General features: G+C 36.8%; 2 protein-coding genes across 2 annotated transcripts; one reads left to right on the top strand and one right to left on the bottom strand.

Moving 5' to 3' along the window:
* Positions 1–1,289: 1,289 nt before the first annotated feature.
* LOC125495589 (uncharacterized) lies at positions 1,290–2,207 on the top strand. Its single transcript, XM_048640352.1, has one exon. It carries the CDS (start codon positions 1,290–1,292, stop codon positions 2,205–2,207), a length of 918 nt encoding a protein of 305 aa, XP_048496309.1.
* Positions 2,208–41,250: 39,043 nt separating this feature from the next.
* On the bottom strand, positions 41,251–41,787 carry LOC104906927 (uncharacterized). Its single transcript, XM_010695757.1, has one exon. It carries the CDS (start codon positions 41,785–41,787, stop codon positions 41,251–41,253), a length of 537 nt encoding a protein of 178 aa, XP_010694059.1.
* Between the last annotated feature and the right edge of the window lie 20,342 nt (positions 41,788–62,129).

Here is a 62,129-nt window from a genome sequence, read left to right on the forward strand (position 1 = left end):
TACAAGTTATCTACTGATTTGTTGTTGAGTATAAGATGTTATTTTATCTTGGATTGATGGCTTAGTTTTAATATTTCAAATTTGATTACAAAATAAAAAAAAAAATTTTTTTTTACTGTACTATGACCTATTGCTGCGGTTTTGGTCAAAAACCGCAGCAATATACCTATTTTTTTAATATTAACTACAACATATTGTTGCGGTTTTACCTAAAAATCGCAGCAATATGCTTTGGACATCTGATATAAAATAAATATATTGCTGCGGTTTTACTAAAAAACCGCAGCAATATGTTCAACATATTGTTGCGGTTTTACCTCTTGCTGCCCCCTTAATTGCTGCGTGTCCAAAACCGCAGCAATAGGCCACTTTTTAACCGCAACAAATAGCATTTATTCTACTAGTGAACAAAGGAAGATAGACTGAAAGTTGGTGGTCCGAACTCAAGACAACATTCATCCAAGTGGTCAAAAAATGGAGACCGATGCTCGAGAGTATTTGGAAGCAAAGAAGGTTGCGGCTCTACAACGTTCAGCCTCAGGATCCACCCCCCTATCTAAGGGATCCTCCGTTGAGGCTGCCATTCAAGACTGAGGGAAGAAGTCTGGGACCCTCTGCTGTCCAGCCAAGACAGGAGAAAATTGTATTGCAACCTATGGTGTATAGGCGGCCAGGCCTTGCAAACACCTTTTCTAACCCAGTATTAGAGGAATATCGTTGTGAGCACATACCCATTAAGGGACTGTCGGGGGCTCTCAAGATTAACTGGCCAACTTCATTCTCGGCCAAAATCATGGAAGCACCCCTTTTCCCAAAGGTTAAGCTGTCTACGATAGAACCCTTTGATGGGACCACTGATCCGGACGATTACTTGTCCGCATACAAGCATCAAATGTATGTTCAGGCGGTAGATGACGCCACATGGTATAATAATTTCCCAACCACTTTAAAAGGTGTGGCTCAAAAATGATTCAACAACCTCCCTGTTAACCCAGTGAATAATTTCACGGATCTTAGCTATATTTTCACTAGCCATTTTGTAGCAAATCGCCAAGAACAAAAAATAAGCATGCAGTTGGGTAAGATCATCCAAGGACCAAAGGAAGATTTAAGAAGTTCTGTCAAAAGATTCAATTTAGAGGCATTGCAAATTCAAGATCTCAATGCTGGGGTGGCCTTTGACGCCTTCATTAGAGGCTTGAGGCCAGGAACCCATAGAGTTAAGTAAAGATCAATACTCCATTCTTATGGAGATAAAAGATTAGCATGAACTAAAGGCTCCGGCTGAGATGAAGACTCCCTATAAAAATAGGGATAAGAGTAAGTATTGTCACTTCCACAAAGACTGTGGACATGAAACAAATGAATGTAAACATCTTAAGAGAGCTTTGGAAGATTTAGCTCGGAAAGGGAAGATGAATTTGTACTTGCCCAAGGAGGGAGAAAATTTCAGAAAAAAGATGATCGTCAAAGAAAGAAGAAAGAAAGAAAGTGAGAGTACCGATGAGGATGTGGTTCTGGTCATATCAGGAGGATTTGCAGTCGGAAGATCGACTAAGCGGGGACATAAGAACTACCTTAGGGAACTCGGTCAGCATCTGCTCACCAATCAGGCAGAGACTGACCTATTCCTAAAAGTAGTCGTTAGTGAATTGGATCGGGGGAAATTGACAACTCCTCATGATGATCCCTTGGTAGTAAAGATGAAGATAGTAAATTTGAGAGTAAGAAGGATTCTGATCAATACCGGAAGTTCATCACATAACATAAAAGATGATTGTTTGTCAAGGTTAAAATTCAATGAAGGCGACTTCGTCCCAGTTCATCATCCCGTAATGGGGTTTGGGGGAGGAATCATCCACCCAATGGGAACTGTTACCTTGCCCGTCAGGGTAGGAGACAAAGAGGCGTCCAGAACTTTGTTTGTTAAGTTCTTGGTCGTTAGAGATTTGACAGCCTACAATGTCATTCTAGGACGACTAAACCTGAACCATATTAAGGCAGTAATTGTTACTCATCTTATGCTGATGAAGCTTGAGTGTGATGGGGGAAAAATTGGATCACTATATGGGGATCAGCAAGCGGCTAGAGAATGTTATCTCACCACCCTGAGACCCTCATCATGGAGAGGAGAAAAGTCAGAACAGCCAAGGAAACTACTGAAAGTAAGGCAGACGAGTTTGTTAAAGACCAAGTGGACGCTCTGAGGTCGGTGGTTGAAAAACGTCAGGCGCAGGCTCTTCCAGCAAGCAAATCGTCCAGCCTCTTGCCAAGCAAGAAAAGGAAATACATGGCTATCAAAGAAGAAGCAGCCTCGTCAGAAGAAGTGATGGCTATTATGGGTGTTGTACTTGAACGGCCAGAGCCTGTAGAAGCGCCTGTGGGAATTTGTGTGTATGATAAACGTCCAGAAAAGACGCTGAAGGTTGAGTCTATTCTAGAGCCCAAACTAAAGGACGAGCTAGTTGGATTGTTGAAAAAATTCGAAGATGTTTTTGCATACAATGTTGAGGTAGCTGTTCATAAACTGAATATAGATCCAAGTCAAAAACCTGCTCGTCAGACGAAAAGGCACCTTGGTCCGGCCAAGAATCAGTTCGTTGACCAAGAAGTACAAAACTTGTTAAAGTCAAAATTCATTCGAGAGACCTATTACCTAGACTAGATCGCTAATGTTGTCATGGTTCCTAAGCCCAATGACACATGGAGGATGTGTGTGGGGTAAACTGATCTTAACAAAGCTCCTAAGGACAGCTTCCCTTGTCGAAAATATATCGGTTAGTAGATTCCACGGCCGGCTACGCCTTGCTGAGTTTTATGGATGCTTACTCTGGTTTTCATCAAATTCCAATGTGGTCAGAAGACCGAGATAAAACATCCTTCATCACGGAGAAAGGGCTCTATGGTTGGTTGAGGATGCCATTCGGCCTTCGAAATGCACCGGCTACCTTCCAGCGGCTAATCAATACTATTTTTCAGCCACAGCTAGGGTGTAACATGGAGTCCTACATTGATGATATGATTGTTAAAAACCAGGAGGAGCAAAGTCATGTTGGCGATATTAAAGAGACCTTTGAGACTCTTCGAAAATATAAATTGAAGTTGAATCCTTAGAAATGTGTATTCGGAGTGGTATCTGGAAAATTCTTGGGTTTCTTGGTCTACCAAAGAGGAGTAGAAGCAAATCCTAAAAAAATTCAAGGAATCTTAAGCATGACATCACTGTCCAAGATCAAGGAAGTTCAGCTTCTGACAGGGTGCTTAGCAGCCCTAGGACGATTTGTTTCTCAATCAGGTGACAATCATTCCGTTTCAACTATTAAGAAGAAAGCAAAATTTGAATGGATAGAGGGGAAGCTGAGCAAGCGCTCCAGCAATTAAAAGAGCACCTCTGTCAACTACCTCGGTTGGTCAGTCCAGCCGAGGGGGAAAGATTATTTGTATACTTTATCGTCTCGCCTCAAGCTGTGAGTGCTGTTCTGTTGGCCGAAAGAGAATCAGTGCAAGTTCCCATTTATTTTGTGAGTTATGTACTCAAGGATGCAGAACGCCGATGTTCGTTGGTAGAGATGTTCGTCCTGGCACTCCTCATGGCCAGCAGAAAGTTAAGGCCCGTATTTTCTAGCTCACAATATATTAGTCTATACTGACCAACCTCTAAAACAAGTTTTGCAAAAGATGGACGCCTCAAGGCGAATGCTCAAATGGACAGTAGAATTGAACATGTTCGACTTGAAGTTTGAGCCCCGAAAGGCGATTAAAGGGCAAGCTTCGGCCGACTTCATAGTAAAGCTTACCCGGCTAGTTGTAGAGCTTGTAAAAGATCCAGCTGAAGGCAGAAAGCACTGGACGCTCATGGTAGATGGATCTTCTACCGTCAATGGTTGTGGGGCCAGAAATTTGCCAATCTCTTGAAGGAGATAAGTTCGAATATGCACTCAGAGTTGAATTTCAAGCGTCAAATAATGATGCAGAATACAAAGCACTTTTAGCAGGGATAAAAATGTGCAAGGTGGCTGGGGCCTTAGAGATTGAGGCTAAGTCAGACTCTCTGCTAGTCGTCAGTTAAGTTAATGGGGATTTTGAATGCAAAGAAGCATTTATGAGAAAACATATGCACCTAATCCAAGAAGAGGTCAAGTCTTTGAAGCGATTTGTGCTCGACCTAGTTCTAAGATCAGAAAATCGGCATGTCGATGCTCTCTCAAAGTTGGCTAGCTCGGCCGAACGTGATGCACCAAGAACGGTGTTTTGGGAAATAAAGTCAAAGAAAAGTATCGATCAGGAATAAGTATTGTTCCTCAATCGGGGGCAAGTCTGGATGGAAACCATTATAGAGTTTAAGAAAACAGGTCGTTTACCTTCGGATCGTATAGAGGCTAAGTATGTCAAAACCAGGGACAACTGGTTCGAGCTTTGGGATGAAACTCTTTACAAAAAGCATTTAATCGTCCTCTTCTCAAGTGCATCACTAGAGAAGATGGATTGGAGGTTTTGAAAGAGCTTCGCGAAGGAGCCTGCGCTTCTCATATAGGGGGAAGAGTGTTGGGGGAAAAAGCATTAAGGACTGGGTATTACTTTCCCATCTTAAAGGAGGATGCCCTTTACTATGCCAAGAAATATGATAGCTGTCAGAAGCATAGTAACATACACCAAAAGCCGTCCAACTATCTGACTCCAATCTTGTTCCCGCTTTTCTTTGCCAAATGGGGCATGGACATTCTAGGACCGTTTCCCATAGCGACTGGCCAGAAAAAATTTATGTTAGTAACAGTGTTACTACTTCACCAAGTGGGTTGAAGCTGAAGCAATGCAGGGAATCACTACTAATGATGTCAAAGGGTTCATTTGAAAAAACATCATAACAAGATTAGTCATGCCTCAGTCCATTGTATTTGACAATGGTCCACAATTTGAGACTCCTAAACTCAAAGACTGGTTGGCTGGACGAGAAATCAAGGCTCACTTTGCGACTATTGCCCACCGGCTGGCAAATGGGCAAGTAGAAGCATTTAACAAGATCTTATCAAACGGCATAAAAAAGAAACTAGACAATGCAAAAGGCTTATAGGTAGAAGAATTACAATTGGTATAATGGTTCATCAAAACAACGACAAAGAATTCAACTGGGGAAACTCTGTTCATGCTTCTCTATGGTTCTGCATCCGTCTTGCCCATTGAAATAGAGGAACCTACTTTGAGAATCATGTCATACTCAGAAGAGGCCAACCGGGCTGCTCTGCGCACGACTTTGGACCAGGTACCAGAGATCAGGGGCAATGCATTGTTAAGAATGCAGCTATATAAACTCCGAATGGCTCGAGAATTTAACAAGAGAGTTGTGAGACGACCACTCAAAGTAGCGGACCTGGTCCTAAGGAAGATGGAAGCGGTCGGCAGAGCAAAAGAGTTAGGCAAACTAACACCAAATTGGGAAAGACCTTATCAAATCATCCAGGAAGTGCAAAGTCCATCTTTAATCCATGGATGACCGTCCAATCCCCCGAACTTGAAACTTAGTTACCTTAAAAAAGTACCACGTCTGAGTGAACTAATGAAGTTTGTTAGTTCCTCATGAAAGTGCTACGGCACAACAATGAAAAAGTAGATATGTATACATGTATCTTGGCAATCATCCAAGCAAAATTCATATAGTATAATTCTACTTTCACATTATATTTATCTCTTTACTTCTTACTTAACGCTATTTACTTAGGGGCATCTTACCACCGCCAGAATAGTGGTTTAAAATAAGTAATTTTGAATAAAGTAGCAAGGTAAATACAAACGTCAACAATATCAGTAAAACAAGGAAAAATTCCTTGACACACAATGCTTCTACAAGGAGACCGAATAAACATGTTACAGATCTATAAGGTTTGTCACATGACGAATGGTATTCAATTGATAAACTCTAGAAAGCGCAACATCAATTTCCTAAAAGAAGACGGTCAGAATTAAGAAACTTTAGTAAAGGGATCTTACTTTCAATCATAAGGCCATCCAAGTAATAACCACCTTAGTAAAAGAACAAGTTATAACAAAAGAAAAATAAAGAAAGCAGGACGGACTACTGGTCCCCTGAATGCTTTTATCCCTCATAAATCACTATTAGACATGGTCGTTCTCCTTCTTGGAACAAAGAGGATTCATAGTATACACTTCGTCCAAGAGGGTAGGGGGGAAAGCCAAGACATAGTGATTCGGTTGAATCCGTCCATGGTAATGGTCAATCTATGACCGTGGACCATGGACGGCTTGATAACTGGTTTAAAAAGCACACAAGCAAAACCATTTGCTGATTATTCTAGCAATTCTCAGACGAACAACACAAACAGTTGTAAAATTATCTTTAAAAAAATAGAGATCGTCCAGAAATAAATTGGTTGAATAACCAACAGAAGTCCTGTTTAAGTAAAACACTTCTATGGTCTAAGACGAGTAACTTCAACACTTTGGTACTGAGTAAGAGTTGGAGTAAATACAAATTCAATTCATTCGTATTGGACGGATTGCATTCATTCATAATTAGACGAGGAAAAACCGCTGGAAATTATGGATAAGAAGGAAAAAGTTCTGAGAAATAAAATAATTCCCCTTGTTAAAGTTCTATGGAGTAACCATGGAGTGAAGGAACCAACTTGGGAGCTCGAAGCAGACATGAGGAATCAATACCCACAACTTTTTTATTAAGGTAAACATTTAAGTTTCGAGGAGTAAACTTCTTTTAAGGAGGATAGAGTGTGATATCTATCATGAAACCTTTATTAATATACATGAATAGCTTGATTCGTGAACACAAGAGTTTTGATTAGAGTTTCCGCTGAATTACAAGAAGTGGAATATGGTATGTCTTATGGATCAGACTATTAGACCTTGACATGCAACATTAAACTCTTGCTAGTTTCCATTAGGAACTTATATTTATAAACTACATTATTCCACCTCAAATAATCAAGTTCTCATAACATTCAATACCTTGAGAAGTTAGTATAATGTTAGGCTACAAAATAGAAGAACAAGAAGCATAATGAGCAAGTTGCTTGTTCGGCAGCAGCTAAGGTGGCTTAACTATGTCATATAGGCAAGCATGAGGTGCTTTCATTCCCATTTTTCTTCACACAACTATCATACACACCCTTGGACATGATTGGAGTGTCCCAAACTCACCACAGGACTGATTACCAGGAAACGTTATGGACACCTACTGTTGCACCTCGCTAGATATCACTCTAGCAGCATACCCATTTTGTTAAGAATATATCTCACTCTAAAAATAAATAAAAAATTCTTGTTTTTATGGAATGATGCAGATTTTATCTAACTCTAAGAGTGGAATCACTCAAAATTACTATTGTTAAGGCACCCAAACAATCAGATACTTTTAGTCGCGCCATCTGTGATATTTCTGGACCAATCAAGGTATACTGTGGTTTTCTCTTATTTATTATCATGTTTTAGGTTGTTCCAATCTTTTATAGCATACTAGAAACCTTGAATAGCATGAGAAAAGTCCAGGATTTTACTTTTAAGTTCCAAATATATACAGAAAACATATCCAAAGATCATGCTATGTTCTGTCCATCAGAACAAATTTACCCCTCCTTGTTTCTTAAGATTTTTCAATAGATTATACTTCGTATTTCGCCTAGTAGTTTCTGTGCATATATTTAACATGATATATATATTTGTGTTATATAAAACTTAGGAAACTTTGAAGTTGAAACATTTGTGAAATAGGAGGTCTAAGTTGTGAACAATGCTCGTTAGACCTGTTTTAACAAGGTGAGACTTACGCCTATGTTTTCCTTCAATTCCTTATGTTCTTAAGTGAAAATTATCATTTCAAATATGTGTTATGACCTACTGGGACATGAAGAGTATTTTACATAATCAATTAGGCATTCATGGTAATGACTTATTTCTAATGCTCACATGTAAAATATTTGAACTGAACAAGTAGCTACTGTTGGTGTTGTATTGAGGTTGTTAAGTACTAAATTCGATGTTGTTCCCTATAATAAATGTGTTCTAAAACATGTCAGAATTATGTGTATAAAATTTCAAGGCAAAATATTTTGTCACGAATGAGTTATGTTAGATATAAGCATGTAAGCGCTAGTGTAAGTAAACTAAAAATTCTATTATGACACTATGATTTGGAAGTGGAACCTATTCAATATTTTGTGATGTAAGATGTCTTTGAATGTTAATTCAACTGTCAATATAATTATAATTCATAATATAAAGTGGAATAGTAAAGCAATGGTTAAGGAGCCTTAAAGATCACTCGCTAGAGAGTATCTCTTAGGTCATGTACCAAGCACAAAATTTTTAGGGTATCTCTAATGGTTGACCCTAAGGACCTTCTTGTGTGTAAGAATATGCCTTGAATTGGTTGTGCTTCGAAGGTGTTCGACAAAATGCGTAGGAGACGCAAGTCTGTGTCTCGCCCGGGCAGGTCGGGTGAACCTTGCCCGGTCGGGCGCGCAAGCCAACTTAGGAGAACGAAGTTCCGCCCGGTCGGGCGCGCAAGCTTTTCTGGGGAACTGGGTACCGCCCGGTCGGGCGGATTTTGCGGAAAACGCGTTTTGAGCTGCTAGGTGTAAATAGATTATTTTTACCTAGGTTTTACACGACGAAAAACACTATGTTCTCTCTGTAATCTGGTTTCTTCTCATAATAAAATATTCTCTCTCTGTGCCGTGGACGTAGCCAAATTGGTGAACCATGTAAATCTGTTGTCTGATTTTATTGTTTTTGAGTTTATTATTTGTTTATCTCTCACGTCTGTTATAACAAATTGGTATCAGAGCTTTGGTGATCGATCTGTGTGAGAAAGATGTCTGGGATGAATGTCAAAATTGATAAATTTACTGGGAGGGATAGTTTTAGTCTGTGCAAATCAAGATGCGGGCTTTACTGAAGCAACAGGGGTTGTGGACACCATTGGCAAAGAAGGCAACGGATTCAGTCACCGCTGAGATGGTCGTTCTGGAGGACAAGGCTCATTCAAAGATTATGTTGTGTCTGGCAGATGACATAATCACTAAAGTCGCGGAGGAGGAAACCGCATCTGGTCTGTGGTTGATATTAGAGAGTTTGTATATGACAAAATCTCTAACCAACAAGTTGCTTTTGAAGCAACGTCTATTCAGTCTGCGAATGCATGAAGGTATGCCTCTTAGAGATCATCTAGATCAATTAAATATAATTTTGCTAGAATTGCGTAATATTGATGTGAAGGTAAAGGATGAGGATGTCGCTTTAATCCTGCTTGTTTCTTTACCTATATCGTATGAAAATTTTGTGCAATTTTTCATTGTTGGTAAAGATTATGTGTCCCTAGAAGAAGTTAGATCAGCTTTGCATACTAGGGAATTGCGCCATAAGGCATCGGGTGGTGGTACAGGTATAGAAAATCAGTCCTGTGGGTTTGTGGCCAGTAGTAGTGGTAAAGGACATGGTAAAAAGAATTTAAAGAAATCTGGAAATCCTAAAGAGGTCCTAAACCTAATGATATATGTAGTTACTGTAAGGAAAAGGGGCATTGGAAGAAGGAATGTCCTAAAAAGAAGCATCAGGAGGATAAATCTGGGTCTGGTTCTTCTGCTGTTGCAGCAGAAAATTCGAATTCTGAGGATGACCTTGCTCTATTTTCAAATGAGCAAACATATTGTAGTGATGTGTGGGTTCTTGATTCTGGAGTGTCATATCATATGAGTCCTCATAAGAAGTGGTTTACTACTTATGAGCAGGTAGATGGGGGTAATATTTCGATGGCTAACAGTGCAGTCTGTAAGACAGTTGGAATAGGCTCTATCAAGATCCGGACACATGATGGTATTTTCTATACTTTGAAGAATGATAGGCATGTTCCACAGATGACTAAGAATCTGATTTCACTTAGTCTATTAGACAGTAAGGGATTCAGTTTCAGAGGTGGTGGTGGAATTGTGTATGTTTGCAAGGGTTCAAAGAAGGTTTTGAAGGGGATCAAGCATGGTACTTTGTATGTTCTGTAGGGTTCTACTATCTCAGGTTCAGCTGTTGTTGCGTCGTCTGAGGTTCAGAAAGGGGATATGACCAAGCTATGGCACATGAGACTTGGTCATATGAGTGAGAGAGGAATGCAAATCCTCTCCAAGGCAAATCTTCTGGGTGGCCATAGGGTCACGAACCTAGAGTTTTGTGAGCACTGTGTTTTTGGGAAATTACATCGTAGCAAGTTTCCTAAGGGAATTCATAGTACAAAAGGTACTCTGGATTATATCCAATGTGATTGTTGGGGTCCTTCATGACTGGAGTCTTTGGGAGGTCACAGGTATTTGTTTCTTTCATAGATGATTATTCAAGAATGACTTGGTTGATTATCATGAAGTCAAAATGTGAAGCTTTCAAGAATTTTAAGCAGTGGAAGGCATTATGGTGAAAATCAAACTGGGAAGAAGATCAAAAGGCTCGAACTGATAATGGTCTGGAATTTTGTTTGTCTGAGTTCGAACGAGTTCTGTAAGAATGAAGGGATTGCTAGGCATCACACTGTCAGAAATACGCCACAACAGAATGGTGTAGCAGAAAGAATGAATCAGACACTTCTGGAGAGAGCTCAGTGCATGCCCTCTAATGCTGGTATGACTAGAAGGTTCTGGGGAGAAGCTATCAATACAGCATATTATTTGTGACCTCAGTCTGGGATCAATCTCAAAACACCATATGAGATGTGGTCAGGTAAGCCTGCAGATTACTCAGATATGCGAGTTTTTGGTTGTAATGTCTACTATCATGTGAATGAAGGAAAATTAGAACCAAGGGCTAAAAAGGGAGAGTTTGTGGGTTATGGAGATGGAGTTAAGGGCTATAGAATCTTGTCTCTGTCTGAAGGAAGGGTTATACATAGTAGAAATATAGTCTTTGATGACAATTCTATGTTTAATCCTACTGTGATGTCCATTGAAGTATCAGATACTCTGGTAGTGTTGATAAACAGTTGGAGCATCAAGTCACTCATGATGAGAGTGATGATCATCAACACATTGGTTCTGAAGAACCATCATCTTCACGCCAGTGAGGAGGCGCCTAGCCTGGCACGGGAACGTCCTATAAGGACAAATTTTGGAAACCTCCAAACAGATATGGGTTTGAAGATATGGTGGCTTATGCACTACAAGTTGCTGAAGAGGTGGATGTCTATGAGCCATCCACCTAGACATCCACCTATAAGGAAGCAGTTACATGTACAGAGTCTACCCATTGGCTTGTTGCAATGGGGGAAGAGATGGAGTCACTTCATAAGAACGAGACTTGGGAGCTTGTGCCTAAGCCTTCAGGGAGAAAAATTTTACTTGTAAATGGGTTTTCAAGAAAAAGGAGGGGATAACATCTGAAGAAGGGGTCAAGTATAAGGCTCGACTGGTTGCAAGAGGGTTCACACAAAGGGAGGGTGTAGACTATAATGAGATTTTTTCGCCTGTAGTCAGACATACTTCCATCAGGGTGCTACTAGCGATAGTTGCACATCAGGATTTTGAGCTTGAGCAGCTAGATGTAAAAACACTTTCTTACATGGAGAGTTGGAGGAGGAAATATATATGGCTCAACCAGATGGGTTTCAGGTTCCGGAAAGAAAACAGTGTTTGCAAGTTGAAGAAGTCCTTATATGGGCTAAAGCAGTCTCCAAGGCAATGGTACAAGAAGTTTGATAGCTATATGATGAAGCTAGGCTAATAACAGGAGCTCATATGATTGTTGTGTGTATCATAACAAGCTGACAGATGGGTCGTTTATCTACTTAGTGCTATATGTAGATGATATGTTGATAGCTGCCAGGAACAAGTGAGATGTTCAGAGATTGAAGGAATTTCTCAATGATGAATTTGAAATGAAGGATTTGGGTGCAGCAAGGAAGATTTTGGGGATGGAGATTTATAAGGAGAGGACTAAGAAGAAACTTTTCTTGTCACAGAAAGGTTATATTGAGAAGATATTGTCAAGGTTTGGCATGTCAACAGCAAAACCTATAGATACTCCAAGTGCTTCGAATAGTCACTTGTCTGTGGCTTTTGCACCTAAGTCTGCTGAGGAGAAGGAGTACATGAGTCGGGTTCCGTATCCTAGTGCAGTAGGGAGCTTGATGTATGCTATGATTTGCACTATGCCGGATCTTGCACATGTAGTCAGTGTGGTTAGTAGGTTCATGGGTGATCCTGGTAGGGAGCATTGGCAGGTAGTCAAGAGGATCTTTCGGTATCTTAGAGGTACGTCAGATATTGGTCTCATCTATGGAGGTGATATGGCATGCTTAGTTGCAGGATATTCTGATTCTGATTACACTGGAGATATGGATGGTAGAAGGTCTATGACTAGCTATGTGTTCACTCTTGGTGGTTCTGTGGTAAGTTGAAAAGCAACTTTGCAGCCTACTGTAACTTTGTCTACTACTGAGGCAGAGTATATGGCCTTGACAGAAGCAGCTAAGGAGGGAATCTGGTTAAAGGGGTTAATTAGTGATTTTGGTGTGGATCATGTCAGGCAACTGTAACTGTGATAGTCTGAGTGCAATATGCTTTGCTAAGGATCAAGTCCATCATGAGAGGACTAAGCATATTGATGTGAGATATCATTTTCTGAGAAGTGAGACAAGGATTAAGGTGAAGAAGGTAGGAACTGCTGATAGTCTTGCTAATGTGTTCACCAAGCCAATTTTGCAGAGTAAGTTCCAACATTGTTTGGACTTACTCAATGTTCGTGATTGTTAGTTGCCCTCTTGGGGCAATTCTGGGGTACTTAGGGACTAATCTGGTCTGGTTGTCTTTTGGGATAAATCTGGTGTTTGGGAGATTCTGGGCGTTGTGATCAATGCATCTAGTTTTCTGGTTATTGTGAGGGGATTCAAATCAAGGTGGAGATATGTAAGAATATGCCTTGAATTGGTTGTGCTTCAAAGGTATTCGACAAAATGCGTAGGAGACGCAAGCCTGCATCTCGCTCGGGAAGGCCGGGCGGACCTCGCCTGGTCGGGCGCGCAAGCCAACTTAGGAGAACGAAGTTCCGCCCGGTCGGGCGGATCTCGCCCGATCGGGCGCGCAAGCTGTTCTGGGGAACTGGGTACCGCCCGGTCGGGTGCATTTCACCCGGACGGGTCGGCGAATTATGCGGAAAACGCGTTTTGAGCCGCTGGGTATAAATAGATTATTTTTACCTAGGTTTTACACGATGAAAAATACTCTGTTCTCTCTGTAATCTGGTTTCTTCTCATAATAAAATATTCTCCCTCTCTCTGCCGTGGACGTAGCCAAATTGGTGAACCACGTAAATCTGTTGTCTGATTTTATTGTTTTTGAGTTCATTATTTGTTTCTCTCTCACGTCTGTTATAACATTGTGGGGTATTATATTAGTCGCTTTATAGTGTACCTCTATTGGGTTACTTTGAGGGAGTGCGCACTTAAGACATAGAGGCCTTATCGTTTTTCAAGGGAAGACATTTCCTAGTATGCGATGTGTTTGCAATCTGGTGTTGTTACCATTGCGTCGTTCCCTTACCTGTTCCTAATAAATTAATCCATTGTGTGATATTATTTAATTGTCTAACACTCAAGGTAAGCTGTGAGATGAATGTTATGTACTTATAAGTGTAGTTCATATATGGGTCAAGGTTCGAGGGAATGTGTACCTCTCTTACCTAAACGTTTACGTTGTAAGATAAACTCACTCAGTTAAATTGATTTAACCCTTGTCCATTTAATTCATGGGGTGGGCAGTGGTCCATTTTGTACAAGTTTATATGGAAACCCATCTAAGTTGGTAGATCACTTTTATCATCTTCAATTTTTGTAAAAGTTTGTTATAAGAAAAAAGCTAGAATGGTACTTCAGAAATTTAAAGTCGCGGGCCAAACTAACTGCCCACAACCATGCATGAATTTGGTAGAAAGTATAGAAAGTTGTTCTATAATAATTATTAGCAGAGGTATTGCGTTTATCTTATTTAAAACTTGTCGAATGTTTACCAAAAAAGGACAACTCATTATTGTTGATGGGGCATGGGCCACCCAGGACCCTTATTAGATCTGCCCATGTGTACAAGTTTATGTGAAATCCCATTTAAGCTAATGGTAGATCACTTGTATCATCTTTTGTTTTTGTAAAAGTTTGTAATAAATGTAATTATCACTAGTGGAAAAAACATTATATGTCACTTTGTATCAGATGCGGTTTTTGTAAAACCGCATCCAAAAATCAACATTATCTCTATTATATAAGCCAAGGGAGGAGGTGTGGTGTCCTCATTTGAAATGACTAGAATACCCTCTAATAAATTAAAATATGTTTTTATATTAAATTTAAAAATGAGAATCAATGTAACTTTCCATATGGAATAAGTCAAAAATGGAATATGAAATCACCATTAACAACTTTACTAGATTGACATAGTCAATTCACGAAATTAATTAAAATCTTCAATTTAAAAAAAGTTTGTGATATATCATGACAACATAATACTTTGTATTTACAAAGTTCAAACAATATGCATGATTTATTAACATTTATAATCGTTAAAGAACTATACTAAAGCCGTTGACAAAGAATTATTAAATCTCGACCAAAATTTTCTAACAAGTAAAAATCGGTCACCTTCAGTTCAAAAAGATAATAACATCTACAAAAAAAACTCAATAATTTAAATTACTACCGAAATAATTTTAGATTAAAAAAATATATGTCGACGCACGCATCGCGTGCATTTACGACTAGTAAATGAGAAAGGAAGCTGGGAGGATAATCTGATGCGGTCTACTTGTGGACCGCATCAGAATAAAAAAACTGATTAGGTTTTTTAAAAATTTGATGCGGTTCCTCGGACCGCATCATATTATCGTTATTTTTTTCCTCAAAAATCCGGTCATACACAATAAGAAGCCCAATAGCCTAACCAAAAAAAAAAAACCCATTTCACCCCACGTCCCTACCCCGTTTCACCCTAACCCATTTCACCCTCCTCTCTCTTTCACCCTCCTCCTTCCTCCCTCCCTCCCTCCTCCCAACCTAGCCAATATTGACAGCAACAACCCAGCAAATTCAAGCTCTCTCCTCGATCTTATCCTCGTTACTCTTCAATGTCTCTGCTCCTTCGCCATCGACTTCTCGCTATCATCATCACTGTGGCTCGAAAACACCACTTGCAACGAGAATCGAACCGTTGGATTATCGAATCTAATTTACAAGAATCACTGAAACTTGTGGAATTTCTTTGGGGCATATTATGTAATCGCTGAAACTCTTATTAAATAGGTTAGTTTTCTCCATAATTATGTTTTAAGAATTTTACATTGTTCAACTTCGTTTTCTAATTGGAGTTAAATTTACGAGAGTAATTAGAGGAATTTTGGGATTCAATTAAAGTCGTGAATTTCGCTGATGTATTTCCCTATTAGGATTGGTTTCTCCCTAAGTTAGCTAATTAAACAATTTGACAAAAATCCCCAAATTCAACCAGAGTTTAGATTTAATAAGAGTGGGTTTTAAGTATTCTATATGCTCAAAGTTGGCTTTAGTTTGGGAAAGCTGACCAGACGGTTATAACATAAACAAACTCTTTGACGCATTAACCAGGTTGAACTCGAATTTGGTGCGCAAATCAGCGAAAGTCGTATGCTTTGATCTCCAAAATCTGCACAAATGGAGATATTCGGTATGGACTTCGGCTGTGTCTTGGAATCGCTTAAACATGGCCATATTCCGGAGAAAATTTGTTTACTCCCCTTAATTTCCAAGCTTCTTGGCTATTCTATCATTGCTGCTTCCACCATAGTCAAGATCCCTCGGGTTTCTTTCGTTCTCTCTCCTAAATTTTATGTGAAAAACCCTAATCTTGCAATTTTCAATGTGATTCTAATTCTTCAAATCGGGCTAGTTTGCATAATTTATTCAATTTATTTGCTACCTTTTCTACTGAATTTCTTTTTTTTTCTATAAATGCAATGATTCGCGGCAAGAGTCAATCTTTGGTCTTCATAGTTGTTGCGATTTTGTTGATTCTTGCGGATTTGAATTAGAGTGCTTTTTCATTGCCATTTAATTGAAATATGAAAATTCAGGGATTGGTGAATTGATGGCTGATTTGGTACAACGTCGTAAATTATGAGTATCATATTGTAAAGGGATAGTCCATGTTTTTTTTTTTTTTTTTTTTTGGCAATAACATAGATAAACAGATCCAACTTAGATCCTAGAGCCTTCCTTTCTTGCCTTAGTAGCAATAGAGTGGGCTTTTACTATACTAGTTCTATCTACCTTACAAATTTTTACCGAATTGAAATTCGTAACTAACAACTTTATATCTAGAGAGATGTTCCTTATAGATGTTGGTGCTTTTATTTTTCTCCCTGAGACCTTCTACTAGGGTTTTCGAATCCGTCCAAACTTCTAATTTCAATATTTCTATTTAACATTTCCTTAAGACTACAAAGAAGAGTTAGGGCTTCAGCTTGATCTGCTGAGTTGGCATTGATAATCTTCCCTCCTTTATCCACTTCCTCATTCCTCTTTTTCAGGACCCAACCATAAGCTTCTATACCTCGATTTTGCCCTCTTTCTTTTGATATCTTCCATGCTCCATCTATTAGGAGCTTATAGTCCACGTCCTGGTCCGACCAGTTGTAAGTCCAAATGATTGATTTTTCTCTCGACTAAGATTTGGGGGATATCTTGTTGTCTTCTTCTTTGGTGCACCACTTACGGCTCTCCTCATCCCTTTTCTTCCAGGAATTGAGAATGTTGAATACTTCCCTTGGGTCGAACTTTTTCCTTGGGTTGAAGATGGAGTTGTTCCTGTATAACCAAATACTCCAAAGAACCCACAAACTCATGCACTCGGTCATTGACTGGAATTTCGTTCATCATGAAATACCAAATCCAATTTTTGGACCAACCCTCAATTTGCTCATTGCACTTATCCACGTTTATTAGTCCTAAGCTGGAGGCAGCTCAAATTCTTTTCGTTACTTCACAATTTTTAAATAAGTGAGTATCCGACTCTTCTTCCTGTCTGCAAAACGTACAGAGAGCGAGTCTCGCTTAGGATTTTCTTCTTCGTAAGGTTTACTCGGGTGGCTAAAGCACCATTAACTAGCTTCCAATAGAATATTTTCCATTTTGGCCAGAGTTTTTTCGCCCAGAATTTCTTCCAAAAAGCTATTGTTTCCCATGAATTCTCATTATTTCTCATTGTTATCCAATACCCCGATTTTTTAGTATAGCGCCCATATTTGGAATGTAGCCAGATGAGCTCATCCTCCTGATCAGTGATGTGGATTGCTTTGATCCTCCTAGCATCCTGCTCTCCAAACCATTTGATAAGTGCTTCTTCATTCCAAGATGCATTATTACTTATTAAATCACTTATCCATTCTGGTTTATTATCTTGTGATTGGATCTCTTGTCCTACAAATGCAATTGGGTCACCCTCTACCCATTTAGGCCCAAGGATCTTCGATTTCCTACCATTCCCTACCATAGTTCCCGCTCCTAGGGCCAGGAAGTGCACACTTCTCATAATACTTCTCCCTCCCCACGAGCAGGCTGCAGGGATTTTACCACTTAGACTTTTTAAGAACCAATCATCCGAATATTTGGCTCTAAAGATTTGACTTGCCAATAGGAGGGGATTCTGATGCATGCGCCATGCTTGTCTAAACAATGTGGCTTTGTTTATTGCAAGGAGGTTTCTCAACCCTAAACCTCCTTCTAGTTTGTGCTTTTCAAGAAGGCTTCGTTTTTTCCAATAAATCGGTTTTTTATCCTTATTTGTTTTCCACCAGAATTTTAGAAGAGTTGAGGTGGAGCTTGCTAGAACTTTCTTAGGAAACAAGTAAATAGCCATTATGTGAGAAGCAAAAGCCATAAGGATACTATTTATTAGAAGAAGTTTCTGCTTGGTTTAAGGATGAGAAACTCCACGAAGTTATGGTATTCGAAATTTTTTGCGGCAATTCCTGGAATGCCTGTATTGAATGCCCCGTCACATCCATCGGGCAGCCTAAATAGGTCCCCAGTCTCTCTTTACTCTCCACTTTCAACCTTTTGTTCAAAAGCCTTCTGAATTTTTGCGGGGTGTTCCTACTGAAGACAGAATATGACTTATTATTGTTTACCATTTCACTTGACATAGCGCAGAAGGAACTTAGGATTCGTTGAAGATTCCAAGCATTCTCTAGAGTACCCTTTAAGAAGAAGAGGGCGTCATCAGCGAATAGAAAGTGGGAAATTTCTGGGGCTCTCCTATGCACTTTGAGACCCCTGATCAGCCCCAGCTTTTGTTGTTGAGAAATTTTCCTAGATAAGACCTCCATACATATAATGAAGAGATACGGGGAAAGCGGATCTCCTTACCTTAACCCCGCACTAGGAGTGAAGCTTCTTGTTGGCTCACCATTCACAAGAACAGAATAAGTGACAGATGAGATGCATTCCATAATGATATTGGTCCATCTCGCGGGGAATCCTACTTCATTTAGCACCTCCCTTACAAAGTCCCATCGGATCCTATCATATGCCTTGTTAAGATCTAGATTAAGAATCATACTGTATTTGGCATTCTTCTTCGACTTTTTCACCTTATAAAGCATTTCATGCGCAATAACACAGTTGTCATTAATCGATCTTCTCAGGACAAAAGCGTTTTGAAATTGCCCTATAAGAGAGTTCATGATAGGCTAAAGTCTCCTAAAGAGACATTTGGAGATGATCTTGTATGAAGTATTGCACAGACTTATAGGTCTATACTGGCCAACATTCTCTGGTCTACTCACTTTTGGAATTAGTGCAATGAATGTCTTGTTAGTCTCTCGAAGCATATTCCCTCCTTCAAGGAAATTTTTCGTGGCTTGGCACACCTCATCTCCAATTATCTCCCATTTTTCTTGATAAAAGATGGGCGGAATTCCATCCGGACCCGGAGACTTGAGGGGGCTCATACTGAAGATCCCACCCTTGATTTCTTCTGATGAGAAGGGTTCATCTAGCTGCATAAACTGAGCATTCGAAAGCCGTGGCATCTCCTCTAACCACTCTCTAGTAGACATCCTTTCTTCTGCTGACTCCCCTGGGTTGAACAGCTGTTCAAAGAAGGAAGCAAATTCTTCTTTAATCTTATTTTCATCTACAGTCCAGTTTCCCCTTGAATCTTTAATGGCTTTTATATCATTCCCTCCTTTCCTTGATTTCATGCTTTTATAGAAGAAGCTACTAGGTTGATCTCCAAGATTGTCCCATTTTACTCGCACCCTTTGCTTCCAATATTCTAGCTTGATGTCTGTGGACGCCCTAAAATCCCTTCTCTTGTTTCTTTCCTTCTCGCGATTTTCCGGGCTTTGATTTTCCATTTGATCTTCCAAGAGTTCTTGATTTAGGTTATCCCATTGAATACCATACTCTTTCTTGTAGTTTAAGCACCAATGTCTACAATCTGTGGCTATCTTCTGGAGTTTTAGTTGTATTCTAAATAATGCAGACCCCGTTATCGTCAAGTGCCAAGCTGAGCTAACAATTTCATCTATAGCCTCAAACTTAAGACACCACGCCTCTATTTTGTAAGTGCTTTTTTTTGCTAGAGGTAGGGTGACAATACACAATGATTGGACCATGATCCGAAATAAAAATTGGGAAATTTAATGTCAAAGCGTCCGGAAATTCAGTTCTCCAATTGTCGTTACAATATCATCTATCCAATCTTTCAAGAATCTCCTTATTCTCTTTCCTATTGTTTGACCAAGTGAATTGCACTCCATGATATGGAATTTCCATGAGGTTACAATCCTCCTTCCATTCTTTCAACTATTGAGCCCCTTTGATGTTTCTTTTTCCTCCTAGCTTTTGCTCACTAGATTCAAGTTGGTTAAAATCTCCCAGTAGGAGATGTTTCCCAGGGTGCGACCATAGAAATGCTCTTATGGTATTCCACACCGGAGCTCGTTTTTCATAGATGGGCTCCCCATAAACACAAACAACATAAAAAACAACATTACATTCATCCTTTACTTCGCAGCATACATAGTTAGATGAAACAAACAATATAGACACATCAATAGGTCAATCCCAGCACAAAATTAGGCCCCCAGCAAGGTCCTTAGAATCGTGTCCTACCCAACCTTTAAAACCTAGCTTACATGACATACTATCTAAATCTACTACCTTGCTCTTGGTTTCAGAAAGAAAGAGAAAATTTAAAGCTTGACTACTGACGAGCCATTTGATGAACGGAATAGTCGGGGAGTCAGTAGATTTAAGACCCCGACAATTCCAGGCTCCCGCCTTCATATCACCTTGGGGGACTGCTTTGGGCCAGCCTCCACACCCATATCGTAGCTCGACCCATCTGAACTTGAGCTTATATCATCACTTCCACTCAAACCATATTTGAGCTTGTTCTTTCCTTTGAAACACTTCTAGAACTTGCATCTTTTTTTAAGTGGCACCCACTCTTCTGATTCCTCTTCAATAGTCACAAGCTTTCCTCCTACCTGCGGTTCAATGACTTTCTTCTTCTTATCTTCCGAGATGATGAGCTTCTCCCAGAAGTTGCCTACCCATCCCAATTTCATTTTTGCAAAAGCTTTTGTCCTTCTGGCTCTTTCCTTCGCAATTTTATCAGCAGCTTTTCCTTTTTTCTTGTAAAGAGATCTACGCACCCTACTTGGACCACTTTGATTCCCTGTGTCTTCAATCACCCCCTGTGCTACATCCAATTCCATCAGGTCCTCTTCTATTGGACTAAAATCCAAATCTGCTGAGTAATACGGGTCTTCCATTCCCATAGGCTCCTTCCCTTTTCCTTGTCCCAGTCCTTTTTCCTCACAACTCGTCCATTTAGTGGAGGAAGCAGGTTTTGGGTCTGGGCATTCCTTCCCCGAAATAATAAGAGGTTTTGGCTTAACAACTATAGGACCACATGGACTTTTTGGGCTTTCATAGAAACGGATGATAGGCCCAGCTGCCAGTTTGAAAGGATTAGGATAAGGGATCTTTTCTTTTCGTGTTTTACTTGGGCCTTTCTCGGGGTCTTGAAAATAGGAAACCTCAGATCTAGAGGATTCTTTTTGGTATGGGCCTTCCTTTCTCTCAAGGATATCTTCAGGAGTCAGTGGGCTTGCTGGTCCTTTTTTAACTTCTACCCTTTCTTGAAGAGATAAGACAAATTTTTTTGACAGATATGCAAGAGAATTTGGTTTTGTGAAAGGGGTAGAAAAAGTAAAGGACTGGGATGAGTCACTAGACTCTTCAGGTTCATCTGAATCCGAGGAGTGTGGGCTTGGGAATTGGGGGCTTTGGAGAAGGTCTCTAAGAGAAACGAGAGCCATGTTGCATGTGAAGATTTCCCCCATAGGAATAAATGGGTCATTAAGTGGGTTTGAAGGACGGTATAGCCTAGAAGAATCTACCGAACCCGGCCAAACTCAAATTTTTTAGCACCTGAGCATCCAGCTCACTCCATTCATTTTCCATTTTTGACCAGGCTAATTTTCTTTGAAACAGACAGAAGGGGTTGTTAAAAGAGAGAAAGGATGGGTCAATTTTTGAAAGTCTGGAAGGGTATAAATAGAATTGGAGTTAAGAGAACTATCAGTAACTCCAGAAGTATGTGGGTTCCTAAATGGAATTTGCAGAGGCATATTGGAATAAATGACTATGGGCTTAGAGTCACACGCCACCATTTGATTCAAGATGAAAAGCGTCTCTCTCAGAGGGTGGAGAGAAGCATCAATGGACTGATGTTTAGCCTGCAGGAAGTCATTACTCAATGCGCTACTTTCAATCAAAATTTGGTTGGCACTTTTTTCATTAAATAGATTTGAGTTAATGAACTGGTTTAAGACCCTACTCTCTGATAAGTCTTCCCTTAAGTCTTTATTAACCCTGCCATTATCACTTCAAATACCTACTGAGCTAGGAGAGGAGAGCCTTTTAATACCTTCAACTTTACCTTCTTGCAAATCCAGCCTGTTTTCTACAGGATTTAAAGACTGACCTCTGCGTTCTTCTCTTGGTTGGACTGTTTGACTCCTACTGCCCCTGCAGTTTTATCCTTTTAGCTTCCGTTGAATTGACCAAGCTATAGGAGGCCTTTCTTTTCTTTTCTAAGCATCCCCCTGTCGTCCTTCGCCGGCGATGGTTTGATTTCTTTCCTGCTGATCCCTGATATTTTCCTCCTTGCTTCTTCTCCGAGTTGAAATTTGTTTTTATAGGTGCGATAGGCATGAAGTTTTGCCTTTCCCATAGGAGCCTTTTTTTCCTCGGTCCTTCCTCTTCACTTGAAGATTCTGCCTCGGTCGTTTTCCTGCGGCCGAGCAATTTCCATTACTAGGCCTATCCGAAGAGGAGGAAGACATAGATTTCGAGGGTGAGCTTTGAAAACTCGCACCGAATGGAATTTCATGTGATGGGGGAGTAGTAAGATCAATTTTGGACGTTCTTAGGACTTCAATCCTCCTAAGCCCTATCAACTTATTTGTAAAGCACTGCGAAGGAGGATGACCTATTAATAAGTTTTGCATATCAATGCAAACTTCCGACATTCTTCTCCCAAATCTCATTTGGGCTTCCTCAATCGAATATGGACACGCCGATGCTTTGTGCCCCGCCATCCCACATTTCTTGCAATAAATAAAAATTCCTTCGTACCTGAAGTCAATCCATTTAAAATGGTCTTGAGAATATTCATAAAAATATCCTGGCACTAAAGGCTTATTGAGCTCCACTTGAACTCTTGCTCTGATGAATTCCTTGGGCCCATCTCTGAGGGATACTTCGTCGAATCCTACCACCCGACCAAGCTTTTTCAGTGCTCTTTCTGCAACATGAGCCTTATTTGATGCAAGGGGGATACCTTCCACCCTTACCCACAGTAGACACCGACTAAAATTGAAACTCCTCAATGCGGCACTTGGAAACCAACACTTGAATATTATGAGTGCACCTTTATAGTTTGCACTTTTCCTGGATAGTAGGTTATCTCTATCATCATTATCCGTACAATAAAAAAGAATATCTTTCCAATTCGTTCCACTTTAATTTCTCCATTTGTTACCCAGAATGTGTTTATCCAGTTTTGGATTTGATTAGCTGAGAAATTTCGATAATCTAAGAATTGCCCTATCACTGCCATAGGAAACATCGCATCCTCCGGGCTCATGTCCCCTACTTGAGATGGGATAATTGGTCCCATTTTTTTTATCCCATGCAGGGGACATTGAGCAAAACTTCCAAATTGAGCATCCATGATGCTGCAGATCAAGTTGAAGATTTCAACTGGGTTATTTGGTGCCTTTTACACGATCACTATATGTGGATGAGTTTGGCACTATGAGAAAAAAAAAGAATTTTGCATGGAGTTGCTATTTGTCTGGTGACTTTTTAGTGTAGGTTTGACGAAATGAGGGTTTTTTCTACTTGAGGGGAGTACAATTATAGTAAGGCTCTAGAATTCTAGAGAGAGATGCTCTCAATTTAGAGAGAGATCGAGATAGTCCATGTTAATGCATACATTTCTAGACTTCCATTACCAGTTTACCACTTATTAGTTATTACCACTTACAGGTGTGGATATGAAGGGTATGAAAAATTGATGAAGAAAAATGTTTACTTTGTTGTAAAGATAATTTCCGATGCAATTCACTAGAATCTTTCTATATACTAACATCCATTTCTAAATAAGTGCAACAGTTTGCCTTGTTATGTTATTATTGTCGTTGATGTTGTTGTGTGGCTGCCTTGATGTATTGTTGATGGTGGTGTTTATTGTTTATCATATTAACACTCCTAAGTCTTTGATTATTTTCAAAATAAAATCAGATTGTGGCCTTGTTTGGGTCTTGAAGTTTCATTAAATTAAGAATAATTTTATTTACAAAGAATATGCAAATCAGTATCTTGCTAATTTAAGTAGGTTTGTGAGCTAAGTTTGGTTGATGCAATATGATAATCTAGAACTATGGTTGGTAAGATGTAGAATCACATGGCCTGTTTGGATCAATGGATTTCATTTGAAATCCTGTAATTGGGTCAAATACATTGTTTGGATAATATAAGAATTTGGATTTGTATTTGGCCCAAATCCAAACCACTACAAAAACTAGTACAACTTTATGAATTTCAAATTACACCTAATTTTACGTCATTTCAATTCCTTCATATACCACTTCTACTCACTTCTACTGTGTTCTTCATCCATAAATCTGTTTCTCTCTCCACCACTGCCCCAACCACCACAACTCTCTCTCTCTCCTCCATTACCATCATTGCCCTGCCACCATGATTCTCGCTTTTCACCATTGTCATCAGCTTCTCAATTCTTATGGTTGTAATTCTTTGTTGTATAATATGAGCACTATAAGAGGGGGGTGGGGGGTGAATTATAGTGAGAGAATAAGCACTACTTTTTGCGGAATTAAAAGTAAACTTGGGAACAAACAATGGGAACACGAGAGATTTTACGAGGAAAAACTTCCTAGGCCTAGTAGGAAGAAACAACCTCGACCACAAGGGATTTTAAACAACTTTCCACTATAATAGGCCAAAACAACTCTGATTACAACCTATTACTTTTCTCTCGATTCTCAACTTAAGTCACTCAACTCAAGTTCCCAACGACAGTTCCCAACAACTGACGTTTTCTCTCAAACTTCACTCGAAGTTCTTTCTCTTTCTCTTTCTCTTTCTCTTCTCTTGCTTCACTCAAAGCTTTCTCACACTTACAAGAGTTCACTCAAACCCTTTTTCTCAAAAATACACTTTAAAAAATGGAAGAGTAATAAAACTCGATTAATGTAAGTATGAATTCTCTTAAGGAAAGGCACTGACACTTTAGATAACTTAAGACAAATTAACTAAGTCAGACACATTTGTTACTATGTCAACAATTTCTCAATGAATTAGGCGCCTATTTATAGACATTAAGACAAGACATGATTTCCACTACTAACTTAGACCATTATCACATGTTCTCCATGATTTTTAATTAATTAATTAAATTAATTAATTATTCCATGTCATGTAAAGCATCCACTAATCCACTACTTCACTTCATAGAAGCAGTAACAATACGTGGTTTTGCAAACTTGGAGAATAATTAATTTATTTAATTTAATTAAATACTTGGAGGATAATTAACTTAAGCCACTAAATCCACTAACTCATAAACTGTAGCAGTAAACTTTAGGCGTGTAACTAGAATTTAGGAAATAAATAAATAAAATCTTTAGCTAGTTTTTAGGAAAAATATCTTTTTCAAAATCTTTTATAAAAACCGGAAAACAGTTTTTATATTAAAAATCCGAAAATTTTAAAACCGGAAATAATTATTTTCGAAAACTAAATCTTTTAAATAAAATATAAAAGATAAAATATAATTTTAAAAAGATAAGATTTGAAAATCAGTTATTTAAAATCAGAAAATCTTTTAAAATCTTTTCCTAACAAACTTAAACTAACTTCCTAAAATATGGATCTTAGTCAAATATCCCTAAAAACTCTAACAACTATATTGGGCACACAATACTTAGGCGCACAATATTAGTCACTTAGAAGTTCCTAAATTAGTTTTAAAGTCTTGTTCCCTAATTATTAAGTCTTGTTCCTAAGCCTTGTTCCTATAGTGCCAGGTCTGTTCCTTTCATGGGAACAGAACCAAGTTCCTTTGAGAATTCACCACGAACTTAATAAAGCTATTACTCAACCTTAACAAGAAGATTAATAAATACCCTAATGTATTCTAATCTTCATTCCATGCTTGATTCTTCAATTCTCGAACATCTTTACTTCGATCTTGATTAATTCTCCGCTTTAATCTTCAATCAAGTATTCTCTTAGCTCGAGCATGAATTACCTTGCAACAACATAAATAAAATATACTATGTCTTTTGTGGTTAGGTCATCTTCAAAACTCAAGGGTCAACAATTTCCCCCTTTTTGAAGATGGCAACAAAAGGCATATACTAAAAATAATACACATAAGTCATATAAAATAATTTTAACAAAGTATGTAACCAAGTTAAATTAAGTATTATAGACTCGTTATTTTATTTTGTAAAGTCGAAATATGAGAACATAATTCATGACAAAAAAAATTTACTCTGATTTGCCTTATCTTTCCCCCTTTGGCATCTTCAAAAACATAGTCCACGATTTCAAAAAGATGAATATTATTACTAAACACATCACACACCAAACTTGTAAGAAATAAGTTGGTTAGTATAAGCAAATAAAGCATTCAACTCTCAAAAACCGCAATCCAAGAATATTAGCCATTCATTTAGACGCACACATGCAAAAAGATCAAACTTAGAATTAAGCAAAAAAGTTCCATTGTAGCATGATTAAAGGAGAAGGATAGAAAAGACAAATATTAAACAAAGTTCATGTTCCCACACAAAATAAAACAAGCTAAAGAGAAAAGTTTATGATTTAGGAGAGGGAGGTTGTTCTACTTCTTCCACCACATCATGAAGCTTTGCCATCTGATGATTTGGCCAATGTATCATTTCCCTTGAGCACAATGTCTTCCAACTTCAACAATCTAGAGTTCATTGCTTGAATGAGGAAGAAAGTTCACCAAGCCGAGCCATTAATTCTTGTTGTCCATCCAAGGCTTTGTCAACTTTGCTCATAACCCCTTTTACCAACCCATTTAAATCCTTAGCTTCCGTAGCAAACTCCATCATTGCTTCCGAATGACCCATAACCAAGGAAAACAAAGAATCCAACCTTCTAGCATGAGCTAGAGTATATGTAGAACCAATGGTAGGATTTTGAGAAGACGAGGGAGCTTGAGAAGGTTGGGTTGCGGTTTGTTCCTTAGGTTTGGGAACAGCAGGTTGTTCCTCTAGAATGGGAACACCACTGTTTCCTTAGCTTTAGGACAGAACAGGAGGGTTTTGAGGTAGAGGGAGGGATAGGTCATTTTGGTGCTAGGGTAGAGGGTGAGGCAGATTTTTGTGGAGATGGAGGAAAAGGAGGATTGGTTTCCATGGGAACAGGAGTCGGTTCCCTAGAAGGAGGTAGGTTAGATTCATAATCTTCCCTATCAATCACCTTTACTTCATCTTCCTCACAACTTTCTTCGGCATCAAGAAAGGAAAATTAAGCACTTTCATATTTTGAACCCTTTGACTAGCTCTAGTGCTTTCATAACCGGTTTCACCACCTCATCAACCACCTTCTTCCCTTTCTTTTAGTTCTTCTTTTCTTTTTCAATTTTCTTTTCTTTTTGATTTTTCTTTTCTTTTTCTTTTTCCATTTTCTTCTCTTCAACTTCTTTTTCTTCTTCTTCTTCTTCCACTTCATCATCCACATCATCATCCTCATCATCATCAAGATTAGCACGTCCCTTAATAACTTCTCCATTCACAACACAAACATTTAAGTTATTCAAGGCACGCACATTCAACATATTTCCCGTGAACATCAATGGACTGAGTTCCCGAAATTTTCACTTTAAACTTAAGTAGAATTTCGGTTACTAAGCTCCATACCAACAACAAATCCATTTTCAATGCAATGACTCAAATGTTGAATCATTAAAGAGGAAAGTTTATGTGTTTGTGAGAAGCTAAACAATGAATGTAAATTAAATCCAACATGCTAACTTGAGCACGTTTGGAAAGACGAGGCAATAAAGCTTTCTTGAGGATGTGAAACAAAATTTTGTGATAAGGGGAAAGAAGATTATGATCAAGAAATGTTTTTCCCTTTTGACCACCATACTTAACAATCAATTGATCAAAGAAATGTCCGAAAATGGATATGAACCACGTTGTTTCTTGAAATAAACATCGTTCCTCTCACGGGAACACCAAGCAGTTTACCCAAATTTTAGCATTAAAATCAATTTGAGTTCCTTTCACCAAGTGGAACAATTTCCTTCTTCATCCATGGAAAAGTTTTCACAAAATTCTCCATCAATTTGGAATCAAACTATTTCCATAACATTTCACAAAAAGATTTTCCCAACCTTGAAACTTAATCATATTAAGAATTGACGAAAGTTTACTCTTTTGCACCAAGAAACATCAATAAAAAGTCCATGCACATACCTAGTTGCCGTGGAATTTTTTCGAACAACACGAGTTGTTCCTCTCTCGGGAACATCTGATTCCCCCTCACTAGTTGCATGAGCTTCTTCAACCTCCATTTCAACCGATTCTTCTTGTTTCTTCCTTTTCCTTAGAATTCTTGATGAAGAATTGGGAGAAATATCCATGGGTGTTGGTGATTCAATTTTAGAGGATGAAGGAGAGGGTTTTTCGGCTTTGTGGGAGGAGAGAGAGTGATGAAGTGTTTTTGGTAGTCATGATTTTGTGGAGAATTTTCGGTTTTATGAGAAGGAAGGAAAAAAATTTGTTTTGTTTAAGGAAAGAATAAATATAAACACGTGTATTTACACTGTTTTAGAAAAAAAATCTTCTAAAAAAATATCTTCAACTAACTTGAGAGATATAAGGAAAAATCAGATTTTTAGGAAATAAAATCTGAACAAATATTTTTGGTTTTTCGAATTTTGAAAAAAAAAATCTAAATCAATACGCTGGGAACAGCGTTTGGGAACAATGAATGGAACAATGAAATTTTGCTACTTTGGAACTCCATTAATTCTTTTAATCCTTTGTTCATCACTTAAGGCATAGAATTGTCCTATGAACAATAAGGGGAATATTATTGGACATTGGTGAGCAGTTTTCAGACATTTTTACTTATACATATGAAATAATCATATAAGAATTGTGATGTATTTAAGCAAATAAAACATCAAAAATGCACATCAGACATAATGCCAAAGAATTAGCACAAAGGGGAATAATGTAGCAATCATTTCAATTTAATTAAGCCAAGTTCGAGTCTCAATTTCTCAAACCTATCTCTATTTAAGGTTTTGTCAAGATATCTGCAATTTGACGTTCAGTCTCACAGAATTCCATTTTAATAAGACCCTTTCAACATTATCTTTCAGAAAGTGATGCCTAATATGGATGTGTTTGACTCTTGAATGATGTACGGGATCTTTAGAAATACTAATAGCACTAGTATTATCACAATAGATGGGAACACATTCAAAGTAGATTCCATAGTCACGTAGTTGTTGTTTTATCCATAGCATTTGGGAACAACATGCTGCTGCTGCAACATATTCAGCCTCTGCTGTAGATAAAGCAACTGTGTTTTGCTTCTTGGTGCTCCAAGAAACTAAACTATGACTAAGGAACTGAACCATACCTGATGTACTCTTCTATTGACCAGATCTCCTGCATAGTCAGCATCCGCAAATCCTTTCAATTCAAAGGTATCACTCCTGAATAGAATAGGCTTAAATCATCTGTTCCCTTGAGGTATCTTAGGATTCTCTTCACAGCTGTGAGATGAGATTCCTTTGGATTGGCTTGAAACCTTGCACATAACCTACACTGAAAGCAATATCAGGACGACTTGCAGTTAGATATAGTAATGAGCCAATCATACCTCGATATTTGGTTTGATCCACACTTTTCCTATAGAATCTTCATCCAATCTGGTTGAGATTCCCATAGGTGTATGATTAACTTTGGATGCTTCCAAACCATACTTTTTCAATAGTTCCTTTATGTACTTTTGTTGATGGATGTAGATTCCTTCTTCTGTTTGCTTGATTTGCAACCCCAAGAAGAAGTTGAGCTCACCCATCATACTCATTTCAAATTCTTTACTCATGAGATTAGCAAAGTCCTTGCACAAAGATTCATTAGTGCACCAAATATAATATCATCAACATATATTTGAACAACTAATAAATGTTTTCCTTTTGATTTTAAAAACAAGGTTCGATCCAATTTTCCTCTTTTAAACTCATTTTCAAGAAGGAACTTAGAAAGTCTTTCATACCATGCTCTTGGAGCTTGCTTTAACCCATAAAGAGCTTTGTCAAGCTTAAAGACATGATTAGGAAATTCTTTATTTTCAAAACCTGGAGGTTGTTCTACAAATACCTCCTCATTAAGATAACCATTTAGAAAAGCACATTTTACATCCATTTGATACAATTTAAACCCATGAAGGCAGCAAAAGCTATGAAGATTCTAATTGCTTCCAATCTTGCAACTGGAGCAAAAGTTTCTTCATAATCAATGCCTTCCTGTTGATTGTATCCTTTCACAACTAACCTGGCCTTGTTTCTTATGATAGTTCCGAACTCATCTAATTTGTTTCGAAACACCCACTTTAAACCAATAACCTTGTTATGTTTAGGCTTAGGTTCAAGGTGCCAAACTTTGTTTCTTTCAAATTGATGAAGTTCATCCTGCATTGCTACGATCCAATCAGCATCAGTGAGAGCTTCTTCATGATTCCTAGGTTCCAACATAGAAAGAAAAGCATGAAAAGCACAAAAGTTTTTCAATTGAGATCTCGTTTGAGTTCCCTTATTTATGTCACTGATTATTAGTTCCACAGGATGGGAACGATGAGTTTTCCAAGGCTTTGGTTGGAAATCCTGGATGGAAACTTGGTTTCCTTGATCATCTTCATTTCCCTGTACTTGGGAACCAGGTTCAACAATAGTGGATTCATTCACTAGTGCATCATCACTTAGTTCCTCTTCTTCCGAACAGGAACAGGATGTTGTTCCCTTGGCTTTGTTCCCATGACTTCGTCTTCCAAAGTCTCATCAATAAGACTTAGTCTTTTGTCAATCCTATTTCGAAGTCATCTTCAACCTGTGTGCTTGCATCAAATTTATCTGTTTCATCAAAAATAACATGCACACTTTCTTCTACACACATAGACCTTTTATTATACACTCTATAAGCCTTGCTACTAGAAGAATATCCTAAGAATAAGCTTCTTCACTTCTAGCATCAAATTTTCCAATATTTTGTTTCCCATTATTATGAACAAAACATTTACATCCAAATGTTCTGAAATATGTAATATTGGGTTTTTACCAAAATACAGCTCATAGGGCGTTTTATTTAATAAAGGTCTTACCATGGCTCGATTTATAATGTGACAAGCAGTATTCACAGCTTCTGCCCAAAAGTTTTTAGGAAGTCCACTAGCTATCACATAGTCCTAGCCATCTCTTCTAGTGTTCTATTCTTCCTTTCAACAACACCATTTTGTTGAGGTGTTCTAGGGGCTGAGAAATTGTGATCTAATCCATTGTCTCTGCTAAAGTCATCGAACTTAAATTTTCAAACTCTTTACCATGGTCGGATCTAAGGTGAAGTAACTTATGACCACTCAAATTTTGTACTTTCTTTGCAAAGACAAGGAACTCATCATAAGTCTCGTCCTTGCTAGAAAGAAAAATAACCCAAGTAAATCTAGAGAAGTCATCTACAATTACTAACACATATTTCTTTCCACTCCCTTTGTATCCTCATAGGTCCACATAAATCCATATGTATTAACTCTAAAGGTCTTGTGGTACTACCACATTCTTGGACTTGAAAGAGGACCTAACATGCTTCCTTTTGCGCATGCATCACACACATGATCTAAATGAAACTTAGTAGAGGGTAAACCTAAAATAGTTCTTTAGAACGCAGTTTGTCAAGCAAGGAAAAGCTAGCATGACCTAGACGCTTGTGCCATAAAATGAATCATCATCAATAACACTAAGGCATGTGAATTTGTTTTTGGGAACAAGGTTGAGATCCACAACATATGTGTTCCCTTTCCTTGTTCCTTCCAAAATGATATCCTTTGTGCTATTGTTGACTATCAAACATTTTTCACTATTAAACTTCACACAGTTCCCTCTATCACAGAATTGGGAAATACTTAACAAGTTATGCTTTAATCCATCAACTAGAAACACATTTTCTATGGAATGTGACGATGACTTACCAACTTTGCCCATGGCAACTATGTTACCTTTCTTGTTGTCACCAAAAGTCACACTTCCACCATTTAGGCTGAGAGTGAGAGAAATCTTGATTTATCTCCAGTCATATGCTTAGAACAACCACTGTCTAGGTACCATGTGTTGTTCCCCCTCACTCCAACCTGCAAGAAAACTAATTGTTAGAGTTAGGAACCCAATCTTTCTTGGGTTCCTTTCCTTCAGGAACAATAGATTTCTTTTTCCAAATTACTTTACTTGTTTCCAAGTTCTCATTGATGCGACCAAGTCTTTTAGGACAAGAGTTCCTAAAATGACCAGTGTTCCCACAAAACATACAAACTTTATCACTTGGTAAATCAACTCTCTTTTTAGGTTTTTCAAATTTCTTTTTGTGATTAAAACCAAGACCTTCAGTTCGTTTTGTTTGAGGGTTCTTAATCCAGTTTGGAATAGGTAGCATTTTCTTTTCATTTCTCATTTGGTGCAGTTCCCCTACAAGTTCCTTATTTTCAATTTCCAAAAATGAAACATGATTTTTCAATTCGTTTATTTCAGATTTGAAACTTTGCAAGGGAACTGACTTAATGTCAAATGAACTTACTTCAGGAACAAACTCTTTTAGTTGTGATAACTCAAGACTTAACAAGTAGTTCTCATTTTTAAGATTTTCGAAATCCTCTTTTAATTTAAGATTTTTGTCAAACAATTCGAAAAATCTTTTCTCAATATCAATCGAACACTTTTAAGCCAAGAGGTATGTTCCTTTGCTACACTTAAAGCATTTGACATTGTTTTAGTTTAATGGTTTCATCTTTGCAATCATTTACAGCGTCAACAATAAACTCAAATAATTTTTTTTACTTAAAGAATTAAGACGAGTTTTGATGGTGTCTAGACTTGCCTCAAGAGATTCAATCTCTTCATCAGATTCGGAATTGTCAAGACCATAAGACAGAAGTTTGCAGTCTCCTCATTTGGTTGAGGATCATCTTCTTCCTCGAGTCAGAGTCTCCCCATGCAGCAACCATAGCTTTCTTCATGTCAGATCGAGTATAGGAGTTTTTGTATTCTTGTTCCTATCTCTGCTCGTTCCCTTCCTTTGCCTTTTTCTTGTTCCCATTGGGGACAATCCTTGATGAAGTGCTCAGAGCTGCCACAATTATGACAAACAAGTTTGTTAGAATATTTCTTATTCTTACCTTTGTAATCCCTTCTTCATGTTCCTAAACATTCTTTTGAATTTTCGGACCATGAGAGCAGATTCTTCTTCATCTGTTTCTGAGCCTTCACTTTCATCAGCTTTTAAGGCAATCGACTTTTGCTTGGACATGTCTCCATTTTCATTGTCCAATTGCAACTCATGAGTCATGAGGGAACCAGCAAGTTGTTCCAAATTGAACTTAGTAAAGTCCTTAGTTTCCTGTAAGGCAGTTACCTTAGCCATCCAACGATCCCTAGGAAGGCTCCTTAGGACCTTTCGTACCTGTTCCTCAGATGTAATCACTTTACCAAGAGATGTTAGCTCATTAATTATATTAGTAAAGCGTGTAAACATGTCTTGGATAGACTCTTTTGATTTCATTTGAAAAAGTTCATATTGGTTCATCAAAAGATCTATTTTTGATCTCTTAACTTCACTCGTACCTTCATGAGTGACTTCAAGAAGATCCCAAATTTGTTTTGCGGTTTTCATCCCATGACACGATTGTGTTCATGAGGACCAAGACCACAATGAAGCAATTTTATAGCAAGAGCATTAATTTCCATCTTTTCGAAATCAGCTTTATCAAAATCAGATATAGATTTAGGAATTACCTCATTTTGTCATTAGTGGTAGTGACTTCAAAATCACCTACCTCTATGACTCTCCATACCTGGTAATTGTCGGCTTTGATAAAGATCTCCATTCTGTTCTTCCAGTAAGTGTAAAACTTACCATTGAACATTGGTGGCCTCTGCGTAGAGTACCCTTCTTCCAGTTTCTCTCTAGTATTCATATTTTTCAAGATCTTGAACTCAACAGGGTTTCCTGAATATTAGAGTTCCCGCTCTGATACCAATTGTTGTATAATATGAGCACTATAAGAGGGGGGTGAATTATAGTGAGAGAATAAGCACTACTTTTTGCGAATTAAAAGTAAACTTTGGGAACAAACAATGGGAACACGAGAGATTTTACGAGGAAAAACATACTAGGCCTAGTAGGAAGAAACAACCTCGACCACAAGGGATTTTAAACAACTTTCCACTATAATAGGCCAAAACAACTTGATTACAACCATTATTTTTCTCTCGATTCTCAACTTAAGTCACTCAACTCAAGTTCCCAACGACAGTTCCCAACAACTGACGTTTTCTCTCAAACTTCACTCGAAGTTTCTTTCTCTTTCTCTTTCTCTTGCTTCACTCAAAGCTTTCTCACACTTACAAGAGTTCACTCAAACCCTTTTTCTCAAAAATACACTTTATAAAATAATGGAAGAGTAATAAAACTCGATTAATGTAAGTATGAATTCTCTAAAGGAAAGGCACTGACACTTTAGATAACTTAAGACAAATTAGCTAAGTCAGACACACTTTGGTGTGACTAATAAAAGTCACACACAATTTTACTCAAATGAATTAGGCGCCTATTTATAGACAATTAAGACAAGACATGATTTCCACTAACTTAGACCATTATCACATGTTCTCCATGATGTTTAATTAATTAATTAAATTAAATTAATTATTCCATGTCATGTAAAGCATCCACTAATCCACTACTTACTTCATAGAAGCAGTAACACATTACGTGGTTTTTGCAAAACTTGGAGAATAATTAAACTTATTTAATTAACTTAAATACTTGGAGGATAATTAACTTAAGCCACTAAATCCACTAACTACATAAACATGTAGCAGTAAACCTTAGGCGTGTAATCTAGATTTTAGGAAATAAATAAATAAAATACTTTAGCTAGTTTTTAGGAAAAATATCTTTTTCAAAATCTTTTATAAAACCGGAAAACAGTTTTTATAAATAAAAAATCCGAAACTTTTTGAAAACTGGAAATAATAAATTTTCGAAAACTAAATCTTTTAAATAAAATATAAAAGATAAAATATATATTTTAAAAAGATAATATTTGAAAATCAGTTATTTAAAATCAGAAAATCTTTTTAAAATCTTTTCCTAACAAACTTAAACTAACTTCCTAAAATAATGGATCTTAGTCAAAATATCCCTAAAAACTCTAACAACTATATTGGGCACACAATTATCTTAGGCGCACAATATTAGTCACTTAGAAGTTCCTAAATTAGTTTTAAGTCTTGTTCCCTAATCTTTAAGTCTTGTTCCTTAGCTTTGTTCCTATAGTGCCAGGTCTGTTCCTTTCATGGGAACAGAACCAAGTTCCTTTGAGAATTCACCACGAACTTAATAAAGCTTTTACTCAACCTTAACAAGAAGATTAATAAATACCCTAATGTATTCTAATCTTCATTCCATGCTTGATTCTTCATCTCTCGAACATCTTTACTTCGATCATGATTAATTCTCCGCTTTAATCTTCAATCAAGTATTCTCTTAGCTCGAGCATGAATTACCTTGCAACAACATAAATAAAATATACTATGTCTTTTGTGGTTAGGTCATCTTCAAAACTCAAGGGTCAACATTCTTCAATTGCACCACTGCAAAACATCGCAATTTTGAGCAGTTTGGAAACAAATTTGGGTGTTTGCAATAATTTTTGCTTGATTTCAAGCAAGTTTCAGGATTTAAACCTTCAATTTCATCTGAATTTAACAATTTTGACAATTTGGTGAGGTAAAATCGGAATTTTTCATTCTAAATAATCAATTAGGGCAAAAATAGGGGTTTATAATTCCAAGTAAAAACTTTGGTTTTGATTTTGATTTTGATTTGTAAAAAAAAATGCAATTCGAGTGAAAAGGAAGCACTATTTTGTTCACAAGTTGTTGAATAGTTTGAATGACTTAATAGTATAAGGTATGGCACTACACATTCAATTTCAAGCAACAGGACTTGAAATTCCAAATTTCAAATTCTCAATTTTCCCAAACACAGAACTTGAAATTGAATTCTAGTAATTCAAATTATGGAATTGAATTTCACTATTTTAAATAAAATGGTGGTATCCAAACACAACCTTAGTGAATTGAGGATTGCGGATAAAGTTTGAAAAATCAACAAAAAATATATATAGGAAGTAAAATAAAGATTGCTTAGCCAATGAAACTCCCACAGCTTTAGAGATCGCATGAACGTTAAGTGATCATCTGTTATCCAGGATACTGACCAAGTGACCATAACCAAGGCCAAGAACAAGTCACAGACTGTTAATACAGATGGCTCCCATATAAAGTTACTGTGGAAAATATATTTTTTGTAGTAGCACAACTTTATTAAGTGCAATCTTAAGTAGCACTCATATTTATTACTATGATAATAGTTTCGAGGATGTTCCTCAGATAAGACATTTCTTTTCTAAACTTTCTTGACAAAGAAGTCAGGCAGGGATGTTAATCTTACTACACATCACCACAAGGTTACTAGACCAGATTATTTTTTGACTAACCACCAAACATAAGCTAATTCTAAGACAAATTGGAATAAAGGACCTGGTGTTAATTCCGGATCAGAAATAGAAAACCCTTAACACACTTTACAAAGTTCTTATTGTTGGCTTGCATATTATAGAGCCAATACTAGGATCAGATTCGTTTATTCCTGTGCTTTTTGGGTTGCTTAATCATAAGAGTCATTTGGTTTATGTCTGTTAGTGTGATGAGGGTCTTTCAATTGCTTGTTGTCCATTCATAATTTGAGACTAAGATACCTGAAGTCCTGAAACACTTGTTCCCTAGTTATTATATGTTGCTTTCTTGATAAACTCAGTTTTATTTATTGGTGGATAAAACATAAGAATCACTGGCTTCTTTAACTAATCAATAGAAGAAATAGTAACTACTCCCTCTGGCTAGAATTAACAGTCATGTGATTAATATAAATTGAAATTGTAATGTAAAAACTGAATTCAAGAGATGAGGAGAAGCTATCCATTTTCGAATAGTTGTTCCATACTATGGTGTTGATTAATTTTACTTGCTTTCAGTAAATTATAATACTTCCTCCGTTTTTTTTTAGATGTTACACTTTCTATTTTAGGAAGTTTTAAATTAGATGTTACACTTTTATTTTGGGTTTTAACTTCTCTCTATCTCTCTCCTATCACATGTTCACATGGGACCCTTTTGTTTTTCATTCTCTCTATCTCTCTCCTCTCCAAAAATTACCTTGGAGTCCGTGATTTGAAAAGTGTAACATCTAAAAAGAAACGGAGGAAGTATGTACTTTCTTTCTAATAATCCTCTGGTATTATGGGCAGTCTTGTCTTAGTACTTTCTTCTTGTGCTGCTGTTGTTCATTATGGTGTTGTATTGGAATGGCACAAGCACCGAAGAAGATATCACAAGAGCATCCGACTGGATGTTTACGAGCTGGGACGCTAATGGCAGTGTTGTTATTGCAATACTTATGTATATAGTTATAGACTTATAGTTGAGTATGATACTGAAAATATAGTAAATATTCTTATGTATCTAATTATTTATGTTTATGCTTCAATTAGCATAATATGCTTAATAAAATCATTATTCATATATATTATCCATTTTGTATTGATTAATAATGAAAAAATGCAAATAAAAATTTTTTTTTTTTTTTTGGTTTTTGGGGTGGTCAACCGCTGCGGTGTTGACCCAAAACCGCAGCAGTTAATCATTTACCGCTGCGGTTTTGGGTCAAAACCGCATCAGATAATCACTTTAACTGATGCGGTTTGCCCTAGGAACTGCATCAGTAAATCGTTTATTGATGCGGTTTTGGACCGCATCAGTAAATCGTTTATTGATGCGGTTTTGGACCGCATCAGTAAATCGTTTATTGATGCGGTTTTGGACCGCATCAGTAAATCGTTTATTGATGCGGTTTTGGACCGCATTAGTAAATCTTTGTAAGCTGCTGCGAGCCCACCTGATGCGGACCAAAACCGCATCAGAAAGGCCAGTTTTGACCGCATCAGGTGGGGTTTTTTCCACTAGTGTATGTTGGAAGTTTTGCAAGATACTTAACCTTGAATCTCTTATGGAGGAAGATACACTAGTGGCAGGCATGTAATGTAACTTTGATGTTTTCGCTTATGTATTATCATGTTAACCTAGACTTGTTTAGATGGTTTGCCTATTGCAACCATGGATGTTAAAATTGGAATTTCTTCACAAACTTATACTAAAATATATAACCATTATCACAATATAATACCATTAACCAAACATGTCGTTATTACTAGTCTCTCACCTCATTTCTAGCACTTCTACGTGATAACCATCCTTTACAATATCAATTAAAAAAACCAATTAATGAAAGTCGGATTTTTACCGAAACTTACAGCCATATTACAAAGGCAATTTCACTAACATCGTGTACAATACTACAAAAGCAAAGTCCCTATTTCGTTAACACAAGTATTTAATCCTTTGACACTATATTTTCTAGGCAAAATTGGCCTCAATACCCTGAGATATAGCCTAGGTGCGCCCAATACCACCAACTACGACTAGTAGCCTAAACACCACCAACTATGGGGTGGGGTGCAGTCTGTACCACCAACTACAGGGTGGGGTGCAGTCTGTACCATAAAAACACATCGTCTTTGGCAAAATTTAAGGCTTTCAGCCTCATTTATGGTACGGAATGCACCCATACCATAGTTGGTGGTGTTTAGGCTACTGTTTGTAGTTGGTGGTGTTGGGTGCACCCGAGCTATAGTTCAAGGTGTTGAGGTCAATTTTGCCTATTTTCTAAAGACTTGTCCAATATTCGATTCAAGATACGTACAAATCAATGAGCTAGACAGAAATATAATTTGTGAGGGTCAAATGAAGTAATAATTTTTATTTATTTTTATTATTTTTTTGAAGTTTCTAACATTCTATTCATAATGTAAATTGTTAACATATATTCCTACGACTGTATGTGTTGTATATTATACTAACTACTCTCTACTCATATTATCTTTATTTCTATTTCATGAAAATTATATTTTTGTGTTGATTGCAATTTTTGTCACCTTGTATATCATTGTTAAGCAAGATGTAAATAAATGTTCCAAAGCTAATTAGATAGTATGTACAACATGCTAGAATTCCAGTAATATGATTGTATAATAATTTGTCACCAAAAAAAAAGTCCTTTTATGTGTCTAGCGAACCAACCTAGACTAATCTTTTTTAGGGTGCTTGAAAATATTATGTGGTTGTTCTTTTGCATAAAACTTGCTATGAATCGTGTTAAAACGTGGTTTATAACCGTGTCCATACCGTCACCCCTGAACTCAATTTTTGGTTCATTAACCAACTATGGAGTCATGAGTCATGACGGAAAAATCTACATTGGATAATTCCAAAGATGTCTCTAAGATTCATAAATATCCAATTAAATTAGGTTATGAGTTTTGGGTCCCCATTCCTATCAATGAGGTTTGGCGAGATATTGGGTATAATTAAACCAATGACATGATTGTCCACACTAGTAGAAAATAGTTAATCGGTAGTTATTAACTGGCCTATTGTTGTGGTTTCTTAGCGCCGCAAATGAACGCGCATCAATAGGTGAAAATATATTGTTGCGGTTCTAAAACTATGACAATAAGTTAAAATATTGATGCGATTTTGGGTAAAAACTTCAACAATAGATCCCTCATCTATATTATTATCTAAAGCAAAATGAAAAATCCTACGTGTCAAGCTCACAATCACTGAGCAATTCTAGAGCATGAGGAATGTAAAACTCTCATCTAGGGTGCCCACGAAGGATTTGCATAGGTGGAATATGAAAAATAAATCATTTCGAAAATTGAATGCTCTTATTTAGGGGTGATTTGAGGTAATAATTGATTATTACCGTAAATTGTGGAATAAAAAAGGCAAGGTCGGTTTTTATAACGTCCAATTATGTTTCAAATTGACCGAAATTTATTCTTTTTAATTTTATGTACTTTCGGTTTTGCCTTTAATTTCTAATTCATATATGGTAATGAAATCAAAATATCAATCAAGGATGATTTATGCTAATTGGAAATCAACATTAATTTCTGCCAATCAACTATTCAATTCAAAAAATATCTGAAATTAACTACATGTTTTCAAACCTCTCTTTTAGTATAAAAAGTACCGATTTTTCATTCATCCTCACTACTCATTTTCGTGTTTTTAATTTGCACTGTCATGCCAACTTCATCCTCCACCTCAAAAGCAATACCATGCCCTCCATAAAATATTATACAATCCCATAGTCCAAAGGAAAAGTTGCCCACTAAAATTGATTTTTCGAATTTCTTCGATGTGGAATCTGTGGTTTTAACACTATTTTGTGAGGGCTTCTCTATTTCCACGATGTGTCAAGTATGTTCACGTTTCATATTAATAGAAGCAATGCAGTTTGGGGATCATGTTGAAGACGTTAATACAACAATAGATGGATATCATCCATATTTTTATTTTTGGAATATGATATTATATAATCTACAATGCATTCCTCCAAGAGCTTGCAAAGTTGATGATGATATTTTGAAGACATTGATTTAAATAATACGGAGTGTTGTCGTATTAACAATAAAGTGTTGCTTGATTATATTTCTAATGAAACGAATAATGTATTTTTGAGAAACAATAATTTTTAATGTTCTTTGCTATTGTATTTCTTTTTATGCTATTCAAATTTCGAATAATGTCCAATTATGGCAATTATATTGAACTAAGATTCTCTATCATTTACCATTTTATTTTGAGTATTAACATGTTCAACAATAATTGAATTCATCACTTTCAAAGTAATTATAGTTTCATGTATTGATACATTGTCTACCTTTGACTACATTATTGCTTGGTCCAAATTCATTAGCTAACAATCTACCTAACATAGTTAATTGCATTGTCCTACCAAATTGCAATAAATTTAACCTAGCACAATCGGTTTCATTTGGGTCTATATAAAGATCTATTTGGTCTTTCTTTGTTCATTCCATCACCTCCAAAAAAATGATTTTGTTCCTTCTAAAAAAAACCCGTATGTTTTTTTTTTGGCAATTCAAAGTTATTATTAATAACCAAAAAAATAAGGTGAAGCCAAATAAGCTTCTTACAACCTAGTCCTCCATCACATCTCAAATCTGCCAACCCCATTAAAGGTTACAGACTAATCAACCAGCATAGTTCTTTCATTCTCAGGACAATTACATGCAGTCCTAAATATAATCTCTTTAACTAATTCAGTAGCAGGAACTACAGCATCATTAAACACTTTATTGTTCCTTCAAAGCCATATTGCATAAACAGCCTCTATAAAATAGCCTAACATAGAGCCTAGCTTGACATCTTTTCCCACGAGCTTTGATCCTGGCCTTCCTAACCTCTTCACAAAAAGAACGAGCCTGGTATTCCCAATGCATCTTGCTATGAATACCTTCCAGATTGTTGTAGCATAATCACGGGTGAAAAACAAGTGCTGAATGGATTCATCTTCAGCTTCACATAATTTACACCTAATAGAGCTGGGAATGTTCCATTTACTGAGCCTATCTGCTGTAGGAAGTCTGTTCTGCAATACCATCCAGAGAGTAAATTTACTTTTGGGACTAGCCTTGTTATTGCAAATAAGCCTGCTCCACTCCACCTTCTCAAATGACCCCATCAATAGCTTATAAGCTTTCTTAATGCTATATTTGTCATTATGGACTACTGAGTTCCATCCTCCCAGCTGATGTAATAACTCTCTAGCTGGAATTATCTTCTTAAGTTTCCATGACATACTGTTGCTAATGGCAACAGAAAAGATATCACTCCTTCTCATATAATATTCATTTACCCATTGGACCCAAAGCTTATCAGCTTTGAAAGTACGAGCCCATAACAGCTTCACAATTGCAGCTTAGTTCCAAACTTCCATGTTGATGAGGTTCCAGCCACCAGCCACCTTTGGATTGTAAAAAGTAGTCCAAGCAACAGGGGCTTTCTTAGTCTCCAATGTCTTCCTTGTCCACAAAAATTTCCTGCAAACAGTTTCAACTGCTCTTATAAGTTTCTTGGGAAGGGTGAATAACTGAGCCCAATAATTTTGCATTGAGCTCAGGATGCTTCTCACTAGTTGAAGTCTCCCAGCATATGATATAGTCTTGGCTATCCACCCTTGAGCTCTCTCAGTAATCTTGTCCACCAGAACTTTACATTGGGAAAAGTTCAACTTCTTTGAAGCCAAGGGAACACCCAGATACTTAAAAGGTAACTCTCCCATTGGCAGCTGCACAGCTTCAGCAAGGAGAGTTGCTTCATGGTTCCCAACTCCAGCAATGTAAATATTGCTCTTCTCTAAGCTTGCAACCAGCCTGAAGCTTCTGAAAATTTATTGAAGGCAGCCATGATCTTGGTTACAGAGCTAACATCAACTCTTGCGAATAACAACAAGTCATCAGCAAACATAAGGTGGGTAAGAGCCAACCTCTCACATTTGGGATGAAAATTATAGTCAGGATCACTCTTTAATTCCCCAATACACCTACTCAGATACTCCATACAAACAACAAATAAAAAGGGGGGGAGGGGGTCACCCTGTCTTAATCATTTCTTTGCTTGAAAAGGTGGAGTGGGAGTACCATTTAACATAATGGAATATGAAACCCCCCTCACACATGTCATTACCCATCTCACAAAATTGTCAGGGAAACTCAACTCAGCCAAAACTCTTTCTAAAAAACTCCATTCAACAGAGTCATAAGCCTTTTTTATATCAACTTTTATAACACATCTAGGGGAGACATGGGCCCTAGAATAACCTTTGATAAGCTTAGTGGCAAGCATTATGTTATTTGCAATGTTTCTCCCTGGAATGAACCCTGCTTGAGAGTTGCAAATCACTTCATTAATCACCCCTTGAAGTCTCTTGGTTAGAATCTTTGAAATGATTTTGTATAGTACTGAACAGCAAGCTATAGGCCTATAGTCTTTGACTTGAAGGGCTTGAGCTACCTTAGGAATCAAGGTAAGAGTTGTGATATTAACAGGATGGTGGATGAATGACTCTTGAAAGAATTCTTCCACACCAGCATACACATCAGCTTTAGTAACCTCCCAGCTCTTCTTGAAAAACATTGCATTAAAACCATCAATACCAGGTGCTTTATTATCATCTATAGAAAATAAAGCATGATCAATCTCCTCATGAGTTACATCCCCACTCAACTTCACCCTAGCATCAGTGTCCAGCTGAGGCCCAGCTCTTATAGTCTGGAGGTCAATACCTGGCAGCCTATTAGCACAAGAGCCCATAAGATTCTTGTAGAAGTCTATCACCTCTGCTTGAATGTCCTCCTTTACAGTCAATATCTCACCATGGCTATTCTGAATTACTGAAATGTTATTCCTGGCTTTTCTTATTTTCACAGCATTAAAGAAAAATTTTGTATTAGCATCTGCAAGCCTAAGCCAGCGGATTCTAGCTTTTTCCTCAATACTATCTTCCACACTAGACCAATGCCTAAGCTTGGCCCCACCTCCTTTTCATTCACCTGGAGCTCAACTTCATTACTATTAGCCAACCTAGCTTGGACATCAGCTAGGATGTTTCTATATTCTTGCACCTTAAGATGAGCATGAGAGTATTGCCTTTGGTGCAAAGTTTTCAGGGCTCTCTTCACTGCCTTAAGCTTATTCCAAACATTCTTCAAATGATGCTGATCCCTAGTAGAGTGCCAAGCCTCCCTTACAGTATCTAAGAACTTCTCATCCTCAGCAAGTATGTTATTAAATCTAAAAGGCCTGCCACCCTCTTCATGCCTTGAACAAAACCCTACCAGCAGTGGAGTATGATCTGAAATCCCCTCTGGAAGATACTTCACCATAACTTCTGGAAATTTGACTAATATATCAGTTGTGATAAAAGCCCTGTCAATTCTACTAAGGATTCTTTCACCAATAGCTTTGTTATTCCAAGAATAATAAGCTCCTGTATTAGGAGCTTCCATTACCCCCATGTCCAGAATAAAGTCTGCAAAGTCTCTAGTTTCAGCTTCACTGACAAGAGCCCCATTTACCCTATCTGATGCTTGGAAGATTGCATTGAAATCACCAATTATAAAATAATGCCCCACTGCTTCTTCCATCATTCTTCTTAAATCCATCCAAAGTTGTCTTCTATCTGCAATAGTATGTTGCCCATACACAGCTACAAGTGTATATGCAGGCTCATTAATTTGGTTTACTACTTGAACCATAACACATTGCTTTGTCATGCTCAGTACATTAATGCTAACTATTCCAGGCTTCCATCCTATCCATATCCTACCTCTGGGAGAGTAATCATAATTACTCACCCACTCCCAGCTGGCCCCAAATTTCTTCTGAACAACCTTAGCTTTTTTGCTCCCTTACTCTAGTCTCAAACAAAGCACAAATTTCCACCTGATGTTGCTGTAAGAAAATCTTTGTTTCTTTTATTTTAAGAGGGTCATTGAGACCTCTCACATTCCAAGCAACAAGATTCATTAGGATAAATAGGGATTAGGTCCCCTAGCACCCCCAGTTTTCCCTAGGTCTTGAGAATAATTAACCGTCCTAGCATAATGGAATGACACTTGTTTCCCTTTAGACTTCCTAGTAACCACTTTCCAAGGTTCCTTTTCCTCCCCTCCCTGCACAGGTTCAGGGGTAGTAACAGGTGTCAAAGTCTCTACAATACTTAGCTCTACTTCCTTAATAGGATCACCAGTAGAACTAGGATCTACTACTAAGAGAGGAGCACCAAGATTATCAGAGGTACTAGCTACTACTTTCTTAGGAGGCTCTACATTCTTAGGCACCCACTTTTGAACAGGCTTAGTAGGTTTCCTGGGGATGGTTTTGTCACTGTTATGTCCCAGCATTTGGCATTTATGACAAAAGGCAGGTAACCAATCATACAGCACTTTTTGTTTAAACACCCTTCCATTTGGATTAGGAATTTCCTTTGTAACATCCATTTCAATCAAAATCCTAGCAAAAGAGACCCTCAGTACCTTTGTAGTACATTCATCAGCATAAATAGGCACCCCCAATAGACTCCCAATCCTACTAAGTGAGTTATCACTCCAGCAATTCAATGGAAGGTTAGGAAGTCTAACCCAAACTAGGACCACTTTCAGCACTTCCTTATGGAAATCAAAATCAGATACCCATTGTTTAACAATCATAGGTTTACCAAAGAACATGTGAGGTCCTGCATACAGGATAGCATCCCTATCCTCCTGAGTTCCCATTTTAACAATGAAATAGCCTTCATCATGTTTGTAAATTGTTGGCTCCACCTTGGCATTCCATTGAGTTTTCATATAATCCGCAAGCATTGTAATAATAGGATTTTGCCCTACTACATATATGATCAAAGCATTCCTTCATTGTTCACTTAATCTTTCAGTTTCAGATTTATCCAATCTAGCAACTTGTCTACCCTCAATAACCATTAGAGCTACAGAACTTAAACCCATACCTTGTTCACCCATTCGGTTTTTGCCAGTGAATCCTTTCCGCTTGTTCTGAGCTACTTCCTGGTGTTGAACTCCAGCTACCGAACCACCACCATCAGATTCTAAGCATACCTCCTTCTCCTTTGTACTCACGGTTATTGTTCCATTGCTTTGAGCTTCAGTGGTTGTCTCTTTTACTCTAATAGAACCTGTATTGCAACCTGAAGATGAACCGGTGCCGGCGAGCCATTTACCGACGCCGTTGCCTTCTTTTTCCGGCCCATTTGGGCTCAAGTGTGCACGATAGCAATATCACCTTACCGTGCACCGGGAGAGCTATAACGGGTTCTTGAAAAATATTTTTCAGCTACAATTAAAAAAAAAAAAAAAAACCGTATTTCACGTTTCATATTTTAGAAATTTAAGATATACAAAGTATCATCTTCTAGTGGATCCAAAATGTATCAATGATGTGAAAAAGGTTAACAATGTTATGCTCGAATTCTTGGACCAGTGGTCCATGGTTGATGATAAACTTACTACATGTCTTCAAAGTTTAAATAAAATAGAAGAATAAGAAGAAGGTGAGAAAGCTATGGGTTACATTACTATGATCATCTCTTTTCGTAATGCTATTGAACTTGCTACCAAAGAAGCAAAGTGTACCGTTGAGTATTTGGAATCTCTTATTGAGAAGTGGAGTATCAAGATGTATTTGTTAGCTACTACTAAATTATCTAGCAAAAAAAATAACCTTTGTTAGTATTAATCGTAATTGTTCAAAATGTTGGTTTCTTATTTTCAATGTACTAATCGATTATATTCAATGAGTTTTCATGTTATTATGTATTATTCGGTTATGGTAAAATAGAATATATTTTGTTGTTGCCTTTATTGTATGTCTTACAAATCGGTTTGTTAAATTGTTTTGGTAATGATATAATGGTCATATAATATTTGAATGACATAATATAAGTAGTGTATTTCGTTTATAATATGCATATCATAACTTGAGAAAAACTTTTCATTTTAGTTATATAAGTGATAATAATAGGACGTTTTCATAATTATACGTTATAGAATCATTTTTTTTATTTTTGGAAAAATATAACCTATCAAAACGGTATGAAAAATTTAAAAATAAATGTGTGATTGTTGCACCATAATGTAAAGGCCGAAATTCTACACTTTTTCCTAATTAATCTACTCTCCAATAAATTATAATAGTCAATCATGTGCAAGTTGACAACCATTGAAAAATGTATTCCTAATTTGAATCGTGTAATTTTACGAATTGATTCAATCAAGCTGTAAATATGATAATAAATCGATAATTGTATTTTTTCGTTTTAAAAAGAAAAACAAACATATACAAGTAGATCATTTATATCAAAATTATTCCTAATTTGGATTATATGATTTTAGGAGTTGAATATTAACTTATGGAAATTATCTTTCATTATTAACTTATGGGGGAAAAATAAATTCGTTTTTAGTATTAGTATAGTCTTTTAGGGTTTGATTCAATCAACCTGTAATATGGAAAATATCACTTAATTATATTTTTTATTATTATTTTAATTCATTAATCATGTTCAATTTGATCACATATATCAAAATCATTCCTAATTTAAATAATGTGATTTTAAAAATTGACTCAATTTATATTTAATACGGAAATTATTTTATAATAACATTATGTTTACTTCTTTTTTTTTCAACCCTCGGTGAAAATCGTTTTATTTTTTTCACTATAAATAAGTTTATTATCTTTTATTTTCCATACATCCTATACAAGTTATATTCTTAAAAAAACGTGTACATTAATTTTTTATGGTACGGGGAATGACTATTGTTCATTTAACTCAGCTACTTCACCAATATATGTAAAGACTTGGCATTCAAAAGTGGAACGTTCTAATTTTTTTGATCATGAAGGTATGGAACTAACAATGTTTCCTTCCGATCATATAAAATTCTATAATGTTCGCAACAATGTTACGAATCCTGAAGATTTTTATTCGGATAGTTGGTATATGACGGAGTATGTATTCTCTACAATCAGAGATTCTAGGACTTTTATTGACTTAGAATATATGGTACTACATTTTCTTCATTGCAATCCTGAACGAGCTCATTTCGTATGTCGATATCCATTTATAGAAATCAACATGAACGATGGAGGTGTAATACCAACCACATAAAGCATTTTGTTGGATTACTTATCAAATGAGAGTGACTAGTTGTCCGATTTTTTTGACATTGTATGATCTTTAATTACGTAATATTGCTCATATAAATGTCAATCAAATAAAAACAAAATTTATGTTGTACTTCCACCTATATATTAATTGGTCATTTTCATGTTTGACTCTCATTGGTCAATCATTATAAATACCATACCAACTTCTACCCAAATTCAATACATTTTCCCTAAATAAATTCGGCTATGTTATATACAAATGAGGCAATTTTTTTAAAAAATTAAATAATTATCAACATTCCGAAAAAATCATTTAAAATTTCCCTACCAACTAATATGTCTTCCAACTTATTCAATACTTTGAAAAGTGTTAAAAAAATCTACCTAATGTGTATTTCATGCAACAATGTCATTTTCAATTTTGACCACACTTGGTCAATCCTTATGAATGCTATATCTACTTCTACCAACATGTAATAAATTTGCCCTAAAAAAAATTCGGCCATCTCTTCTATAAATGAGGCGAATTTCCTCTTTGTTTTTCCTAAATATCAACTCAATACATTTACAAAGCACTTCATCTATTATTCTCAAATCTTTCAAATTTAAGCACATAATCTCAATGGATTCTAAAATAGCTAAGCATATGGTAGAAGTTAATGATGCCACTTTCGAATTTTTAGAGTTTTGGTCGACAATTTATCAGAAATTTTCTAATGCATGTTACAAATTACGTAAATTAGAAGATGAAGGAAAGGTAACCATGGGTTATATTGGTCAAATAATCTATTTTCGCAACCAAATTGAACTTGTTTCTCAAGAAGCAAGGAATATTGTTAAATATTATCGTGATGAATTGGAGAAAGGTGATGATTGAAAATGGTGTTTCACAATCTATGACTAATGAAGCCTTTGAAAAAACTAATGTAGTATCTTTAATCATTTGTAGTTGATCTTTATTTTAGTCGTTTCTTATGTTTTATTAGATTATGTTTGTTGTTATTAGTTTTAGTATATTTGTTCTTAGACTACCTTATTGTATCTTTCTTAACATCAATCTAATATATGTTTCGAAGTTTTTAGTTATTGTTCCTAAACTACCTTACAATTACGATTTACTACAATATACGATTTACTACTTTATTAACAAATATTGTTTTTTATTGAATGATAATTTCGGTCATTTCATGATATGAAATTTTAAAATAATACATAATCATCGGATTTATTTTTTAAATTTGTATTTCACGATTTTATTAATAACTAATCATCACCTTATTAATAACTAATAATACATGACCATATTTGGGAAGTTAAATATTTCCAAGAAAGAGCAATTTTGGCGCCAACAAATGAGATAGTGGAGATAGTCAATGATCATGTTCTATCTACCATTCACGGGGAAGAGAAAGTGTATTTGAATCCGGACGCTATAAGCAAAGAAGAGGATAACTTTGGAGTATATGAAATATACTATACTGAATTCCGTAATACAATAAGATGCTCCAGTCTCCTGAATCATAACATACGATTAAAGGTTGGTACGCCAGTTATGTCTCTAAGGAATATTGATCAAACACTTGAATTATGTAATGGCTCGAGGTTAGTAATTAAACATTTAGGCAATCGTGTTATTGAAGCAAATGTTATTTCTGGAAGTAATGTTAGAGAAAAGGTATTTATCCCAAGAATGACACTCACTCCGTCTGACTCGACCAAATTTCCTATCAGATTACAGAGACGCCAGTTTCATTTGATGGTTTGTTTTGCTATGACTATAAATAAAAGTCAAGGACAATCTTTGTCCCATGTAGGCCTGTATCTCCCGAGACTTGTTTTCAGCCATGGTCAATTTTATGTTGTCGTGTCCAGAGTTATGAGCAAGGCTATGTTCAGTTCACCTTATTTTTGCTTATTTCAGATCTAATCAGATCAGATCAGATCAGAAAAAATAAGTTCAGATCATATCAGTTCAGATCATGCTTATATTTAAAAATCACTATATCTTTCATTACATATTAGTAAAAATTATAATAATTGAATATTAATAAAGTACTCATTGAGACGAATCAAACAAGACCCCACATGACTATGTTTTTTCTTATATATTGAGAAAAATCTAAAAGATAAGATCTTGTTATCAGATCAGTTCAGATCAGATCCGATCAGATCAAAAAAATAAATTCAGATCAGATCAGATAAGTTCAGATCAGAAAATTTCAGGTGAACTAAACATAGCCCAAAAAAGGTCTCAAGATCCTCCTCTTTGATAATGAACACAGTGTGTACAAGTACAACAAATGTAGTTTACAAGGAAGTATTTACAAACATATAGTTTGAGTTAAACGCTTTTTTTAAAAAAATTGTATTGTGCGCTCATTACCACAGTTACATTTAGAATTCATGAAATTGTATAATTCGTTTCATTCTTATTATGTGACTTAATTTACTGATGTTATAAAGCGATAAATACACCTGTACATTATGCACGGGTCCTAAAACTAGTTAAAATTGTAAATAGGTAAATCTATTGCTGCGGTTTTTAGCCAGAACTGCAGCAAAAAGTACATGTAAAAGTAAAAAAAAAGTTTTTGCACTTTGCCATCAAACTTTAAACCTAAAAAATGTTTACAAAAAAAGAACATTCTATCGAATAGAAAAAATGAAAATCCTCAACTATATTTTGTTAGATTCATCAAAGTGAGCGTAAACACAAACCAAATTAAACCTCTAGAAAATCATAGAAATTCAACAATCATAATCACAACTAACTAAGACATTCAAAATAATATTTAAAAAAAAAACATTATCTTCTTCAGTTTAAGTTTGACAATGAAATCAAAATTAAAATCAAAATCACATTCAACTAATAAATAAACTGAGATTGAGAGAGAATCTGAGGCCTGAAAAAGAAATTTCGATCTAAATTTTAATAATAAAAAAATGAACTGAGATCGAACAAATGTGCGACGAAGAGTGGCACAGACCAGGAATGTGCGGCTGAAGGCGGCACAGACTAGGAAATCGAGGCGAAGGCGGCGAACGTGAAGTCACGACGAAGAGGCGAGGGAAGAGGGCTAAAATTCGAGGCGATGCACTTGAGATATGAAGGCGGCGAGGCTGAAAATGTCACCGAAATTCGAGGACAATGATGGCTGTCGACGCACTTGAGATCTGACAGACGACGATGGTTGAAAGCGAAGTATCATTGGACGATGAGATATGAAGAGGGTTGAAGGCAGCGAAGTAGTGGAAGATGAGAGAGGAAGAGGATACTGAGAGAAAGCGACAGGATGAGAGGAGAGTGTCATGTGAGGATAAAGTGGATAGTGAGGAGATACGAAAAAACGGCTAAGAGGAGAGAGAAAAATCCTAATTAGGCGCGTCTTCTTTTATTAACTAAAAGAGTCTATTATTGCGGTTTAGTTTATAGTTTATACATTATTAAAAAAAAAATATTTTAATCTATTGTTGCGAATCTGGGAAGCAATTAAAGCAATAGATTTCATCAAAATTGGTCAAAACAGTTTGAAATGTTACTGTTGAGCTATATTGCTGCGGCTTCCATCCAAAACCGCAATAACAAATTACATTTTGATTTTTTCTCTATTTTGACGCGCTTTATTATTGGTATGGGTAAAACCGCCGCAATTCAACCATCATAATTAGCAATTATCCTACTAGTGCCAATTCCCATAAGATTGCTTTGATGAGTATTGGGAATATACTGTGATTGGGATAACATCCTCCACTTAGTAGGTTTGGTATTACCCAAAAATGAGGTTTGGTAATTATCTAAAAAATCTGATCTGGGTTAATTTCGCATTCTTAGTACAAGAAGGGACAATGGGGGCATAAAACTCAAGATAAATGAGGTTTGGTGTGGTATGGAGCCTAACAGACCTAGTGGCATGATTGTAAAATCCCCACAATATTGCTTTGATGAGTAATGGGAATGGATTGGAATTAGGAGAATATCCCCCCACTTAATAGGTTTGATATTGGTCAATCCCATATATGATAATTTCCAAAAAGCATCTGATCTGGGGTTCATTTGGGCTTTTTAGTACAAAAAGGGACAATGGGAGGCCAAAGCTCAAGTCAATGAAGTTTAGTGAGTTATTAGGCCTAATGGACCCAATGGCATGATTGTCCAATTCCCATATGATTGCTTTGATGAGTGATGGGAATGGATTATGATTGGGAGAATATCCTTCACTTACTATGTTCGATAAAGCCTAAAAGCTTGTTTCATAATTACCTAAAAGCATCTCATCTAGGATTGATTTGGGCTTTTTAGTACAGGGAGAGACAATAGGGGCCAAAAACTAAAGTCAGTGAGGTTTGGTGAGATATTAGGCCTAATGGACCCAGTGGCATGAATGTTCATCTCCATAGGATTGCTTAGATGATTAATGGGAAGGAATTCTAATTGGGAGAACATCCCTCACTTAGTAGGTTTTGTAATGTCCAAAAAGCATGTATAGTAGTTATGTAAAACTATATGATGTAGGGTTAATTTGGGCTTTTTAGTTAAAGCACGGACAATTGAGACACAAAACTCAAGTCAATGAGGTTTAGTGAGGTATTGGACTAAACGGACCTAGTGGCATGATTGTCCAATTTGCATATGATTGGTTTGATGATTAAAAGGAATGAATCGTAATGTGATTGAGAGAACATCTTTCACTTAGTAGGTTTGATAATGCCAAACCCATGTGTTGCTAATTACCTAAAATCATTTAATTTGTTTTAGGGTTAATTTGGGCTTTTTAGTACAAGAAGGGACAATGGGGGCCGAAAACTCAAATCAATGAGGTTTGGTGAGATATTGGGCTAATGAACCCAGTGGCATGGTTGTCCAATCCCCGTAAAATTGCTTTAATGAATTGTGGGAATGGAAACTGATGGGGAGAACATCCAATCCTCCACTTAGTAGGTTTGGAAATTATCTAAAAGCATCATATCTGGGTTGATTTGGGATTTTTTAGTATAAAGAGGGACGATGGGGGCCCAAAACTCAAGTCAATGAAGTTTGGTGTGTTATTGGGCGTAATAGACCCAGTGTCATGATTGTCCAATCTCCATATGATTTCTTTAATGAGTAATGGGGTTGGATTGTGATTGATAGAACATCTTCTACTTAGTAGGTTTGATAATGGTCAATCTCATATTTGGTCATTTCATAAAAGCGTCTTATTTGGGTTAATTTGAGCTTAATAGTACAAGGAGGGATAATGGGGGCCGAAAATTCAAATCCATGAAGTATGGTCAGTTATTGAGCGTAATGGACCTAATGGCATGATCATCCAATCATTCACCATAGGATTGGTTTGATGTGTAATGGGGATAGATCGTGATTGGGAGAACATCCCTCATTTAGTAGGTTTGGTAATGCCCAATCCCATAACTCAAGTTAAAGAGGTTTCATGAGCTATTGGGCCTATTGGACCAAGTTGCATGATTGTGCAATCCCCATAGGATTGCTTTGATGAGTAATGTGAATGAATTGTTATTGGCAGAACATTCTCCACTTATTAGGTTTGGTAATGCCCAAAAGCATGTTTGGTAATTACGTAAAAGTATATATGATTTGGGGTTGATTTGGGTTTTTTAGTACAAGGAGGGACAATGGGGTCCCAAAATCCAAGTCAACATGGTTTCGTGAAGTATTGGGTGAAATGAACTTAGTGACATGATTGTCCAATTCCTATAGAATTGCTTTGATATGTAATGGGAATGAATTGTGATTACGAGAAAATCCTCCGCTTAGTAGGTTTGGTAATGCCAATATCATGTTTGGTAATTACCTAAAAACATATGATTTGTGGTTGATTTGGGATTTTTAGTATAAAGAGGGACAATGGGGTTCCAAAACTGAAGTCAATGAGGTTTGGTTGGCTATTGGGTCTAATGGATCCAATGGCTCTTGCCCTACGATTATGATTCTGATATGATGATGATGTTTTATGGAAGACATCCCTTCTGTTATACAAGTCAAGTTACCAATTAGATAATTATGATGCATGGACATGATAAAAAGGATAATAATTAAGTCATGTTTAACATAAATGTTTAGGAAATGTTTTTACATTATCATTGTCTTCCTGTTTGCAACTAAAATGAATTGAATTGAACTTACTGAAGGATTTATGTCCTCGACTTAAATGCAATTACTAATTATATAATGGATCGTATTATGGAGATAATAAATTCGTTTTATTGGGTCGTCTATACGTCTTGCTAGAGAATGCCTAATATAATGGATCCTATGAGGTCACACATTAGACTTGGATCAACAAAAGAAGCCTAGAGCCCATAAGGGCCCTAGGGGTGGCCGGCTAAGAGGAATTAGGAGAGGGTTATTGTTTACCTAAAATATATTTATATATTGGGTTAGGCAGTACAGAAAATATATCAGATATCTCTTATTATTTTCTCTCTCCTATTCTCTCAAAAGTCACGTAATATACTCCATAAACTTGAAGAAGTTTTCTTCCTTTCCAACTAGTATTGATGGAGTGTTGATCTGGGTTAGTGGACCAAGTAGAGGAATCACATCTGGGGATCTTTATCCGGGTTATTCAAGCTTTGTGGAATTCACGCTACAAAGGTTAATTCTAAACTTATATGTGATTCTTGATTGTATATGCATGTGATCCTGTTTGAAGTGCTTATGAATTAGATTCATGAAATTCCGCTTATAGTACTTATAGAATCCTATAGTGGTATCAATTTTAGCCTCTTGCATATAGAATTTTAGTCATAAGTTTAGTTTATGTATCATATATTTTAATTTGATTAAGGGGAGGAATTGAATTATGGATTGAATAACTAATTAAAATTGATTAAAAGGAGTTTTAATTATTTATTTTCTCAAATTATTATAGCCGAAAATTCACCCTATAAACCCTAAGTTTGCGAAATTTAAAAATCTGATTTTAGATCGTTTCGAATAGTAAATTCATATTATTAATCTAATTTTCATGTTTAAAATCGTTTATGTATGAAAATAAATTCATGTAAAAGGTGTTTTATATGAATTACTGATTAACTTATATCAATAATTTGAAAATTAATTAAAATAGAGATTTTAATTTAATTTTCTGAATTAAGCATAAAAGAGTTTATGTTTAATTTGATCAAGATCACTAAATTAATTTTACAATAGGTTGTAATTTTAATTTCTTTCAAACAAAATAAAAGAAAAGAAAATTGTAGGAGGAGGAAGAGAACAGCCACGGCTGGTGGCTGCTCCGGTGATCTGCCGGCGAGAAAGCCGGAAAGGGAGACGCTGACTGCCGGCGAGCAGTCGCGTCGGGGGAAGAGGGTGGCGGCAGCCTTGCTTTCTCCACGCGCGTTCGACGTGCGGAGCAGTGTTGCTCGCTGCCGGTGATGAAGCGCCCTTCGGCGTCGGCTCGAGGACGAAACGACCGGCGAATTTGACGGTCAGGTGGTTGAATGAGTCGCCGAAATTGTTTTGGCGTTCAGGCAGCCTTGCTCCTGATCTATTTTTCGCATGAGTTTTAAGCAAAATATATAAAAAAAAAAAAAATTCTTAAAAAAACATGCTTAAAGTCTGGGCATAAGCAGTTTTTTTTTGTTTTATTTTGAAAAAACAGAATTTTGAGAAAGATAAGTAAATTTCAATTATGACTTGGTCATAAATTTCAATCCATAATCTAATTGTTTAATCCAATTAAAATTAGTTAGGGTAGTTTTATAGGATAGAAGCTTTAGGTGATTAGATATTACTTAAATTCTTTATCCTCTTGCTTTAATTGAGAATATTTGATATTTTAATTGTTGGCAAGTATAATACGTGATATTATTATGTGGCTTTTATATTATGATATAATTGCTATGTATGACTAGTATGGCCCAAATTAAGTTAGAAAATACGATCTGAGTATCGTGATGTATTTTTGTAATTTGAGATACGATCTGCGTATCATTACGTATTTTTGTAATTTATTTAATTTAGTTATTATTTAAATTATTTTGATACTTATGTAATCCAAACACTAGTAGAATAAATGCTTATTGCTGCGGTCAAAAAGTGGCCTATTGCTGAGGTTTTGGACGCGCAGCAATTAAGGGGGCAGCAATAGGTAATAATTATATTGCCGCGGTAATAATTAAAAGTGGCCTATTGCTGAGAGAGACTAATGTGTTTTTGCCTGCGCATATTCTTCTGTCACCATTGTTGAATGTAGCAATATCATCGACAACGAACTGGCGGTGGATGCGTGAGTGGAGAGAGAGAGAGAGAGACATGAGAGGATAGGAGAGAGAGGCGTGAGAGGAGAGGAGAGGAGAGGAGAGAGAGAGAGGCGTGAGAGGAGAGGAGAGGAGAGAGAGAGAGATGTGTGAGACTTGAGCGGAGAGTGAGAGGAGAGAGAGGGGAGAGGGGCACGGTTTTTTTAGGGTTTAGTGAGAGGGTGCGGTCTTAGACAGCCTTATATAATATTGGGCTTTTATATTGCTGCAGTTTTTTTATAGAAACCGCAGCAATACATTAAAATATTAATATTTTAATGTATTGTTGCGGTTTCTTTATAAAACCGCAGCAATATAGTTGGTCATAGTAGTCAATTAAATTTGAAAATTTGTCCCGCTACTATTTATTGCTGCGGTTTTGGGCGGGAACCGCAACAATATTGTCAATTTCTATTTTTTCTTTTTGCGTGTTATATTGCTGCGTATAGGTAAAACCGCAGCAATATCACCGCAGCAAATAGCATTTATTCTACTAGTGAAAGAAGAGCCCATCAAGAGAAGGCACATGGCTAAGGTGGATGGAGATCTATGAAGAGTCCAAGAAGGAGCCATTGATGCTTAATTCTTAGGATTAGGGGCCATACTAGATTATTTTGTTTTTGCATTTTATTATTCATTAAAATGCTTATAAGTTTATTGTTTGTTGATGCACTAGAGTTTACTAATTCATAACAACATAATAAACTTAGGCCCCGTAAATATTAAGGTTTGCTTTTCCAAACATAAAGTACTTATAAAACCCTTAATTAATAGTAATAATCATGCCTCCGCAGGGTGTTATCATTAATTTTGGGATTTAAGGTTAAATTGTGAATTTTATAACTTAGTTTGGTTATCCTTAACAAAATTATCAAAAACGTTTTGAATTTTGAAGCAAGAGATAGTTAAGCATGCGATGTTTATCCATCTAAAAAAGAGTTATAAATTGAAATAATTAGTAAAAGAGTTTACTTACCTTGATAATGTAACGTTAAGATAAGGCCTCCGTCTGCTTAATGTTACATGTTGATAGGATCTTCTAAATCACTTATTCATAGGGGGACTTTAATTTTGAATAGGTGGTCAACCTAGAAACCTTTTACATTTTTTTAGGTTGCTTTATAAACATAAAATTGAACTTTGCTTTATTTTTCTGTCTGTAGATATCATGTCTAATAACAACAACAACAACAACAACAACAACAACAACAACAACAACAACAACAACTCTGGTTTCAACATTCGTGCTTTTCTGGAAAGGGACAGACTGAATGGTGAAAATTTCCTTAATTGGGAAAGGACCTTAAGACTCGTTATGAGGTTTGAGGGTCGAGAGGACATCTTAGATACCCCACTTCCTGTAGTGACTAATGAATCAACTGACGTAGAAAAACGTCGTGCAAAACAGGCTAGTGATAAGTCTATACCAATCACTTGCTTGATGGTAGCAGCCATAGAGTCGAACCTCCAAAAGAGGTTCAAAACCAAGGATTCTTACACGATCATGCAAGAGCTATGAGCCATGTTTAAAACTCAGTCCCGAGTTGAGCGGTATGAGACCAATAGGGAGATACTTGAATGTCACTTGAAGCCGGATCAAGCTGTTGGCCCCCATGTTTTCGAAATGATGGGTCTTTTCGAAAACATGGAACGAATTGGGTTCCCTTATAGGCTTAAGTTGGCTATTGACATTATTCTCCACTTACTACCTTATAGTTTCAACTAGTTCAGAATGACCTACAATATGAATGAGTTTGAAAAGACTTTGCAAGAGCTGCATGGATTGTTGGTCAATCTGAAAGGAACATCCCTAAGGTTGAACCAAAGAAAGTGTTTATGGTTCAAAAGGGAAAGGTTTCAAAAAGAAATGGCAGGAAAGAAGGACAAAGGCAAGCAAGTTGCCACTGTGCTGAAATACCTAAGCCAACCGCCAAGCCAAAGGTCGCTGCGGAAAGCAAGTGCTTCCACCGTCACAAGATAGGACACTGGAAGAGGAACTGCGCGCCCGATATACTTGGAGGAAAAGAAGTCTGGGGCTTCAACTTCAGGTATATGTGTTATAGAAATCAATTTGACTTCTACTTCTTTATGGGTATTTGATACCGTGTGGTTCTCACATATTAATGATGTGTAGGGACTAAAAAGAAGTAGAAAGCTAATAAAAGGCGAGGTAGAGCTACGCGTTGGAAATGGAGCACGAGTTCTGCACTTGTCATAGGGAGCTATAGTCTACACTTGCCATCTGGGCTTATTTTTGAATTAAATAATTGTTATTTCGTTCCTCAATAACTAAGAACATAATTTCGGTTTCAGTTTTGGATTCTGAAGGTTTTTGTTTGAAATAAAGAACAAATGTTGTTCCATTTCTTACAATAATATTTTCTGCCAGAGCTAATTTGATAAATGGTTTATATGTGCTTGATAATCATTACAAGTCTATAACATAGATAGCAAGAAAAAAAATCAAATGATTCAACCTAACCTAATTTGGCATTGTCGAATGGGTCATATAAACCAAAAGCGCATTCACAAGTTACAAAAGGAGGTATAATTCCATCATTTGATTTCGAATCATTTGATTATGTGAATCATGCTTAATGGGAAGATGAAAATCACCATTTACTGGAAAAGGTGAAAGGGCCAGCGATTTTTAGGACTCATACATACAGATGTTGTGGTCCTATGAGCACAAAGGCAAGGGAGGGTTTAATTACTTCATTCACCTTCATGATGATTTGAGTAGATATGGCTATATTACTTAATGAAACATAAGTCGGAATCTTTTGATAGATTCAAAGAGTTCCAAGTGAAGTACAAAATCAACTTGGTAAGACAATAAAAGCACTCGATCCGATCGTGGTGGTGAATATTTGAGCCAAGAATTTGATGATCATCTAAAGGATTGTGGAATTCTTTCACAATTAACTCCACCAGGAACACCACAGTTAAATGGTGTATCTGAAAGGAGGAATCGAACATTACTAGATATGGTTCGATCAATGATGAGTCTTGCTGATTTTCCGATTTCTTTTTGGGGATACGCTCTCGAAACTGCTGCACACACACTAAATAGAAGCCTGTCAAAGGCTGTAGAAAAGACTCAATATGAGTTATGGAATGGAAAACCTCCAAACTTGTTTTCTTAAAATCTGGGGATGAGGTCTATGTAAAGCGGTTACTATCAGACAAACTCGCACCCAAGTCAGATAAATGTCTCTTTGTGGGATATCCAAAAGAGACAAGGGGTTATTACTTCTATAACCGTCAAGAGAACAAAGTGTTTGTTGCTCGTGATGGTGTCTTTCTTGAAAAGGAATTTGTTTCTAGAAAGACAAGTGGGAGTAAAATAACACTCGAAGAAATTCAGATGAGCAACAACTGGACGTGGCTCACACCATGTCAGAGACGGCCCAACAAGACGAAAGTCATGTTAGGAGATAACGTATTCAACGCGTGAACCTCCTACCGTCCCATTGAATTGAATCAAGCGAAAATCTTCAAACTGTTGAAGAAACTTTCTCTTGATGCTCAGCCCCGCGTAGGTCTAGTAGACCAAGGATTCCAAACAAAAGGTTGGTTGATTTCCTAATGACTGAAAATTCTGAAATTATGATTTTGGAAAATTCAGAACCTACTACCTACAAACAAGCTTTGACGAGCCCAGACTCTAAGAAATGGCTTGAGGCCATGAAATCCGAGTTAGACTCCATGTCTGAGAATAAAGTTTGGACACTGGTTGACTTGCCTGATGGGGTTAACCCTATTGGATGCAAGTGGGTGTTCAAATTGAAAAAGACAAAAGTGGAAATGTCTATGTCTACAAAGCAAGACTGGTTGCAAAAGGATTCAGACAAGTTCATGGTATAGACTATGATGAGACCTTTTCTCCAGTAGCAATGCTTAAATCAATTCGGATACTTTTAGCGATTGCTGCATTTCACGATTACGAAATTTGGCAGATGGATGTCAAAACCGCATTCTTGAATGGGTTCTTGAATGAGGATGTGTACATGACACAACCTGAAGGTTTTGAAGATCCAGAAAATCCTAAAAGGGTTTGCAAGCTTCAGAGATCCATTTATGGATTGAAGCAGGCATCTCGGAGCTGGAATCTTCGGTTTGATGAGGCAATCAAACAATTTGGTTTCATCAAAAGCGAAGAAGAATCTTGTGTTTACAAGAAGTTTAGTGGGAGCAGCTTAGTCTTCTTGGTTTTGTATGAATGACATACTAATCATGGGAAAGACATACCAATGCTTGAGTCAGTCAAGGAATGGTTAAAAGTTGTTTCTTTATGAAGGACCTTGGAGAAGCTGAGTACATACTGGGAATTAAATCCATAGAGATAGGTCTCGAAGGATGATTGGGCTAAGTCAAGAAACTTATATTGATAAGGTTCTTACAAGGTTCAACATGGAAAACTCGAAGAGAGGTTTCGTTCCCATGTCACATGGCATATCGCTTAGCAAGAGTCAGTGCCCGACTGAGCCTGATGAGTTAAAGCGAATGAGTAGCATTCCTTATGCTTCGGCTATAGGGTCTATCATGTATGCCATGATAAGTACTCGACCTGATGTTGCATATGCCTTGAGCAGGTGTAGCAGGTTCAAGCAAATCCAGGAGAAGTACACTGGACTGCAGCTAAGAGCATCCTTAAGTACTTAAGGAGGACTAAAGGCATGTTCTTAGTATATGGGGGACAAAGTGAGTTGGTTGTTGAAGGTTACACGGATGCAAGCTTCCAAACCGACAGAGATGACTACCGCTCTCAGTCAGGGTATGTCTTTCGTCAATGGAGGAGCAGTGAGCTGGAAGAGCTCAAAGCAAAGCACTGTAGCAGACTCTACGACAGAATCAGAATATTTAGCACAGTTGAAGCAGCTAAGGAAGCAGTTTGGATAAAGAAATTCTTGACAGAGCTGGTATTCGTACCTAGTGTTCGGAAAGAATTTTGTGACAACAATGGTGCTAGCGCAAGCAAAAGAGCCAAGGTCACATAACAAGTCCAAACATGTGATGAGGAATATCACCTCATTCGAGAGATAGTTGACAGGAAGGATGTCAGAATCTGCAAAGTTCATACGGATGAGAACGTGGCTGATCCGCTAACTAAACCACTACCTAACCCAAGCATGAGTGACACGCTAGGGCTATAGGCTTAAAGCAAATGTTAGAGTGGCTTTAGATTGTACTAGGTTTAGAGAAACTTTTTACAATGTAAAGACATGGTCTTGCTATTTGTGTTTATGATAATAAATTTTGTCTTATTTAATTTTGGTTTGGTATTAAATAAAATGTCCAAAATATATCTTGAATTCTATGGTTTGTCAAATATGTGATTTGATGAATGAAACGCCATAAGTGAACAGAATTCATAGAATATTAAAGTTCCTAATCTAAGTCATTAAACTGGACATAAATGACTTGTTAAAAAGGATTAGCATATAAGATTGATTAATAGCGCCGTTTCATGGGCTATGGAAACATAGAGATGTTTAATCAATCATATGGATATGTATAGTTGATACATAGTCGAACTGACCTACTTAGAAGTTTTATAACTTCGAAATTATATTAGTAGATTCCTAGACATGAGAGAACATTACTTAGCCCAATGATTGGTACAACTTTGATACTGTCAAACGTCATGCCGTAAAAGGAGACTATAAAGGCAACATTTGGGTTTTGCTGAAAGTTGAGTGGGAGTATTGGTTATCACAATATTGAAAAGGTTCTCCTATATAAGATAGGATAGGTGTCTTGGCCCCTTGAAGAGCGAAAATTGAAAAATGCATGGTCGTGCTCAAATGGATCATTCGATGATCATTTGTTTGACAATTTGAACTCGGTTTTCAAGGATTAATTTGAAAACTAGTATGGATGATATAGAAATATGATCATACTATCAAATTAAGACATTAAGAAACTTGAGGAATTAAAACATTGCACACTCGTCTCGGACAAGTGGGAGATTGAAGGATTTATGTCCTCGACTTAAATGCAATTACTGATTATATAATGGATCGTATTATGGAGATAATAAATTTGTTTTATTGGGTCGCCTATACGTCTTGCTAGAGAATGCTATAGAACTTCGGGTTAGTAAATAATGAACCCGAAGCCTAATATAATGGATCCTATGAGGTCACACATTAAACTTGGATCAACAAAAGAAGCCTAGAGCCCATAAGGGCCCTAGGGGTGGCCGGCCAAGAGGAAAAGAGGAGAGGGTTATTG

This window comes from Beta vulgaris, chromosome 3 (assembly GCF_026745355.1).
Source record: "Beta vulgaris subsp. vulgaris cultivar EL10 chromosome 3, EL10.2, whole genome shotgun sequence".
In the NCBI taxonomy this organism is placed as follows: Eukaryota; Viridiplantae; Streptophyta; class Magnoliopsida; order Caryophyllales; family Amaranthaceae; genus Beta; species Beta vulgaris.

Excerpts from the sequence above, each read along its gene's own strand:
- LOC125495589 (XM_048640352.1), top strand. The coding sequence starts at position 1,290 with ATGAAGACTCCCTATAAAAATAGGGATAAGAGTAAGTATTGTCACTTC.
- LOC104906927 (XM_010695757.1), bottom strand. The coding sequence starts at position 41,787 with ATGAGAAGGAGTGATATCTTTTCTGTTGCCATTAGCAACAGTATGTCA.